The 72,089-nt window shown below is 36.1% G+C and overlaps 2 protein-coding genes and 2 long non-coding RNA genes across 11 annotated transcripts in view; 2 read left to right on the top strand and 2 right to left on the bottom strand.

Moving 5' to 3' along the window:
• Positions 1 to 10,473, bottom strand: part of LOC122406617 (solute carrier family 23 member 2) — a 1,354,473-nt gene extending 1,344,000 nt beyond the window's left edge. For 2 of the 5 annotated variants that reach the window (XM_043412174.1, XM_043412173.1), the window contains exon 1: positions 10,098 to 10,313. In XM_043412174.1, the coding sequence (XP_043268109.1) occupies positions 10,098 to 10,115 (18 nt within the window). In that variant the 5' untranslated portion in view covers positions 10,116 to 10,313. The other 3 variants (XM_043412169.1, XM_043412170.1, XM_043412168.1) reach the window with 3 other exon arrangements.
• A 29,200-nt stretch (positions 10,474 to 39,673) lies between these two features.
• Positions 39,674 to 42,329, bottom strand: LOC122406626 (uncharacterized). Of its 2 annotated transcripts, XR_006260024.1 has the most exons (4): positions 42,218 to 42,329; positions 42,091 to 42,108; positions 41,740 to 41,922; positions 39,674 to 40,067 (listed from the first exon to the last, which is right to left on the bottom strand). It is a non-coding gene; the product is annotated as an uncharacterized lncRNA (long non-coding RNA). The 2 variants fall into 2 exon arrangements; XR_006260023.1 differs by having other exon boundaries at positions 42,091 to 42,248.
• Positions 42,330 to 42,368: 39 nt separating this feature from the next.
• LOC122406619 (uncharacterized) lies at positions 42,369 to 48,578 on the top strand. 3 transcript variants are annotated; one of them, XM_043412177.1, is made up of 5 exons: positions 42,369 to 43,081; positions 46,674 to 46,952; positions 47,587 to 47,638; positions 47,750 to 47,882; positions 48,398 to 48,578. In XM_043412177.1, the coding sequence occupies exons 1-5, from the start codon at positions 42,713 to 42,715 to the stop codon at positions 48,519 to 48,521; spliced, it is 957 nt and encodes a 318-aa protein (XP_043268112.1). In that variant the 5' UTR covers positions 42,369 to 42,712; the 3' UTR covers positions 48,522 to 48,578. The 3 variants fall into 3 exon arrangements, with proteins under 3 accessions (XP_043268112.1, XP_043268111.1, XP_043268113.1); XM_043412176.1 differs by having other exon boundaries at positions 42,378 to 43,081; positions 47,587 to 47,882; XM_043412178.1 differs by lacking the exon at positions 42,369 to 43,081 and adding an exon at positions 44,277 to 44,442 and having other exon boundaries at positions 47,587 to 47,882.
• Positions 48,579 to 52,255: 3,677 nt separating this feature from the next.
• LOC122406581 (uncharacterized) lies at positions 52,256 to 55,148 on the top strand. The gene is made up of 3 exons (XR_006260013.1): positions 52,256 to 53,853; positions 53,926 to 54,441; positions 54,838 to 55,148. It is a non-coding gene; the product is annotated as an uncharacterized lncRNA (long non-coding RNA).
• Positions 55,149 to 72,089: the final 16,941 nt, after the last annotated feature.

Here is a 72,089-nt window from a genome sequence, read left to right as displayed (position 1 = left end):
TAAATTAATGAAACCGATGAATGAAAAGCATGAATAATCAAATACATTAAACTAATTAACCTCGAATGAATATTTTTAAAATTATTTGGAAGTATAGTTGTTCAACACAAAAAAATCCGATAACAATAAAAGTAAGAAATAATTTAAAAAAAAGAAAATTCCGATACGAAACGAACTTTAAACGAAAAAAAAACGATTGAAAAATAAAAATTTGATTGAAAGAAAAAGAAATAATTGAAATAATAATTTAATTGAAAAAAAATTTGACTGAAAAAAAATGAAAAGAAAAAAATTGACCGAAGTACTTGGCGAGTGTTTGTTCACAAAATTCATATTATAATGTATTGATCATTACCACAAAGTCGCTAAGTACTTCGGTCCATTTTTTTCTTTTCATTTTTTTTCAGTGAAATTTTTTTTCAGTTAAATTATTATTTTAATTATTTTTTTTCCTTCAATCAAATTGTTATTTTGGTAATTATGCAGTTTGGCTACTTTTCCGAAAATCAATGGAATTTTTCTTTTTCTTCTCGAAGTTATTGATTGGACTATAGTACGTGATATTTCGTCGGGGGAGGCTAACATCTTCCATAAAAACCATGAGTTATGGGGTTTTGAAGTTGTTGGAAAAATGCGGGGATTTGGCGCGTATGTCAGACTACTTAGGAGTTCCCCGTCCTGTTGTGAACTCTAAAATATTCAAATATACCATATTTCATCATATTTTTCCAATAACTTCAAAACCCCATAACACATGGTTTTTATGGAAAATGTTAGCCTCCCCCGACGAAATATCATCAATGGTAACTAATCGAAGCCGTCCATGCTAAAAAAAAAATTTCTTCCGATGATTTTCGGAAAAGTAGCCAAACTGCATAATTACCGTTATTTTTCAATCAATTTTTATTTCCTTTGAAGTTTGTTTCGTATCGGAATTTTTTTTTTTTTTTAATTATGTTTAACTTTTATTGTCATCGGATTTTTTTGCGTCAAACAACTATACTTTCAAATAATTTAAAAAATATTCATTGAAGGTTAATGGGTTTAATGTATTTGATTATTCATGCTTTTTATTCATAGGTTTCATTAATTTAACAACTTTTTGTGGGGCTACTTTCGGGGATTTATTAATCAACTTTTTATGAGGCTACTTTCGGGGATGTATTTGACTATTAATGCTTTTCATAGGTTTCATTTATTAACAACTTTTTGTTTTTTACAGCATTTTTGCTGTTTTTGGTGTGATCAAAGTTTACAGGTACTCGCTGCATACCAGTAATACAAACTTTGATAGTATAGAGAAAAACATTTCAGAATTTCTTGACCCACATTTTTGAACGTGATTATTACACATTTAAGAAAAAAAAGTGAAAAATATGGTGCATATTGAAGCAGTAAGCAAAATGGAGTAATTTTGTATGTCTCCATGGTTATACATAAATAAAATATTTGATCGCATCCAAAAATGATCAAGTGTAGACTTGCGAACATGAATTTTTCCACTGATAATGCCAATCGCAAACATGGTGCGGAAATACTCAATATATGTGTAGCTTCATCATGTTGTTAAACTTCAGGGGCCCATTGCATTTCCAAGATACAAATTTTGATATCACGAGGAACAAATCACCCAATGTCTTATTGAAATAAACTTCAAAATTCATCATGTAACAACTCAAGTAAATATCTGTGCATTTACTTGGTACAAAGATTTTTTTCAAACTCGGGTGTATAAACAAGCGATCAGATCGAACGACAGTTATTGTCATAAATCTTCAAACTATGTTGATGAACTCAATGAGAAGAAATAGAAATACACAACATACATATAGTCCAGAGAATGAACAGAAATTGGTATGGATACACTGTAAGCTAAATAGGTGGACAAAAAAGACTGGAGGGCACGGCCAAACTAAATGTAAGAGAATATGACCAAAATACATTGGATTGAACGACATTTTTATTTAATAAAAGTTTTAAAAAATTTATTGGAATTAATTTACATTCAACCAATGATTCATTCAAATAAATCTATGTTTAGAAACAATTCACGATAGGAAAGGATGACACAATTAACCGATCACCACGAATTTATCCAGCACACGATACACGCATCCCGAACTTCATATTGTCAAAACAACATAACCCTTTTTCATAATATCTCGGTTAATCTATATAGCGACGGGATGGAGGTGCTGGCATGTGACGTCAGTCCACGACACCGCCGCGAAGTTTGCCTCAGGTACAGAGGCCTTTGATGGTATTATATACAGACACGTCAAATTTCTAAATGTGTTAGTAACTTTTGCATAATCTTGAGCCTGTGCTAAGTTTTTTCTCAGCAATCACGCTGATCGTGTTCGTTTCGGGCTCATTCGAAAGGGATTGTGAAAATTAGTCTCCAAACTACTTTTCGCTTTTAAAAACATCTTCTCCGCAATTTTAGAAAATGACATGCCAGTTTTACCCCCACCACCGCGAATCGTTTTATTTAGAGAAAAGATAGTCTCGGCGAGAGCTTCAGACCAGCAGACGACAGGGCTGTCAATGTACTTGTCCCGAGACTCTGCCGAGTCTCTTGATAAACGCTTTATCATCATCATCATCATCATCATCATCTCTCTCCTTTTCTGTCAAATCTTGAAGAAAATCAATTAAACAATTTGTTTTACTGAAAAGTCTTCATGTTCTTTTTTATTAACAACGATTTCAACAAAAAAATTGAAAACAGAATTTATCAATAAGGAGAACAAATTCAACGATTATGGACAAAAATCATAAACTTTATGGAGAATGATTTCAATCTCACGGAATTGTGAAAACATTTGGAATCGTCGAAAAATTGAGAGGATCACTTCAAACATTCAGAGAATATCAAAATCGTTATAAAATCAACAAAACTTGACGGAAATAATTGGCGAATTTTTTTTAAACATCGCATGAAAATATTCAAAAACTTTTGCAAACCTTCTTGGAAAACATTCGATATCGTTTAAAACTACCGCAGAACAAAGATTTGATATCAAACCATAAGAATCACTTCTCGATGAAAAAAAATTCGGAGAAGTACATTAATGAGCGCCCGTTTTCGCATTAAACCTCAAGAAATGTAAACTTAAATTCTTAAACTTCGCAATTAAACTCATTTTAAACCGCGGAAAAAAATTAAATATATTACATTCCTATCACGAAAAATGTAAAAAAAATTCCATAAAAAAAATTATGAAATCTTGAATATATTACATTTAAAATAATATAAATCTATTATTATTTTGTAAAGTGAAAAAAATTCAAATCAAACATGAAAAAAAAACCGAAATGTCGCGCTTGAAAATATCTTGAAAAACGATGCCCTATTCTTCTTATCTTATTCTAACAACTAAATCAATAAAATAAAAAGATCCATTCCAGTTACTTGTGTCATTAAAATTTATATCAATGCGAGGCCAAATATTTTCTAATAACTGAAAAAAAGTTACCACTTGAGTTACGTACAGCACTAATGATATCAATCGGAAGATAAGCATTTATGAGTAACTCTAAATTTCAACATTATAAAATTGTTCTAGAAGGTTTTTAAATCCAAAAAAATCACATGAAAGCTTAAGTCATTTGTTACTGTATAGTGGCAGATCTTCTGGTATTATTCACAAAATTCGAAGTCGATTGGATCGAAACAAATTATGTTTATATATGTGTTAAAAGTACTTGTCCACTATTCATTCAAATAAAAATCAATCATAAAGAAACGAAATTGTACGACAGAATCCGGGTACAGATCTATTGGAAAATTCTCTACTCTTCCTGTCCGACATGTCGTTCCAACGCGTTGAGACACATGAATGATTGAGAGGTTACAATGAATATAATAGCAACCTAGCGTAAGTCTACATTCCGTGGTTTGGATATCTAGAATCGCGGCAACAACTCAAAGACAAGTACATTCATGTTATGACGAGTTGCTGCCAGGGACTCTTTACCGGAGCGATAGCGTTTCCAATTGTTTTCGAAAATTCTTGGTTTATTATAATCGACTTGTCCCTAGAATCGTCCTTTACAGTCATCTCCCCTGTATTAATGAAAAATATCATAAACCTTACTGTAAATCAAGTTTTGAATTGGAAAAAAAATTTTAAGTCAAGAAAAATACACCTAGGGAAAAAAAAGGTTGGGACAAGTACATTGATGGTCCCTCGTTTGCTGATAACTCCACCCATAAAAAAAACTTTAAACAAAATTATTTTTTAATTGTAAAAAAAAATTATTTCATAAAAAAAAATACAGAACAATTCGAAAAAAATTTTACAAATCTTGAAAAAACGTTATGTTAAAAAAAAACTAATCTGCATCTATTTTTTAAAGTGTCAAAAGAATCAAATAACAAGTAAAAAATAATAAACCGAAAAATCGCGCGTGAAATCATTTTGGAAAGCGATGCCTCATTCTTCTTATGAGATTCGAACAGCTAAATCAACTGAAAAAAATTCCATCTAATTTACGTGCGGTATTAAAATTTATTATATTAATTCGAGGCCAAGTATTTTCTAATGAATTGAAAAAAGTTACCATTTGAATTACGTGCAGCACTAAAATTTATGATATCAATCGGTGGACAAGTATTTTATTAGTAACTCCAAATTTTGACATTATTGAATTGTTCTAAGAAGCTTTCAAATCCAAAAGAATCACATGCAAGCTAGTCATTTCTTACTCTATGGTGGCAGAGACTTATAAGAAAATCGATTCTTCTCAGACTTTCAGGATCCTCTGGTATTATTCACAAAATTCGACGTCGATTGGATCGATACAAATTATGTTTAAATATGTGTTAAAAGTACTTGTCCGGCCCATCACTATTCATTCAATAAAGAATCAATCATAAAAAAACGAAATGGCACGGCAGAATCTCGTTAAAAGTTTGTTGAAATGCGATTCATTATTAATTTTATGTTTTTAATAATAGTATAGGTTAGTTCTTATTCCGAATGGAACTCGTTCGCTGGAAGAATAAGTGGGAAGTAAAAATTGCCCGCATCGAATGTAAACTGCAGAGTTATTTTGGAAGCTTGAACATATACATTATGTACAATTTTTTTCATTTATCGATGCACAATAATATCCCTTCTATATTGCGGAATAATTTGTTTCCGTTTTTTATTAAATTAGTGCTATTAAGTAAAAATTACTTGAAGATAATTCTCTCAATTCCCTCTGCATGAATGCTTGTGATCCATCAGTTCTAGACAAGCTCTGACTTTTATTTGGATAAACAATTTAAACGGAAAGTGATGGGCCGGACAAGTACTTTTAACACATATTTAAACATAATTTGTATCGATCCAATCGACGTCGAATTTTGTGAATAATACCAGAGGATCCTGAAAGTCTGAGAAGAATCGATTTTCTTATAAGTCTCTGCCACCATAGAGTAAGAAATGACTAGCTTGCATGTGATTCTTTTGGAATTGAAAGCTTCTTAGAACAATTCAATAATGTCAAAATTTGGAGTTACTAATAAAATACTTGTCCACCGATTGATATCATAAATTTTAGTGCTGCACGTAATTCAAATGGTAACTTTTTTCAATTCATTAGAAAATACTTGGCCTCGAATTAATATAATAAATTTTAATGCCGCACGTAAATTAGATGGAATTTTTTTCAGTTGATTTAGCTGTTCGAATCTCATAAGAAGAATGAGGCATCGCTTTCCAAAATGATTTCACGCGCGATTTTTCGGTTTATTATTTTTTACTTGTTAATTGATTCTTTTGACACTTTAAAAAATAGATGCAGATTAGTTTTTTTTTAACATAACGTTTTTTCAAGATTTGTAAAATTTTTTTCGAATTGTTCTGTATTTTTTTTTATGAAATAATTTTTTTTTACAATTAAAAAATAATTTTGTTTAAAGTTTTTTTTATGGGTGGAATTATCAGCAAACGAGGGACCATCAATGTACTTGTCCCAACCTTTTTTTTCCCTAGGGGAAGTTTATGGTTTGATATCACGTCTTTTTTCTCAAAAGATCCTTATTTATGTTCAGATGACTATAAGATTTTAGTTTAAATATCTATGAATTGTTTATAATTTTCGGCGTATAACGTTGGTTTTCACGAAAAAAGACCTATTTTTCGTCGACATTATACTGAAAATATTTCGATAGAGGTTTATTCTTGGACTTTGGTGATTTTTCTCTTTGTCTTCTAATATGTTTCGTCCATTGGGAACTCAAGAGCATGGAGCAATGCGTGTTGCGGGCCGAGATATGATTTTCGGCTGATAACGTTAGGAAAAATAAAGGAAAAGAGGAAAGATAGATCAAATTCAAGACACAACAAATCCAACGGAATTGGCCCTTTTTAAATGTTGCTTTTGCATTCTGAATCTAGACATTTTCGTGTCATTCAAAACGTGTCCCCGATGAAATATATTTCCAAAGTTTGCAAGTGACCGCTGAGATCCAATTATCTACAGTTTGATAGTTGCTGAAAAAAGGCACCCGGAAACATTTATTATGTCAGAACTCAAAGAAGCAAAAAAAACTGAGCGTACTTAATTCAACAGGAGCAACGGAATTCAAAGACGTTTAAAGTATCTGCATTGGTTTTGGAGAAAAACAATTTCAGGAGAATTCAGGAATGAATTTAAAAGTTGAAAAACTCAGAATAAAATAGAAAACGGAAAATTTAGGAATTTAGAAAAGCTGAAGACGTTTGTGATGAATTTTTGAGATTACATGTTACGGTTGGAGTAAAAAATTTAAATGATTGGCACACATGCTGCGACACAAAAATATGAAAGTTTGGAGGTATTCGCTTCATACCGCAGTAATACAAACTTCAATAGTATTTAAAAAGAAATACTTTAAAACTTGCTAAACCAAGTTCTATTACTCATTCTCATAATCAAAGATAGGGGGTGATACTTAACACACATATTTATGCACAGAAATTTCAGAGTTCGCAGGTATCTGCTGCGATTCAATGTATCTGCGCAATAAATTTTGAAGACAGCAATTTAAAATCTATCGATAAATGAGCAACTGAAGACTTCTGTGATGAGTTTTTTACTTTATATATATGTTACAGTTAGTTTTGAAAAGTAAAATGAGTGGCACAGTATATCAATTTTATAATTCGCAGATTTTTGCTGTATTTCAATAATCCAAATCTATTGTATTATAGAGAAAAGTTGGCAAAAGTCATGATGTTACGTTGAAATGACATACCGAACATTGTATTCAGAAATTCTGTATGTTCCCATGGATGTTAGCAGGCATTATATTTGATCGCATCCAAAACGGAGCAACTGTAGACTTAGTGTAATGAATCTTTTCACTAATAATTCCACATTTGTAGTTCGCAAAGTGGGAATACTCAACATACATGTCATTTCATAAGTATTGTTGTCAAAATTTGTGTTTGCCTACTGCATTCCAAAGATTCGACTTTTCATATGATCAGCAAACAAAGCATCCAAAGACTTTTTGGAATAAGTTTCAAAATTTGTTACTCGACAGACCAGGTGGAAAAAGAATAACTACACTTATATCAAGACCAGAAACTGTTTTGAGAATCTGATGTACAAAATGTGAGATTGATGATCATAGCTGGAAACCTCTTGAATCACGTTACTACAATCAGCATGAAGAAATAGTAGAAAATCATAGGACACATATTAAGCAATTAATTAATGATATGTATCGATCCGCTGCAAACCGATGGAGTGAACATAAGGATCGGAGAGGGCAGAGCCAAACTGAATATGAAGCAAAATATGGGAAACATGAGAAATAAATTAGAAAACATTTATTCAATTAAAGTTTACAACATCATTCTAACAGTTCTGTGTGTTTTTGTTGTATTTATTCATATATATAATCTGACGCCTTCATATATATAACCTAGCCTACTGACGATATATTTACACTGGACAATATTTCTCGCACTCTGTTTTAATTGAAAGATTATTTTAGTTAACGCTTATTTCCAGTCGAACAAAATCATGAAATCTTGAAGTTTTCGTTGACATATGCATCGCGCTTTTTTTATATCCTTTTTCGCACACATATCACAGACTACATTTACGCGGCCGCTTTGATACTGGTTTAGTATATCACAAAATTTAACGAAATAAATAGTAATATGCACTTCGTTAGATGACGAAAATTATTTTTAGTTATCCCGCACGCACTTCGTAACATCATAACCCCAAACGTCAATATGACGTGAAACTTCGGCTGGTGACTTTCGAGCTCTCGGCATGTGACGTCAGTCCGCGACACCGCCGCGAAGTTAGACCGAGGGACATGAGGCCTTTGATGGTATTATATACAGACATGTCAAATTTCTAAATGTGTTAGTAACTTTTGCATAATCTTGAGCCTGTGCAAAGTTTTTTCTCAGCAATTACGCTACTGATCGTGTTGGTTTCGGGCTCATTCGAAAGAGATTTTGAAATTTAGTCTCCAAACTAATTTTCGCTTAACAAAACATCTCTTGAGCTCCGCAATGCCAGAAAATGACATGCCAGTTTTACCCCCACCACCGCGAATCGTTTTATTCAGAGAAAAGATAGTCTCGGCGAGAGCCTCAGGCCAGCAGACGACAGGGCTGTCAATGTACTTGTCCCGAGACTCTACCGAGTCTCTTGATAAACCTTGCTGAAAATCATTTTAATCTCAAAAAATCGTGCAAAACCAAAAATGGTGCAAACTCAAAAACGCCAAGAAAAATGAAGGGATTTAGTTTGAAACATTTAAGGAGTTTCAAAATCATTATAAAATGCCGAAAACTTGATGAAAATTATTACAATAAACAAAGATTTTTGAACATCACATTAAAAAATTTTCAAGTTTCAAAGAGTCTTACTGAAAATCCTTTTATATTGCTTAAAACGGCCATAAAAAAGAGGTTTGATATCGAACTATAACAATTTCCTCTCGGGAAAAGAATGGGACGTGTACATTGATAATCTCGAATTAAATCACAAAAATTGAAAAAAAAAAAATATTCGTGAACCTTACTGAAATCTATTTTAAAAGGTGAAAAAAAACAAGAAGTATCAACTAGATGTGCTGAAAAATTAACATCCAAATTACGCGCAGCATCAAAATTTATATCAATTGGTGCTTAAGTATTCATTGGTAAACCGGAATATTAATTCCTACAGGACGACTCAGGCACCCGAACCAAGAAATTGACGATATCCATGGGAAAAAAATACGACTTGGAGTTATTCTTGAGAACGACTTAAAGAATAGAAAAAAAGTCGTAACCTAATCAGGTGAAATTACTTGAGCACTATAATTTTTTAACTTAAAATTTTGACGTTATAAAGTAGTGTTTGAATAAGGGTTAAGAATCCTTGGCTATGTTAGGACTTTTGTATAAATTACTAATGCAAATTGAAATCAAGTAACACAAAAAATCTCAAAATGTTGCTTTTCAATATTTTTAACGATGTGAACCCACTTTTTTTATAATTATTAACTATCAATATTCACAAACTTCAAATCGTTGTGTATATTATTTCATTTCAACATTATAAAATCATGTTTCAATATGTATTAAAAGTACTTGTTCCCATCCCTTCACTTTGTATTCAAATTTCTTATTCATGAAATGCAACGTTTTTTATGCAAAATTTAATAAAAAATCAGCTTGAATCTGTGAAACAATAATGCATATAAATAAGACATCATTTTAATTTGCATCTCACTTGAAGAAGCGATCGCTAGATGATTTATAAATGGAACAATTTTCAATAACTTGATGGGTAAGAGTGGTCTCAATGAGCGTGCTTTGCAAAACTTCCTTATTCGTATTATTTTCTCGAGACACTATAATGACTCAAGGATCGAGAACATAGCTGCTCATATTGTTGAATGTCTTGCGGGTATTTTAGACACATAGCAAACAAACATTATAAGTAACGCATTTTCAATCTATAGCTATGTATACCGAAACGCATTGCATTTAACCGGCTCTAACATGAGCACATTTTATGAATGTCGAAAAGGGGTAAAAATTTATAAAATATACATATATGAACAAAAATCGATACGCAATGAGATCTTCAATATTTTCACATACCATTTCATGGAGTTCCATCGTTATTATAATCACAAACAAAATCGAGAATCCTAGGTATTTTCCGAGATCGAATTTACACTTTTGGTCCAGAGCTTGAATATTTCTAAGATAAACTGTAATATCAGGTCAACATTGATTCAATGGTTGTAATGAACTAGTTCTCTGAATTCGACTCTATTGATTTGAAATCTACGATCAACATACGTTTCTAGACAGTTCAACATTACTTACTATCCTACAATCTCGTTCAATTAAGGTTGATATACCGGACCCCACCACTGAACGTATTTGTTACAGCAATGGATAAAAGAAGACTGTGTGAATATTTACTGATCCACCGATACATTTGCTGATACGTTCTTAAACAAGACAATCATAATTGAGGACATTGAAACCGTAGAGGGAATGTTAACATATCCAGTAGTTACACGTAACTATAATTAGTTATACAATATTTATGGAATAGAACACGTAAGTGATAAGCAACCGAACATTCTCTTTGCCAAGGCCAGGTCTATAAGTAAGAAGAACAGCAGATACTACTTCATAATTTATTTTTACATTTCAGGGACATAGTAAAGGAAGAGCCTCGTATTCGATCTCGGAGGCTTTTGTGATGAATGATGGTAAAACAACTCCTGTTTGATATTACGAATAATATATCTCAAAAATTCACCTGGGAAAAAAAAAGATTGGGACAAGTACATTGATGCTCCCTTGTTTCCTGATGAATTTTCACAAAAAATATAAAAAAAAAATCATACAAAAAAAATGTCAACACAATAATTCAGAAAAAATTTTCAAATCATTAAAAAACATTATATTAAAAAAAAATTGGAAATGTGTAATTATTTTGTGAAGTGAAAAAAAATTTAAATAAAACGTGAGAAATGAAAAATCATGCTTGAAAACATTTTGGGAACCGAAGCCTCATCTTATTTTAACATCTAAACAAATTGAAATAAATTTCCATTTAAGTGACGTGCAGTATTAAAATTTGTGATATCAATTCGAGGCCAAGTATTTAATGGTAATTCGCAATAATCATACCTTAGGGAACCATCAGGAACTTGAGAAAGATCTAATAAATCAAAAACGTTACCATCTGAGTTAAGTGAAAAACTGAAATTAATGATATCAATTAGTGGACAAGTATTTTATTAGTAATTCGCAATTTCGACATTATAAAATTGTTCTAAAAGGCGTTCAAATCCAAAAAAGTTACATCAAAGATAAAGTCATTTGTTACTCTGTGGTGATAGAGACTTATAAGAAAATTGATTCTTCTTAGACGTTCAGGTTCCCTTGGTATTATTCACAACATTCGACGTCGATTGGATCGGTACAAATTATGTTTAAATATGTGTTGAAAATACTTGTCCGGCCCATCATTTTTCATTGAAATTGCTCATTCAAATAAAAATCAGGTCTCTTTCAAAACGGATGGATTACAAGTATGCATACAGAGGGAATTGAGAAAATTACCTCTAACGTTTAGAGGACTTCATTGGTCCCTTTAGGGACTACTTGCTTGGTGGGAGACTCGTCCTGAGGTATACATTCGATTTATATATGAATTACACGATTTGAAATATTTCTATTTGAACTGAAAACTTCCCGTCCTCTAAAAATTAAGTAATTTTGACCTAATTGCATTAATTTAAAAATATTGCAAACGAAATTTTTGGTAATATACTCTATATATTCTGAAACAGATAATGAATTATATTTCCATAAATTTTCGAGTGGATACGGGCGTACAATTTTGTTTTTTAATTTCCTACATCACAATTGTACCCGGTTAAGGTGGTTCCTCCACGAGACAGTTAAATTAGGAAATTATTTAAATTTGGCATACGTATTGTTTAACATATGAACAACACCTCTATAAAATTTTAACAAGTTTCACCATCCCGAACCCGAGATATATGTGATTGAAGTTGACTCAATTAACACGTAACATATGGACCATGCATAAGCAAACGGCACATTATTAATTCTGCCGCTAGTACTAAAATTAGGAAGTTTATAAAAAACGAGGAGGAGCTAGAGCAGGATATCACAGATATTGTGAAAAAAAATCAAGGTGATTGACCATCTAGTTTGACAGATATAGCCTCGGGAAGTACGAAGGTTTAGGCTGCATACGATATATTTTGCAAGCGAACAAGCGAATGTCGTCTGTATAGACAACCTTTTCTGTATGTTGAAGCGTAACCTGGATAGTTCCGTCAAAAAATTTACTCACGATGTCGGATCAAAAATACTTTTAGAATAAATTTTACGAAAGCAAATGATATTTGTACTATATCTGCTGGCACCGAGTACGTATATAGGGTCTTTACAAAGTTATTGATTACGATCCGAACGAATTATCAAACCTTTTAATATGCTGACAGTACATAACTTTTGGTTGGGGCTGTCGCAGAGGATCAACCTTAAAAGTAACGTCAAAAGATGAGTATGACACGAGCATTTCCTAAAATTCGAAGAAAAGTCATTCCCAAGTAAATTGCTGTCCTTTTTTTTTAAAAAAAAAAAAAAACAATTTCCATTTAACGAAACGTGAAGCCTCTATCCATTGCAATGATTTTATTTATTGATACCATGATTCGCCAAGAGATAGTTGCCGCCGAGCATAGTTGGATGTCCGATTTAAGGCAGGCGCGTGGCGCTGGGATTAATCCTAGTTCCAGAAAAGTAACACATGGAATAATGTCTTGCATGATTTTTATTTGAATGAGCCGTTTGAATGGAAAGTGATGGGCCGGACAAGTACTTTTAACACATATTGAAATATAATTTGTATTAATCCAATCGACGTCAAATTTTTGTAAATAATACCAGAAGATCCTGAAAGAATCGGTTTTCTTATAAGTCTCTGTCACCGTGGAGTAACAAATGACTTTAGCTTTCATGTGTTTTTTTTTAATTTAAAATCTTCTTAAAACAATTTCATAATGTTGAAATTTGGAGTTACTCATAAATTACTTGTCCCCGAATGATATCATGAATTTTAGTGCTGCACGTAACTCAAGTGGTAACTTATTTCAATTTATTAGAAAATACTTGGCCTCGAATTGATATCATAAATTCTAATGCTGCAAATAATTTAGATCGAATTTTTTATTCGATTGATTTCGTTGTTAGAATAAGATAAGAAGAATGGGGCATCGTTTTTCAAAATGTTTTCAAGCGCGATATTTCGGTTTTTTATTTCTCATGTTTTATTTGAATTTTTTTCACTTTACAAAATAATTACAGATTCGTATTTTTTTTCAATGTGATGTTTTTTCAGGATTTGTCAAATTTTTTTCGAATTGTTCTGTTGAAATTATTTGCAGTTGGTTTCATAATTTTTTTATGGATTTTTTAAAAATTTTTCGTGATATGGTCAGGAAACAAGAGACCATCAATGTACTTGTCCCAACGTTTTTTTTCCCTAGGGAAATTTTGGAGGTTTTATAACACGTCTTTTTTCTCAAAAGTTCTGCAATCTTGTTTTGCGAATCAAATTAACGTAAACTAACCACAATCACGCTAAGTTCGAAAAATAAAAATAAGAACTATATATCCTGAGATCAGAAAATTGAAAATTCGATTAAAGCTATCTCTGGAAAAATATTCGCATACGAGACAAAAATGCTCGTCACATCGATATATCAAGAGAAGACTCGGTAGAGTCTCGGGACAAGTACATTGACAGCCCTGTCGTCTGCTGGCCCGAGCTCGCCGAGACTATCTTTTCTCTGAATAAAACGATTCGCGGTGGTGGGGGTAAAATTGGCATGTCATTTTGTTCAATTACGAAACTCCTGACAAGGAAAGGTTCTCTGCTGACGTCCTTCGATTTTGATGAAATTTAAATATGTTATTCTACATCAAAATCTAAAAGACACGTATTTTTTTTTATCGGCGGAAAAACGTTTCTAGGGGTTGAAATCACCCTTCAAAGTTGAGACCTCCGAGGGGTACTTTTCAGGTTTCACCTATTTTCACCTGAGATAATAGAATGCACCCAAATGGATAATTATCTTAATGATAAACGATGAAAAATGCAACTGGTTTCATATCGGAGGGTTGCATAGGAAAAAAGTTATAGGGGTTGAAATTCACAAAATCGTTATAACAAAAAAAGTATTGCACCTATCTCGATGAACTTAATTGCATTTCGAAGAGGGCAAAAAAATAGTAGATGCGGATTTTTGCGTTTTTCTCGCAAATCAAGTTAAGGGGGTGAACTACCCCTATATATGTTTACAACAAATCTCAATAAAACGGCAGTAATTTTTTGTTTTCCTTATTTCTTCTGGTCGTGATACGTTTTTCCTTCACATTTTCAATATTTACATCTTAAATGATGGATAGATTTTTCTCGAAATTACATTTTCATAACTAGTGAAAGTTATAGAACCTAAAGTATGCGTCCAATCCTTATGGTTTATTTTTCATTTGAAGGCAATCTGACTCTTCTAGTTATACTTAGAAGATTCTATTCAAAATTTATTTAAACAATGGATTTTACCTAATTGAGCAAGAAAAATGCGAGAACATCAAATTTTTCGGTTGAAAATTCTATCACATCCATAGTTTGAAAGAATTCACTTTTTCCCGCCAAAAATTACTGATGGGATAACTTCTACAGATAACAATTTTTTTTATTAGTTAATATTGAATAACCCCCAAGACAAATTCCAAAAATATCTATTCCTTATGTTTTTCACAAAAATTCGGTAAATATTGACACATTTCTATAGTTATCATCAATTCAAGTTATCATCAACTCCCCCCCCCCCGTCCCTTTACTTGACGGTGTTATTTGGAAGTCATCTCTGTTCAGTCTGTGACTCGCTCCCAAAATTAGATTTGTAATACGACGCGGAAGCAGTGATAAAACTGCGATCGCGGAATATATTCACCACAGTCGGTTATTTTTATTCTACACGAAAGAAGTGCCTTACAATTCGAGACTATTTAAAACGAAGTTGCAAGTATTAATCAAAATGAAGATAAATCCTTTGAACGTTATTAGAATGCTTCTCGCAACTTTTGAAGTCATGCATTTCCCGGATTCGCCAGTGAATAACGATGAAATACAGTTGAAAGAAAACTTTGAAAATATTTTGTTGACTGCAATGAACGAATACAGTGGTTTTGAAATGGTAGAAGAAAATTCTTTGGATTTTGAAGAACCGTTCAAGGATTGGGAAATGGAAATTGTTGAAGATAAGGAGTGGGCAAACGCCTTGCATGAACCAGAACTTCCGCCTGATACATGCACTCGTGATGACGAAGATTTATCTTACGAGTACAAATTAAGGGCCGTTCAGTATTGGCGCAGCGGGAAGAAAGGAAATTTAAGTCTGGGCAGTGTTAAACAAAAGTTCAAGAGAGTGCAATCTATACGACAGTTGCAGCGGTGGGCACACAATTCGAACAAGGGTGGGACGTACAAAGAAAAATTAGCACGAATTTGTAGTTACACTTTGGAAAATTTCAAAGCTGCTGTGGATGCTGGTTTAATAGTGCACGATTCCGATTTGAAAAAATGGGCCTTACATGCTCAAAAAGAAATAGGGCATTCTGATTTTCGTTTCAAAGCATCTCCTAAGTGGATAAAATCATTTAAAGCGGCTCATCGTATCGTATCGAGAAAAATTAATAAGTTCATTACATCCAAAACAATTGAAGATGGAGAAATCTTGGAACAACAAATTCAAAAATTTGTCTTTGACGTAAAGCAAAATATTGCAACATACAAATTGTCAAATACATTCAACGCAGATCAGAGTGGCTTCCAGCTAGAAATGCATTCCGGAAGAACTTTAGCAATCGAAGGAGAAAAGCAAGTATAATGTCTTGTACAATCAGTCTCATCTACGACCCACAGTTATACGATTCAGCCGACTATATCAGCTGACGGCAAACTGCTATCTCCTCTATTTTTGGTTTTAAAAGAACCAACCGGCAAGATTGGTCCAATAGTGGAGAAAACGCTTTTCAGACCAGATAATGTGTACATAGAAGTATCCAAGTCTGGGAAGCTTACTTCAGGCATAAATTACACCCACTGTTTGTGTATAGATATTTTTTCGAATGAAAAAAATACGTTTTTCTAATTTCAGATCATTTCAAAATTTGGTTGCAGCATGTGTTTTTCCCGAAAATTGGTTCAAAATCTTTATTACTGATTGATTCTTGGACTGGACACTGTCCCCAAGCTGTACTTGATGTAAAACCTTCAAATAGAGATGTCAAAGTAATGATTATACCTAAAGGAACTACCGGAAAAATCCAACCCCTCGATGTTTTTGGATTCCGAGTATGGAAAAATTTTGTTAGACATTTTTCTGATACTTGTCTATTGATGAATTATAATATTGATTTGCATTTGAGAAATAATATCATAAAGCTGCAGTCACTCGTTCATAACCAACTGTCGTCACCACGTTATATCGATCTTTTCAAATATTCTTGGTACAAAAGTGGTTATATTGAAGAAAAACCAGCCAATTTTGAAAATCCTGTAGACTTTGCATTTGGAGATTCTTGCAACTCACATTGTGAAGTTCCAGGATGTGAAAATGTTGCTATTGTTCGCTGTTCCTGGTGTAAGAAGTCGCTATGTTTTAAACACTTTTTCGATGACTATCATTACTGCAGTACTTACAACGGCTAATAGAGCATACGATTATATATTCGCTTCTATTTATTGCTGTTGACATATTATCAATAAAAGGTATAAGCATATTGTACGCTCTCTTTTTTTTACTTGACTACGCAATTTTTCTATGCGTCATCCCAAATCTTGGTCTTATCTACCGAAACGAATATGTGTAAGCTCTCATCGTATGCCTGTGTTATCTCATTGCCAAATATAAATCAGTCAGAATTATCAATAAGGAAAAACGTATCACGACCAGAGGAAATAAGGAAAACAAAAATTACTGCCGTTTTATTGAGATTTGATGTAAACATATATAGGGGTAGTTCACCCCCTTAACTTGATTTGCGAGAAAAACGCAAAAACCCGTATCTACTATTTTTTTGCCCTCTTCGAAATGCAATTAAGTTCATCGAGATAGGTGCAATACTTTTTTTGTTATAACGATTTTGTGAATTTCAACCCCTATAACTTTTTTCCTATGCAACCCTCCGATATGAAACCAGTTGCATTTTTCATCGTTTATCATTAAGATAATTATCCATTTGGGTGCATTCTATTATCTCAGGTGAAAATAGGTGAAACCTGAAAAGTACCCCTCGGAGGTCTCAACTTTGAAGGGTGATTTCAACCCCTAGAAACGTTTTTCCGCCGATAAAAAAAATACGTGTCTTTTAGATTTTGATGTAGAATAACATATTTAAATTTCATCAAAATCGAAGGACGTCAGCAGAGAACCTTTCCTTGTGAGTCATCTGAGGCTTTGAAAATTGAACTGGAGATTAATTTAATAAATTCTCTTTCGATTCCACTCACAATCAGCATGATCGGTGGCGTAATTGCTGAGAAAAAACTTTGCACAGGCTCAAGATTATGCAAAAGTTACCAACACATTCTAGAATTTATGCATCTATATTTACAACACAATCAAAGGCACTTTGATGCTCTCGAGTTTCTGATTGGTTGGATCTGACGACATCCATTTTTAAACGTTGTCATTGGTTGTTGAAATTAGTTGTTGATGATTGGAAATCTGACGTCAACTTCAGAACGTAGCACACGGCGCAGCACAGCTGGTAACAGCAGTCATAAATTCCATCGATATACATATAATAATGTACAAACCATGTGTCAGTTTTTGATCGTATGAACAGAGTTTCGACATTACGAAGTACGTGCGGGATCAATAAAAAAATAATTTTCGTCATCTAAAGAAGTGCATATTACTATTTATTTTGTTATTTGTGATATATTAAACCGGTATCAAAGCGGCCGCGTAAATGTAGTCTGTGATGTGTGTGTGAAAAAGAATATAAAAAATGCGCGATGCATATGTCAACGAAACTTTTCAAGATTTCATCATTTCGTTCGATTGGAAATAAGTGTTAACTGAAATAATCCTTCAATTAAACCAGAATACGAGAAATATTGTCCAGTGCGAATATATTGTCAGTGGCGTGATTATATATCATGTGTACATAGGTTATATATACGAATAAATAGAACAAAAATACACACAACTGTTAGAAGGATATTAGAAACTTTAATTGAATAAATGTTTTCTAATTTATTTCTTGTGTCGTCATTATTTTTAAACATCCCCATATTTTGCTTGATATTCAGTTTGGCTCTGCCCTCTCCGATCCTTGTTTCCACCCCATCAGTTTGCAGCGGATCGATTCATATTATTAATTCGTTCCCTAATATGTGTCCTATGATTTTCTACTCCTTCATGATGATTGTGGTAACATGATTCGAGAGGTTTCTAACCATGATCTTGAATTACACATTTTGTAAATCAGATTTTCAAAAAAACATCTGGTCTTGGTATAGTGTGTAGTTATTCTTTTCCCATTAGGTCTGACGAGTGATAAATTTGGAAACTTTTCCAGAAAGCCTATGGATGCTTTTTTTGCTGATGATATGAAAAGTCGTATCTTAGGAATGCGGTATGCAAACACAAATTTTGATAACAAAACGTATAGAATGACATGTATGTTGAGTATTTCCACTTTGCAAACTACAAATATGGAATTATAAAAAAAATTCATTTCGATAAGTGTACTGTTGCTCAGTTTTGGATGCGATCAAATATGATGCCTACCAACATCCCCAGAAACTTACAGAATTGCTGAATGCAATGTGCGCTATGTCATTTTAATGTAACATCATGACTTTTGACAACTTTTCATTATAATGCTGTAGATTCGGATCATTAAAATACTGCAAAAATCTGCAAACTATACAATTTAAATACTGTGCCATTCATTTTACATTTTGACTCTAACTGTAACATCTATATGAAGTAAAAAATTGATTATAAAAGTCTTCAGTTGCTCATTTATGGATAGATTTGAAATTGCTGTCTTCGAAGCTCATTGCGCAGATACATTGAACCGCAGCAGATACCTGCGAACTCTGAAATTTCTGTGGATAAATATATATGCGACGGATCACCCCTTATCTTTGATTATGGTAATATGTAAGGTAAATGCAAGTTTTTAAGTGTTCCTTTTCAAATAGTATTGAAGTTTGTATGACTGATATACATCGAATACTTCCAAACTTTGATATTTCTGTGTTGCAGCATGTGTGCCAATCATTCAAATCATTTACTCCAACCGTATCATGTAATCTAGAAAAGTTTTCGAATTTCTAAATTCATTTCTGAATTGTCCTGAAATGGTTTTCCTCCAAAACCAATGCAGGTACCTTAAACGTCTTTGAATTCTGTTGCTCTGTTGAATTAAGTTCGCTTAGTTTTTTTTGCTGCTTTGAGTTCTGGCATAATAAATGTTAGAAGTTTTCGGGTACTTTTTTTCAGCAACTATCAAACTGTGGATAATTGGACCTCAGCGGCCACTTGCAAACTTTGGAAATATATTTCATTGAGGGCACGTTTTGGATGAAATGAAATCTCTAGATTCAGAATGCAAAAGCGACATTTAAAGTGGGCAAATCTGTTGGATTTTTCGTGTTATGAATTTGATCTATCTTTCATTTGAATTTTGAAGAACAGGGATAAATAAAATCTGTTCTATTAAGGAAATCTTTACATCAGTTCTTTCTTGGTATGAAGAATTGGAAAAAATCGCGAAAGGCCAAGGACAGACAGGAGACGAAATATTTCCAGTACAATTTTGACGAAAAATAGATCTTTTGTCGCGGAAACCAACGTTATAAGCCGAAAATCATATTACAGCCCACGAGACGCATTTCTTCACTCTCTTGGGTTCCTATTATACAAAGCATATTAGAAGATAAGGGGGAAAATCACCAACGTGGAAAAACAAACCAGTGCCGAAATATTTCCAGTACAATTTTGACGAAAAATAGGTCCTTTTTCGTGGAAACCAACGTTATAAGCTGAAAATCATATCTCGGCCCCCAACCCGCTTTCTACCATTCTCTTGGATTCCCAATAAGCATAGCATATTAGAGTAGAAGAAAAAAATAGCCAAAGTCCAAAGACAGACCTGTGACGAAATATTTCCAGTACAATTTTGACGAAAAATAGATCTTATTTCGTGGAAACCAACGTTATAAGCCGAAAATCATATTATGGCCCACAACACGTATTTCTTCATGCTCTTGGATTCCCAATAGACAAAACATATTAGAAGACAAGGAGAAAAATCACCAAAGTCCAAGACCAAACCAGTGCCGAAATATTTTCAGTACAATTTTGAAGAAAAATTGGTCTTTTACGTGGAAACCAACATTATAAACCGAAATTCATTTCTCGGGCCTCATCCCGGATTCCTCCATGCTGTTGAGTTCCTAATAGGCATAACATATTAGAGTATGAGGAAAAAAATCGCCAAAGTTCAAGGGCAGACTTGTGACGAAATATTTCCACTACAATTTTTACGAAAAATTGGTTTTTTATGGTGGAAACCAACTTTATAAGCCGAACATCATACACAGGGAAAATAAGATTGGGAAAAGTACATTGATGGTCCCTTATTTGCTGATAATTTCATGAAAAAGATTATCCCATAAAAAATGTTCGTATGAGAATGGAATCTATAAAAATGTACTAAGCAATTAATTCAAAGAAATTTATACTAAAATCCTATAACCGTCATAACATAAATGAGGAACTTTTGAGAAAAAAGGCGTGATATCAAACCATAAACTTCCCCTAGGGAAAAAAAGGTTGGGACAAGTACATTGATGGTCTCTTGTTTCTGGATGACATAGAAAAAAGATTCAGAACCAGGAAAAAATTCTATAGAAATAATAAACGAAAAATTGAAAACTTCAAAAAAATTAAACAAAAATAAAAAACAATCGAAAAAATTCTGTAAAGGAAAATAAAAAATTTTCAAAAAAATTCATAAATATTGGACAAATTGAAAAATAAACTATCCAAGTTACATGCAGTATAAAAATGTATGATATCAATTGGAGGCTAAGTTTTTATTGATAATTTGAAATATTTATCGAACAAATCGCAAACTTTAATTGAAATTCATGATAATTATTTTCAAGAAAAAAGTTAATGAAAAAAAAGTCATAACGGAAGTTACGTGCAGTACTAAAATGAATTATATCAATTCGAGGTCAAGTATTTATCAGTTATTCGAAATATAATCTCCGGCGACAAATGAGCGTTGAGAATCCTTGTCGGGCTCACAACGTTTTATCAAAAATTACTAAAAAATTAATGGAAATAAAATCATTAAAAATTCACATGAAAGTCATTCGTTACTTCAACAAGATACACACTGTAAAGAATCGATTCCCCTCCGACTTTCAGGATCCCCTGGTATTATTCACAACATTCAACTTCGATTGGATAGGTACAAATTATGTTCAAATACGTCTTAAACGTACTTGTCCGGCCCATCACTTTTTATTCAAATTGCTCATTCGAAAACAAATTAGGGCTGTTCTATAATGACAAATATAATAAAATGGATAGAATTAAAAATAATATCTCCAAGTAATTTGAACTTGATTGTTCGCAAGTTCGTATAGCAATATCCACTTCTGATTTTCTTCAGTGAACACATACCATTCGGTAAGAACCAATGAAAATGAGAAATAATCAGGCGCATTACTAGAAATTTTCGAACCTACTCAGCCATGCAATGTTTTTTTTTCTATAGTCACGTACACATTTTGATAAATATCACTAGTCGAGTACGACACGTGGATTCCTGGAATTTGAAGAAAAATGATTTTGTTGTGAATTATGACTCCATATAATATAAATAGATTAATCAACTTCATCTTTCATTTTCGTTTCATTTTGACAAGAGCGATTCGAAGGAAAATTATTTTCTCGGGAATTACTGTTCCTTAATATTAACACATGCATTAACTTCGTTTTTGATTTGTTTTCGAATGAGCAATTTGAATAAAAAGTGATGGGCCGGACAAGTACGTTTAAGACGTATTTGTACATAATTTGTACCGATCCAATCAAAGTTGAATGTTGTGAATAATACCAGGGGATCCTGAAAGTCGGAGGGGAATCGATTCTTTACAGTGTGTATCTTGTTGAAGTAACGAATGACTTTCATGTGAACTTTTAATGATTTTATTTCCATTAATATTTTAGTAATTTTGATAAAACGTTGTGAGCCCGACAAGGATTCTCAACGCTCATTTGTCGCCGGAGATTATATTTCGAATAACTGATAAACACTTGACCTCGAATTGATATAATTCATTTTAGTACTGCACGTAACTAACGTTATGACTTTTTTTTCATTAACTTTTTTCTTGAAAATAATTATCATGAATTTCAATTAAAGTTTGCGATTTGTTCGATAAATATTTCAAATTATCAATAAAAACTTGGCCTCCAATTGATATCATACATCAAGAGACGCGGTAGCGGCTCGACGCCAAGTATTAAAAGGAAAAACTGCAGCGCAAAAGAAAAGCCAGCGCGAGCCCTGCCGCTACTCTTATATACGCGAATATGCCGGTTTTATGACGTCACAGAATTTTCAAATGGTTCTCACAAATAAACCATTTCATAAAAGAACTTGAAAATTTGTGACGATTTTTTTTCGATTTTTCTCTTTCCATTGGTCTTTGTTGCAAGTAAATCCGTCCAGTAGATCCTGAGATATGTAACGTTAGTGATTTAAAATCCATCATTTCGGGATTTTCATTTTCTTAGAGACAGAGGGGCGTAAGTTACGCTTGTTTACATTTGGACTTACGTCCTTTGCACGATTTCTTACTTTTGTCACACTCTACGTCACGCACTACGCTGAACGCGGCTACCCCCTCTCCTTCTGCGTCGCCGAGCGAGAGAGACAGAGAATGGGCGCACAGCGGGGGCAATACCAGCTCCTGGTTTGCGCATAAAATATGTATATAATTATATAATATATATTTTATTTATTAATATTAATTAATAATAAAATATTATTATAATAAATATTTTATTATAATTAATATATAATATAATATAATTAAAAAAAAACTAATCTGCATCTATTTTTTAAAGTGTCAAAAGAATCAAATAACAAGTAAAAAATAATAAACCGAAAAATCATGCTTGAAATCATTTTGGAAACCGATGCCTCATTCTTCTTATTTGATTCGAACAATTAAATCAATTGAAAAAATTCCATCTAATTTACGTGCAGCATTAAAATTTATGATATCAATCGGTGGACAAGTATTTTATTAGTAACTCCAAATTTTGACATTATTAAATTGTTCTAAGAAGCTTTTAAATCGAAAAAAATGACATGAAAGCTAGTCATTTGTTACTCTATGGTGGCAGAGACTTATAAGAAAATCGATTCTTCTCAGACTTTCAGGATCCTCTGGTATTATTCACAAAATTCGACGTCGATTGGATCGATACAAATTATGTTTAAATATGTGTTAAAAGTACTTGTCCGGCCCATCACTTTTCGTTCGAATTGTTTATCCAAATAAAAATCCGTGCTTGTCTAGAACTGATGAGTCACAAGTATTCATGTAGAGGGAATTGAGAGAATTATCTTCAAGTAATTGTTGCTTAATTGCACTAATTTAATAAAAAACGGAAACAAATTGTTTCGCAATATACAAGGGATATTATTGTGCATCGATAAATGAAAAAAATTGTACATAATACATATGTTTTAGCTTCCAAAATAACTCTCCAGTTTATATTCAATAACGGCAATTTTTACTTCCCACTTATTCTTCCAGCGAACGAATTCCATTCGGAATAAGAACTAACCTATACTATTATTAAGAACATTAAACTAATAATGAATCGCATTTCAATAAATGTTTAACCGGATTCTGCCATACAATTCCATTTTTTCATGATTGATTTTTATTTAAATGAATAGTGATGGGCCGGACAAGTACTTTTAACACATATTTAAACATAATTTGTATCGATCCAATCGACGTCGAATTTTGTGAATAATACCAGAGGATCCTGAAAGTCTGAGAAGAATCGATTTTCTTATAAGTCTCTGCCACCATAGAGTAACAAATGACTAGCTTTCATGTCATTTTTTTCGATTTAAAAGCTTCTTAGAACAATTTAATAATGTCAAAATTTGGAGTTACTAATAAAATACTTGTCCACCGATTGATATCATAAATTTTAATGCTGCACGTAAATTAGATGGAATTTTTTCAATTGATTTAATTGTTCGAATCAAATAAGAAGAATGAGGCATCGGTTTCCAAAATGATTTCAAGCATGATTTTTCGGTTTATTATTTTTAACTTGTTATTTGATTCTTTTGACACTTTAAAAAATAGATGCAGATTAGTTTTTTTTTAAAATAACGTTTTTTCAAGATTTGTAAAATTTTTTCGAATTGTTCTGTATTTTTTTTTATGAAATAATTTTTTTTATAATTAAAAAAAAATTTTGTTTAAAGTTTTTTTTATGGGTGGAATTATCAGCAAACGAGGGACCATCAATGTACTTGTCCCAACCTTTTTTTCCCTAGGGGAAGTTTATGGTTTGATATCACGTTTTTTTTCTCAAAAGATCCTTATTTATGTTCAGATGACTATAAGATTTTAGTTTAAATATCTATGAATTGTTTATAATTTTCGGCGTATAACGTTGGTTTTCACGAAAAAAGACCTATTTTTCGTCGAAATTGTACTGAAAATATTTCGATAGAGGTTTATTCTTGGACTTTGGTGATTTTTCTCCTTGTCTTCTAATATGTTTCGTCCATTGGGAACTCAAGAGCATGGAGCAATTCGTGTTGCGGGCCGAGATATGATTTTCGGCTGATAACGTTAGGAAAAAGAAAGGAAAAGAGGAAAGATAGATCAAATTCAAGACACAACAAATCCAACAGAATTGGCCCTTTTTAAATGTTGCTTTTGCATTCTGAATCTAGACATTTTCGTGTCATTCAAAACGTGTCCCCGATGAAATATATTTCCAAAGTTTGCAAGTGGCCGCTGAGATCCAATTATCTACAGTTTGATAGTTGCTGAAAAAAGGCACCCAGAAACATTTATTATGTCAGAACTCAAAGAAGCAAAAAAAACTGAGCGTACTCAATTCAACAGAGCAACGGAATTCAAAGACGTTTAAGGTATCTGCATTAGTTTTGGAGAAAAACAATTTCAGGAGAATTCAGGAATGAATTTAAAAGTTTAAAAACTCAGAATAAAATAGACAACGGAAAATTTAGGAATTTAGAAAAGCTGAAGAGGTTTGTGATGAATTTTTGAGATTACATGTTACGGTTGGAGTAAAAAATTTAAATGATTGGCACACATGTTGCGACACAAAAATATGAAAGTTTGGAGGTATTTGCTTCATACCGCAGTAATACAAACTTCAATAGTATTTAAAAAGAAATACTTTAAAACTTGCTAAACCATGTTCTATTACTCATTCTCATAATCAAAAATAGGGGGTGATACTTAACACACATATTTATGCACAGAAATTTCAGAGTTCGCAGGTATCTGCTGCGATTCAATGTATTTGCGCAATAAATTTTGAAGACAGCAATTTAAAATCTATCCATAAATGAGCAACTGAAGACTTCTGTGATGAGTTTTTTACTTCATATATATGTTACAGTTAGTTTTAAAAAGTAAAATGAGTGGCACAGTATATCAATTTTATAATTCGCAAATTTTTGCTGTATTTCAATAATCCAAATCTATAGTATTATAGAGAAAAGTTGGCAAAAGTCATGATGTTACGTTGAAATGACATAGCGAATATTGTATTCAGAAATTCTGTATGTTCCCATGGATGTTAGCTGGCATTATATTTGATCACATCCAAAACTGAGCAACTGTAGACTTAGCGTAATGAATCTTTTCACTAATAATTCCACATTTGTAGTTTGCAAAGTGGGAATACTCAACATACATGTCATTTCATAAGTATTGTTGTCAAAATTTGTTTTTGCCTACTGCATTCCAAAGATTCGACTTTTCATATGATCAGCAAACAAAGCATCCAAAGACTTTTTGGAATAAGTTTCAAAATTTGTTACTCGACAGACCAGGTGGAAAAAGAATAACTACACTTATATCAAGACCAGAAACTGTTTTGAGAATCTGATGTACAAAATGTGAGATTGATGATCATAGCTGGAAACCTCTTGAATCACGTTACCACAATCAGCATGAAGAAATAGTAGAAAATCATAGGACACATATTAGGCAATTAATTAATGATATGTATCGATCCGCTGCAAACCGATGGAGTGAAAACAAGGATCGGAGAGGGCAGAGCCAAACTGAATATGAAGCAAAATATGGAAAACATGAGAAATAAATTAGAAAACATTTATTCAATTAAAGTTTTCAACATCATTCTAACAGTTCTGTGTGTTTTTGTTGTATTTATTCATATATATAATCTGACGCCTTCATATATATAACCTAGCCTACTGACGATATATTTACACTGCACAATATTTCTCGCACTCTGATTTAATTGAAAGATTACTTTAGTTAACGCTTATTTCCAGTCGAACAAAATAATGAAATCTTGAAAAGTTTTCGTTGACATATGCATCGCGCATTTTTTATATCCTTTTTCGCACACATATCACAGACTACATTTACGCGGCCGCTTTGATACTGGTTTAGTATATCACAAAATTTAACGAAATAAATAGTAATATGCACTTCGTTAGATGACAAAAATTATTTTTAGTCATCCCGCACGCACTTCATAACATCATAACCCCAAACGTCAACATGACGTGAAACTTCGGCTGGTGACTTTCGAGCTCTCGGCATGTGACGTCAGTCCGCGACACCGCCGCGAAGTTAGACCGAGGGACATGAGGCCTTTGATGGTATTATATACAGACATGTCAAATTTCTAAATGTGTTAGTAACTTTTGCATAATCTTGAGCCTGTGCAAAGTTTTTTCTCAGCAATTACGCTACTGATCGTGTTGGTTTCGGGCTCATTCGAAAGAGATTTTGAAATTTAGTCTCCAAACTAATTTTCGCTTAACAAAACATCTCTTGAGCTCCGCAATTCTAGAAAATGACATGCCAGTTTTACCCCCACCACCGCGAATCGGTTTATTCAGAGAAAAGATAAAATCGGCGAGAGCCTCAGGCCAGCAGACGACAGGGCTGTCAATGTACTTGTCCCGAGACTCTACCGAGTCTCTTGATATATATATTATATTATACAATATATAATATAAAATGATAATATATATATTATATTATACAATATATAATATAAAATGATAATAATATAAGAAAACAAAAAAATTGAATAATACGAATAACATTAAATAATAAATAATAAAAATAAAAAAATATAAAATTCTGGTCGACGCCGCTGGATTTTTCGAGGATGTCTAGGGCGATAGATCATGGGTTTTGGAGGACTAGGTTTAGATACATTCTATCGCGAATTTCGATTTCTAGGTGGACGACCCCATAGTTTTTTATGTCCAGATATATTCCTCCATGGTTTTCGCGATCGAGGTTGACGGCTCCACAGGTTTCGATGTCCAGGTATGTTTCTCCATGGTTTTCGTGGTCTCGGATAATTCCTCCATGGTTTTCAATGTCTAGGCATGTTTCTTCATGGTTTTCGTGGTCTAGGATAATTCCTCCATGGGTTTTGATGTCTAGGTATATTCCTTCATGGTTTTCGATGTCTGGATATGTTCCTACATGGTTTTCGTGGTCCAGGCATATTCCTCCATGTTTTTCGTCGTCCAGGTATATTCCTCCATGGTTTTCAATGTTTAGGCATGTTTCATCATGGTTTTCGTGGTTCAGGTATATTCCTCCATGGTTTTCGATGGCTGGATTTGTTTCTCCATGGTTTTCGATGGCTGGATTTGTTTCTCCATGGTTTTCGTGGTCTGGGTATGTTTCTTCATGATTTTCGCAGTCGAGGTCGACGGCTCCACAGTTTTCGATGTTCAGGTATGTTTCTCTCGGGTTTTCGTGGTCGAGGATAATTCCTCCATGGGTTTTGATGTCTAGGTATATTCCTCCATGGTTTTCAATGTCTAGCCATGTTTTATCATGGTTTTCGGGGTCGAGGTCGACGGCTCCACAGTTTTCGATGCCCAAGTATGCTTCTCCATGGTTTTCGTGGTTTAGGATAATTCCTCCATGGGTTTTGATGTCTAGGTATATTCCTTCATGGTTTTCGATGTCTGGATATGTTCCTACATGGTTTTCGTGGTCCAGGTATATTTCTCCATGGTTTTCAATGTATGGATATGTTTCTCCATGGTTTTCGTGGTCTGGGTATGTTTCTTCATGGTTTTCGCAGTTGAGGTCGACGGCTCCACAGTTTTCGATGTTCAGGTATGTTTTTCTCGGGTTTTCGTGGTCGAGGATAATTCCTCCATGGGTTTCGATGTCTAGGTATATTCCTCCATGGTTTTCAATGTCTAGGCATGTTTCTTCATGGTTTTCGTGGTCTAGGATAATTCTTCCATGGGTTTTGATGTCTAAGTATATGCCTTCATGGTTTTCGATGTCTGGATATGTTCCTACGTGGTTTTCGTGGTCCAGGTATATTCCTCCATGGTTTTCGATGTATGGATAAGTTTTTCTATGGTTTTCGTGGTCTACGTAGATTCTTCCATGGTTTTCGTGGTCCAGGTATATTCCTCCATGTTTTTCGTCGTCCAGGTATATTCCTCCATGGTTTTCAATGTCTAGGCATGTTTCATCATGGTTTTCGTGGTTCAGGTATATTCCTCCATGTTTTTCGATGTCTGGGTATGTTTCTCCATGGTTTTCGTGGTCTAAATTGATGGTTCCACAGTTTTCGATGGCTAGGTCTGAGTTTCCATAGTTTTTTTTCTCTAGGTATATTTCTTCATCATTTCCGTGATCTAGGTCGATGACTCCATACTTTTCGATGTCTAGGTATGTGTCTACATATTTTTCAATGTCTAGGTATATTCCGCCATGGTTTTGGATGTCCAGGTATATTTCTTCATAGTTTTAAATGTCTACGTATGTTCCTTCATGGTTTTCGTGTTCCAGGTATATTCCGTCATGGCTTTTGATGCTAGGTCAACAATTCCATAGTTTTCGATGTTTGGTTATGGTTCTCCATGGTTTTCATGGTCTAGGTCGACGGTTCCATTGTTTTCGATGTCTACGTCGACAGCTCCATGGTTTTCAATGGCTAGGTATATTTCTCCATGGCTTTCGTCGCCCTGGTATGTTTCTTCATGCTTTTCGAGGTCTAGATCAACGGCTCCGTAGTTTTCAATGTCCAGCTATGTTTTCCCATTGTTTTCGTGGACTAGGTTGACGACTTCATAGTTTTCACTATCCCGGTCGATAGCTCCATAGTTTTCGATGTTAACCCTACACCTCATGTGCCTTTTTTCATACCCTCAACCTCATGACCGGGGTTTGAACGCACCCCAATCTTTTTCTGCTTATAAATCCGGTCCTACGATGCTAAACTGACTTTATCCTACACCATTTTCTTCGTTTTTTTATAACGAAAAGAATGATGTTCGATAAAACTAATTTCAATTGAATTTATATATAAAAAAATCCGTCGATAATCAGTCGGTAATGTCGCTTGTTAGGACGGGAGCGTAGTTTGAAGTTCGCGTGGGGTGTGCTCACACCCCAGTCATGCGTTCTAGGGTTAAGGTGAATTTGTCCATGGTTCCCGATATGAAAGTCAATGGCTCCATAGTTTCCGATAGTGTGGTGAGTTTTTCTATGGTTTTCGATATCTAGGTCGTCGGCTCTATAGTTTTCGATGTCTAGTTTGGCGACTATAGGATTTTCGATGTCTAGGTGGATGCCTTCGTATTTTTCAATATATATTCGACAACTTTATATTTCCCGATATTTAGGTAAACGGTGCAATGGTTTACGATATATTTCCTCATAGTTATCGATATCTAGATCTGCGATTTAATAGTTTGCATTGACGAGGCAGGTTCAGACGTTACAGAAGACCATGAAAAAATATCACTGGACACCAATAACCATAAAGCTGTGGTCTTAGACATTGAATACCATGGAAACATCTCCTTGGACATTGCAAACCATTGACAGTATCCATGTCAACATGGAATCCATGAATGAAAAGAAGATAGTTTCAAAAATCATTTTTCCAAGTAAACAAGTGGAGCTTTTCAAAAAAAGGAATAGAAAATGAAAATATCATCCCATTGCATAGGAATTTCCCAATCTTTCATTGGAAAATTCGATTTGCTGAATGGATAATCAAAATCGTGACCATTATTGCTTGTAAAAGGTTTCAACTCACATGAACATAACCGCACAGTTTTCGTCCGTCTACATAGAAAAATTGGCAGTGTCGATTGCTTTTGGCACATAGAGAAAAGCACTCAACTTGAAACAAATCGTTTTAAAAATTTTCGTCGAAGACGAGGAATGTATTTTTTTTCGTAAGTAAATATTGTCACGCCTCTAAAAAATAAGCTAAATTAGAAAAAAAAAATTGACAAAGTAAAAAAAGAACGCCAATTATTAAAAGGTCGCGACCGTAGTTTCCAATAATTTTCTACATTTGCTTTATCAATAAAAAACTTCAAAATATAAAAAAAAATCGAGATCGTTTTCTGAAGTTGACAAATATAGTGAATGAAATACGATTCCTATATAGTTGTCACGTCTCGCAAAAAGAAGTGAAATCTGTAAATATTAAAACTTCAAAAAGTAAAAAAGGCACGCCAAGTATTAAAAGGTCGTGACCGTCGTTTTAAATGATTTTCTATATTCGCATTGTCAATAAATAAATTTTAAAAAATGTTTAACTGTGAAAAAATATGAGCTCTATTGTAACATATACAGTGAATGAATTACGTTTTCTGTAGGAATTCTGAATTTTGGAAATAAAAAAAAATGAGATCATTTTCTAACAGTGAATGAATTAAAGTTCTTGTGGAATTCATTCGTGTACACTTTTAGCCCTAATCCCTCAAATAAGCCCTAAAAATTCAGAAAAATTGTCCAGCAAACGTCACAGAGCAACAAAGGTTTCTCGAATGATTCTGCAATTATTAAGAGATTATCATCTGTTTTTATGCTAGGTCGGGTTATAAACTTAAAACAGTTTACGCGTACAAGTGCATGCATTGTATCTATACGATGAACTGCACAAATTCATTTTCAACATTACACACAACCTTGGCGTGCATGGTTTTTAATCGGAAGCTCGGCGAAGGAATGCCTCATCCGTCCATATATTTGAAGAAAACTTGATGATCCTCTCATGTAATTGTTTTTTAATTTGCCATCCCTTTTCCATCCAACTATTTTATTGGACGTGAGATCCCGTGCTGTGTACACAAAGAAAAATATCTATTCTTTACTAGTTTGACTGATAAATTCATTACTCCAAATGTTTCGTATTCAACCCGTTTTCTTTTCTCAAATCAATGTTTACACAGCTTACTTCTTTGTTCATCCATTTCAATACTTGTGTAATTCATCTAATCATCTGCCCATTTGGTAAAAAAAAGAGTGTACGGACAAACGAGTGAAAGTGACGCGTGGATAAATTAAAATGCGTATGGGCATGAAAGAATGGCCGTATCTATCCGTACAAGATAAAGGCATATAAAGGGATTGATTGATTTCATTTCTTTATCCGTTCGTTTAATTGTTCAATTTTATCCTCAAATTTCACCCATCTGTATTGTTTACCAAATCATTATATAACAGGGCCCCTCTTATTTTATTGGGGGATCGGTTTTTTTGAGCAATTAGAATAAAAAGTGATGGGCTGGACAAGTACGTTTAAGACGTATTTGAACATAATTTGTACCTATCCAATCGAAGTTGAATGTTGTGAATAACACCAGGCGATCCTGAAAGTTGGAGGGGAATCGATTTTTCAAAGTCTGTAGCTTCTTGAAGTAACGAATAACTTTCGTGTGAGTTTTTATCGATTTTCATATGTTCTGGTTAAAAAAAAGGTTGCCATCGTTCTTATTATTCAAAAGGAAGATTCTGCAATTTTTTATTTCTATTAATTTTAAGTAATTTCAATGAAATGTTCTGAGCCCGATGAGGATTCTCAACACTTATTTGTTGCTGGAGATTATATTTCGAATTACTGATAAATACTTGGCCTCGAATGGATATAATCAATTTTAGTACTGCACGTAACTTTCTTTATAACTTTTGCTTCATGAGCTTGTTTTTCCTCGAAAATAATTATTATAAATGATTAGTGACTCCTATGCATAAAACGTCATTTTTTCAATCAAAGTTTCCGATTTGTTGGGTAAATATTGCAAATAATCAATAAAAACTTAGCCTTCAATTGATATCATACATTTGTATATTGCATGTAACTTGGATAGTACATTTTTCAATTTGTTTAATATTTATGATTTTGTTTGAAAATTTTTTAGTTTTTCTTTATAGAATTTTTTTCGATTGTTTTTAATTTTTGTTGAATTTTTTGAACTTTTCAATTTTTCGTTTTTTGTTTCCATTTTTATTATTTGTTGATATTCATATTCTACAGGGTGTCCCATTTTAATCTTACACCTGACTTTTCTCGAAAAATATTGCTCGGATCAAATATTGTGTGAAACAAAACTTTCAGGGGTTGAAGGGGGACGTTTGATAAAAATTGGTTTGTGGATCGAAAATTCAAAATGCCGGCGTTAGAATGGCCGACATGTTTTTTTTGAATGGAAACATAACTTTTTTTCATCACCAAATAATTTTTCAGCGCAAAACCAACAACCTTTGTTGGAAAAATTTTTTGATTAAATTGATATTTTTTAAGTGAGAACATCATTTTCAACTATTTTAGAGGTATCCAGGATGCACCGCGAAGAGATCTTTAATGTACCAAGTGCAAGTGCGTTTGCGTTTGCGTCTGCATATGCGTGCATACGTGGAGGTGCATGTGTGTGTGATTTTTATTTTCATTTTATTTTTCAACTTTTTTTAAAAAGAGGGGCATGCAATGCCTATATGCCCATAGGTACGAGCTCACGAGAATTAGGTCTCTGCGGTTCGTCACTACCGCAGTATTTTCGGACTCCAAACCCTCCTTGTGAGTGTACTCTGATCCCTCCCTAGAGATGTTCAAAGATCCCTCCATTCATGTTTAAACATGCCTGAACTCTTCTCTCAAAACCATCAACTGTGCGTAGGAGAACATCTCTCGGGATCGCACGGCAGGCAGCTCTTATCCACTCCTTCATGTTCTCTCGTGTTGTTGGAGCTTGACGGTAGACAGCGTCTTTTAAGTACCCCCACAAAAAGATCTGGTGACCTTGGAGGCTAATTTACAGGACCGTCTCGACCAATCCACCGTTGACCAAATGTTGTATTCAGATGGTTTCGAACAACATGAGCCCAGTGAGCGGGTGCACCGTCTTGCTGAAACCACATCTGTTGACGTGTTTCCAAATCCAGATCTTCTAGCAAAAGAGGCAGTTCATTTTGTAGAAAATCAAGGTAACGGACAGAGTTCACATTTCCCTCGAAAAAATGGGGATCTATTAATTGCCCGTTCACAATACCACACCATACGTTCAAACTCCATCGATGCTGGTGATCGATCTGCCTCAACCAATGTGGATTCTGATCAGACCAATACCGAAAGTTCCAACGGTTCACTTGACCACGGTTGTTGAAAGTGGATTCATCACCGAACATAACGTATCGAAAAAAGTCCCTGGATCGCTCGATTTGTCTCAACGCCCACCGATAAAACGCCACCCTTCGCAACGGATCTGGATAAGGAGTGTCTTGGTGGAATTGTAGTCGGTACGGGTGAAGTTTCGCACCTCTCAATACACGGTGGACTGTCGATTTGGGAAACCCCAGTCGTTCCGAGATCACTTTGGCACTCAAATGAGGATCAATTGTTATCATGGCTAAAATCGCCATGTTTCGGGCTTCATGCAATCCACCAAAATTATTGACGTTTGGGAAATGTCGACGGTGGCGGATCATCCGACCTGCCCTCGCTCGCTGCTCAAGGGTTCGGATTGTCTGCCGTGTTGGGTGACGACGATCAGGATATTCACGTCGATACAAATTTTCAGCTCGGAAGTAATTGCCCCGACACCTCCCTAAAATAAGGAGCATATCAACGATTTCGTTGGGACTGAAATCAGCCATTGTTGCTAATTTTCAGAATTTTCCTCTAATTTAAGAACTTTTAAAAATTTCGAGAATCAAGAATTTTTCTCTTATATCAGAACCTTTACAAATTTTCGATTTCGTCTCTTGCTAATGGCTGCGGAGTCAGAAGATAAACGTTTCAATTAATTTTTCATCCGTGGGCGATCACAATGACTTCTAAAATAAAAAATTCTTCTCTGATTTACAACTCAAAAGTAGGCGTAAGTCTCGCTTACGTGAACTTATCTTTAAGCGTAAGCCGCGCTTGCGTGTACTTATCTTTAAGCGTAAGCCTCGCTTACGATTAAAGGTAAGTTCACTTTGTAAGAGATTAAAGAAAACATCATTGGTAGTACTGACATAGTCTGACTTTGCGTAGTTCTCTTACTTTAGAGTTTTAAATCAGAGAAGAATTTTCTATTTTAGAAGTCATTGTGATCGCCCACGGATGAAAAATTGATTGAAACGTTCATCTTCTGACTCCGCAGCCATTAGCAAGAGACGAAATCGAAAATTTGTAAAGGTTCTGAAATCAGAGAAAAATTCTTGATTCTCGAAATTTTTAAAAGTTCTTAAATTAGAGGAAAATTCTGAAAATTAGCAACAATGGCTGATTTCAATCCCAACGAAATCGTTGATATGCTCCTTACACGCAAACGCACTTGCATTTTTGAAACTTATTATGGCATATTCAAGAAATAAAGTGACAGATACACTGCATGTTGAAGTAAATCAAATAGTGTGATTTAGTATGTCTCCATGGTTATACACAGACAAAATATTTTATCACATCCAAAAATTATCAGGCGTAGACTAACACACATGAATTTTTTAATCCATAATGCCAATCGTAAATATGGTCTGGAAATACTCAATATACATATCGCTTCATCATGTTGTCAAACTTAAGGAGTGTTCATTGTATTTCAAAGATACAAATTTTGATATTACGAAAAATAAGCAACCAATGACTCATTGAAATAAATTTCCAAATTCATCATGCAACAATTCAAATCAATATCTATGTATTTACATGGCCCAAAGATTTTTTCAAACTCGAGTTTATAAACAAGCCATCATGAAAACTTTTTGTTATGAATTTTCCAATTTATTGAAATCAATATAAGGAAATAGAAATACGAATGTCACTCGAATGGTCTAGAGAATGAATAGAAATTGGTATGGATACACTGTAAAAGCTAAGGAGATGGGAAAAAGGGCCCGGTGAATACAACCAAACTAAATGAAGAAAATATGCCAACAATACATTGGATTAGACACTTTTTCTTGACCAAAGATTTTCAAAATTTATTTAAATTCATTTACATACAACCACGCATATTTTTTCTTTAATGTAATTACACAACATAAAATTCCTGTTTGGAAAGAACGTTTGAGTGGTTATAATGAACGAACATTTTTTTCTCATTAATATTATTATTATTACTCAACACTATATATCACGTCATTAATAATATCGATTCCTTCCACTTTACAATAACCATTATTATTTTTTTACACTATCCGCACGCAACAGCACTCTGGGGATCATAACCTCAAACGTCAACATGAAGTGAAATCTCGCAAATGTGCGATCTGCGTATATATTACGATAATTCCACAAAACAACTGTAATTTCTGAGAAACGTCTGTTTTTTTCTTTTGTTCACTCAGTCATTAACTGTACTTTTTTTTACAATCTTAGCTAGTTGTACACTGACACTCGTCTTTCGATCGAAATTATGTCTGCTGTTAAGCCCGCTACACACGGTCAATAATATTGCACAGTAATATTGCACAATAAGTTTATATGGTGTGTAGTACGCCATAAATTTAAGATAGCTCAAACTTCTGTTCAATGTCAATGATTGCGCAATGTTTCAATACTACATCTACACGTTCAATAATATTGTGCAATCACCTATATTGCACAATATTATTGACCGTGTGTAGCAGGCCTTACCGTGCTACGTCTTTTTATTTAAATGGTTGCTGTACTGCCGTGCTATGTTCTGAAGTTGTCGTCAGATTTCCAATCATCAACAACCAATTTCAACAACCAATCATAACATCTGTAAATGGATGTCGTCAGATCCGATCAATCAGAAACTCGAGAGGATCAAAGTGTCTTTGTGTTGTAAAAATACAGACACATAAATTCCAGAATGTGTTGGTAACTTTTGCATAATCTTGAGCCCGTGCAAAGTTTTTTTCTCAGCAATTACGCCACCGATCATGCTGATTGTGGGTGGAATCGAAAGAGAATTTATTAACTAATCTCCCGTTCAATTTTCAAAGCCTCAGATGGCTCAAGAGTTTCGTAATGGAACAAAATGACATGCCAATTTTACGCCCACCACCGCGAATCGTTTTATTCAGAGAAAAGATAGTCTCGGCGAGCTCGGGCCAGCAGACGACAGGGCTGTCAATGTACTTATCCCGAGACTCTACCGAGTCTCTTGATCTCGGACCGCAACCCGCTTTGCACCGTGCTGTTGGGTTTCCAATAAGCATAACATATTAGAGTACAAGGAAAAAAATCGGCAAAGTCCAAGAATAGACTTGTGACAAAATATTTTCAGTACAATTTTGACGAAAAATAGGTCTTTTTTCGTGGAAACCGACGTTATAAGCAGAAAATCATATCCCGTCCTCCAACCCGCTTGCGACCGTCCTCTTGAGTTTCTAATTGACAAAACATATTAGAATACGAAGAAAAAAATGGGGTAATTATGCCGAATCACGGCTCCACTTCAAAAAGGGTCCAAATTTTTTTTTATCATTTCCTAACACTAGTAGATGGTAACCCATGCAATATTAAGGAGGCGCATGACTTTTAATCCTTAAAAAAAAAAAATTACAATTAGTAGCAATATTTAAGTTAGCAAGTTCTGAACGGTAAACAAAAGCTGTACACACACACACGCATACGCACACATACGCTACACAAAATATAGAGCGAACATGGCGTGATGCACGGTCCGTGATTCCAAAGTATGGACGAAGAAAACACTTTATGAGTGGATATATCGCTGAATTTTTGTATCGTTGAAAATTTCCAGACCATACAAGGCGTTTGCACCATTTGCTCAAAGCAATTGCTGATTTTTTCGACACATCATTGAAAGATGATGATGGAATAAACTTCTATCTCGAGATGTGTGTGTGTGTGTGTGTGTGTGTGTGTGTGTGTGTACGTTTACCAGTCACACACTATACATCACTTACTACATTACAATCCTACACCACTTCATATTATCATTTCTTTTATTTTTTTAAGAGGTTAAAAGTCATGCGCCTCCTTAATATTACATGGGCTATAACTTTTTGGTGATAAAGAATGGTATAAAAAAAATTGGAGCTGTTTTGAGGTGGAGCCGTGATTCGGCACAATTACCGGAATTTTTTTCAATTGACTTAGCTGTTCGAATCAAATAAGAAGTATGAGGCATCGGTTTCAAAAATGATTTCAAGCGCGATTTTTCAGTTTTTTATTTTTTACTTGTTATTTGATTCTTTTGACACTTTAAAAAATAGATACAGATTAGTTTTTTTTACAGATAATGTTTTTTCAGGATTTGTGAAAATTTTTTCGAATTGTTCTGTATTTTTTTTATAAAATAATTTTTTTGACAATTTAAAAAAAAAATTTTTTTCAAATTTTTTTTATGGATGGATTTATCAGCAAACGAGGAATCAACAATGTACTGATCCCAACGTTTTTTTTCCTGAGGAAAGTTTATGGTTTGATATCACGTATTTTTTCTCAAAAGTTCCTTATTTATGTTCAATTGACTATAGGATTTTAGTTTAAATTTCTATGAATTATTTATGATTTTCGGCTTATAACGTTGGTTGTCACGAAAAACGACCTATTTTTCGTCAAAATTGTATTGGAAATATTTCGTCACAGGTCTGTCCTTGGACTTTTGCCAAAATTCCATCTAATTTACGTGCAGCATTAAAATTTATTATATCAATTCGAGGCCAAGTATTTTCTAATCAATTGAAAAAAGTTACCATTTGAGTTACGTGCAGCATTAAAATTTATGATATCAATCGAAGGACAAGTAATTTATAAGTAACTCCAAATTTCAACATTATTGAATTGTTCTTAGAAGCTTTTAAATCTAAAAAAATCACATGCAAGCTAGCCATTTCTTACTCTATGGTGGCAGAGACTTATAAGAAAATCGATTCTCTTCAGACTTTCAGGAGATTCTGATATTATTCACAATATTCGACGTCGATTGGATCGATACAAATTATGATTAAATATGAGTTAAAAGTACTTGTCCGGCCCATCACTTTCCATTGAAATTGTTTATTCAAATAAAAATCAGGGCTTTTCTAGAACTGATGGAGCACAAGTATTCATGCAAGAGAGAATTTAGAGAGTTATCTTCAAGTAATATTCCCTTATTTGCACTAATTTAATAAGAATGGAAACGAATTGTCCTGTAATATACAAGTGATGTTATTGTGTATCGATAAATAAAAAAATATTTTGCACATTAAATATGTTCAAGCTTCCAAAACAATTCCCCAGTTTGTATTGTAATGACGGCAATTTCTACTTCTTCCAGCGAACGAATTGCATTCGGCATAATTAACCTATACTATTATTAAGAACATTTAACTAATAATAAATCGCATTTCAATAAATTTCGAACCGGATTCTCCTGTACAATTTCGTTTTTTTTATAATTAATTTTTATTTTAATGGAAAGTGATGGGCCGGACAAGTACTTTTAACTCATATTTAAACATAATTTGTATCGATCCAATCGACGTCGAATATTGTGAATAATATCAGAAGCTCCTGAAAGTCTGAAGAGAATCAATTTTCTTTTAAGTCTCTGCCACAATAGAGTAAGAAATGGCTAGCTTGCATGTGATTTTTTTAGATTTAAAAGCTTCTAAGAACAATTCCATAATGTTGAAATTTTGAGTTACTCATAAATTACTTGTCCTTCGATTGATATCATAAATTTTAATGCTGTACGTAACTCAAATGGTAACTTTTTTCAATTGATTAGAAAATACTTGGCCTCGAATTGATATAATAAATTTTAATGCTGCACGTAAATTTGATGGAAGTCTTTTTAATTGTTTTAGCTCTTCGAATAAAATAAGAAGAATGAGGCATCGGTTTCCAAAATGATTTCAAGCGCGATTTTTCGGTTTTTTATTTTTTACTTGTTATTTGATTCTTTTGACACTTTAAAAAATAGATACAGATTAGTTTTTTTCAAAGATAATGTTTTTTCAAGATTTGTGAAATTTTTTTTCAATTGTTCTGTATTCTTTTTTATAAAATAATTTTTTTGACAATTTAAAAAAAAAAATTTTTCAAGTTTTTTTTATGGATGGATTTATCAGCAAACGAGGGACCAACAATGTACTTGTCCCAATATTTTTTTTCCTTGGAAAAGATTATGAATTTTTAATTTTCGATAGAAGAACCTTTTTGTATAAGAAATAATAACGTAACAATATATGTTCTATGCAATCCCGTGAAATTGAATTAATGAATAAACGCAAAAAATATCGTAAAAACAAGAGGCAAAATAAAGTTCACAAATTCTTCGAACCATAAGTGTACAGATGCAATAAATTTAAAATGATGCCCAGTAAAAGCAACATATTGCTGAGCGGTTGTTGTGTGGTCTCAAAGTGCGAACTGGAAAACATCAGTTCCAATCATTCCAGCTGCGTCTCCAAATTTGTTGAATCGTTGAGATCTGTTTGGTAAAAAAAAGTATGTTAAAGTATCATTTCATCCAACCTGATTTTTCTGGGACACGCGTAAATAGATCTTCGAGAACCACGAAGATGCTTGTAAAACGGTGTTGGACTTCTCATAACCGACATAACATCATTCAACAAGAAATTGACTTTATCAGAATACATTTGACTGCGAGATGATTGATGTTATTAGAGTAAACGTAATATATAAATGATCAACTCTCGAACCAGTTCACTCGGAAATATATAATGCGAATCCTAACGGATCTTTTCGATTTTAAACACACTGTCCAGCGAACCGCAAATCCTTCAGTGTTTTTGCTTTATACTCAATTCAGTGGCAAATTATATTTTTCACCGATCTTATGTATGAATATAATTTTTTTTTTTGCCAGGAAGATCTAATATTCGTGTTAATATGTCACAGTATATAGTGACTTTTCCCGCAGCCAATTTTGAGGATTCTATTCACGCATAAGATATAGTTCACGATACTTTTATGTGTTCCGTAACCCACGTGTAAATGTTCAGTCTTTATTTCCGTATATTTATACTGTAATTTTTCAAATTTTACAGCTAATTGCATTGTCAAGTTCCTGCTCTGCCCTTCCGGATGCAGATGATTCGATAATTCGGAAACTTTATCAAAATTTCTTGCGAAAATTGTATAGTTTCTTCGGGTATTTTCAGAAGAACGAAAAAAAAAACTAAAAAAATTTCATGTTACAACATTGTTTTGCAAAAAATAGATATACGTTATTTCACGTTTTTCATTTTCCATCTACTTTGTTGTTTGAAAATCTGAATAATCTTACGAAGTTTTCAATCCCTAACTGAAAATAGGAACCGTGTTTTCTTGTGTGAGAATTAAAAAATTTTCTACCATTGTTGCGTCTCTCGGGTATCGTGAGGAAAAACTCCTCTTATATCTGTGGCATTTTTAATGGAAAGAAAACTTTAAGATGTATATCGCAACCATGAGTGCGAGAGAAATAGCTGCAAATTTTGAAATCGAAATTCTTTAACACAGTTCGACCGATTAAAAAAAAGCTTTGTCAGCCTACACAAGACGATCGCAAAAATCGGCTGACAGAGCTTTTTTTTAATCGGTGGAAATATGCTATAGAATTTCGATTTCGAAAATTCCAAGTGAAGTTAGTCGACTGATTGATACTCTTAAATTTAGTTGAGGTAGTCCAGATATCAGAAAAACACGTTAACAAACGTCAAACAAATAATATTTTCTGTTCATGAAACGGATACCCGAAATGCCGACCAAACGGTATACTTATTTTGCTACTGCTTCATGCAAATTGGTATAAATCTCGTACGCGAATTACTTCAAAGGCTGATAATCGTGTTTTTCATTTTTTTATTTATGATTTCATTTATATCTGTTGTCATCTATTTTTCCATAGCAATTTCGATACAACAAAAATGACGCAAACGCAACGGATTCTAAGAAAGAAAAAAACGAAAATATGTTTTAGGCTCACAATCATTTATTCATGGCTATAAAAAAAAATAAAAATAAAAATAAAAAAAATAAATAAAAATATAAATAATAACGATATTGAAATTTTTTAACGAAACATGAGACGATTTATAAAGTTATGGTTTAAATGACATAATAAGTATAGAGCGAAAGACAAATGTTTGTGTAATTACCTGTAGGTACGTCAATTCTTTCTCCGGAAGAACGTAATGTAGGTACTTTCCGTCTATCGCTATTCGAACTGGTTCGTGAAACGACCTCGATGCTTATTGAAGGCATACCGTTCCCGGTAGTATATACTGCTCAAAAATGATTCTTCTCTCATGGCTCGGTATTCGGTCCGACCGTTACCTTCACTGTGTATAAATAAGTGCAATACAATGTATATAATAAAAATGAGGAGCAAAGGGGGCAGGGAGATGGGGCGACGGAATAAAAGTGAAAGGAAGTATTATTATAATAGAGTGAGTAGTTGAAATGTGGGTCATGACTCATCATTAAGAGTGTTGAAAAAAGTTTACTACCTCAATTGTTGTTAGCTCCTTTTTGTGTATTGCGAGAGTGGAGGAAAAAAATAATTTAACGTTAAAGGACGAGTATCGAAGAAATAGTAAGATACTACGTTAAGTGCAATGACTACCCGCGACATACCTTCGAAGAATTCGTAAACGAGTTTCATGCATGTCAAGCACGCAATGCGTTGTAAACGTACACGCCGGGGAGAGGATCGATCGAAGAAAAAGTCTTCGGAGGTAGTGGAAAAAAAACTCATGCGGGAATTGCCCTCAGTAGGTGGTATAGTGAGCAGCCAGTTCAACGCAAACTGCATTTGATCCCGGTCTTGAATACTGCAACTTCCGTTCTCTTGAAATCTTACGAATAACGGATATTTCATCGGAAACAGTTTAAAAATATTGCATAAATGATTTTACCAAGCAAGTTTTAAAGTTTTGGGAAAATGTGACGGGTATTACAATTGGAAATGGCAGTACATGGGAGTGTTACAAAAGCAATCAAGTTCCATTGATCATTGATTTACCGATGATAATTTATTAAGTGAATAAAAGTTAATCTTTTGATTCTTCAATATTATCATTAAAAAAAGCTACATCACGTGCATTACGATTATTATTAACGTACGCGATTATGATCTTGACGTACACGTGGATACGTAGTTTTATTTTCGTTGCTATCACTTCATTAGCAAGTTGTAGCATGCTTACCACGTTTCCAGCGAACACAGAATCGAGCGCTGAATATCTCAAAAAAGTTATGCTTGAGCTTCGCGACATGAATTTGCCACCCTCTTTTTTTGCGCCTGAACACTCCACCGGATCCTTTTACTTCGATGTCGATGACAGACATTATCTCGCTAGTAAGCGACACTCTGGAGACAAAAGGCAAATTCAACAATACTTGAGCAACGAAAATGGTTTGGCCTTACGAACCTCGCCACTTGAAACTGTCGCGAAAAAAATTCGACCAGCTCATCTTGATGCAATTGTCTCTGATCAGGTAAATAACTTTTCATTGAACACCAATGAAACATTCTCAAACGGGTCTTTGTCGTTTGTCACATATATAAAAAGTCAAACAATTTTTTTGGTTAAAAAGAGTAATACCATTCTAAATACGATCCAACGGTTTCAGGCATTTCTACAGTCAAAATTAATATTTCATAATTATTCCATAAATAAAAATAATCATAATTAATTATTTCTACTTAAATAAACAAATGGATTCTGACTATTTTTGTTTTTCCAACGAAGTTAATATTAAGAAAATTGAATACTATTCAAACGATAGTATTTTCATGGCTAGATACATGTATGTTATGTTACAAAAATACAGAGTAACATTCCTCCTCATTTATTTCGATTTTGTGAGACTGATTTTTTAATTGGAGTGCTACTCATTTATATAAATATGTGTATGAGGGTGCTTCAAAAAAAAAAGAAATTTTTTCCTCGCTCTTACTCCTTCAGATTTAGTATTCGATGAAAAAAATATCGTGTAAAAAAATCAGCACTCTAACTAATTTCTTAGAGGTCGCTAATCTCTCTTGAATTTCCCATTCAATTAACATGGGGAAATTTTACTTTTCGGCGAAAGTGAAAATACTCGTAAGCGACTCAATATTTTTGCGATTTACGCATAGTACCTTAGAGCTGATTCTTTAAGCTTTATTATACCCTACGATAGAATATAATTATCAACTATCTAACAGGCATCTGAAAAGTAATTTTTTTTCCACTGGTAACAAGTATGATTTTTTCTTTGTCTTTTTCTACCCAATTGACTTATTTTACATTGTTGATTGAAAGGCATACGTACGTAATAAGTAAGTATTTGTAAGAATATTGTAAAAGATCAAAAATGAAATCACCACTATTTTAAATTTTTACCAAAATTAAAAATATGCAATCGTTGAAAAACTATTATATGACTTTGAATAAATATAATAATATTAAATATGCGAATAATGAAATCGGAATATTAAGGAATAGAAATAGAAAATAAAGGAATACTCTGGGGTAGGGTACAGTAGGCACAGCCCCACTGATGAGTCTGCTACTGTACCCGAGATGAAACGCAATCCTAAAACCATTCTTTTCACATCGCAGCTGTGGCGAATCCTTCTTTACCAACAAGCTCTCTATAAACCAATTATAGAGAGAGCTCGTTGCTTGCTGCTATCTTCGCTTCCGTTAGGCAGTTCTGTTCCGCTTCGACTTCTTGTGTTGTCCTTATTGCCGTAAATGGTAGAAATTTGTATATTCCTTTCATTCCTTTCACGAACCCGAATATTCTACAAATTACTGATTTTTAATTTCAGTAAAGTAAAAGTGCATGCGAATAGAATGACAAAATTTCAGGTGAGGTTATCGAACATCTAATAAAGAATTAAAACTTCAAAACTTGTAAAATTTATGCGGGAGCTTACGAAGATTCCATTATTACCACGTTTCTATTTATTAATTCATATACTGAACCTTATACAAATTGCCCCACGGATAGATGAAAATGCAAGGAATCCATAGCGAAAGAAATGAAGGGTTACCGAATGTTTAAAAGAGATATTAACGGTCGGAAAAATGGCAGAAGCGGAAGCTTTTTGTATACAACCGCGACTTCTCAGAGGTTAGGAATCAGTCAGTTTTCGAGTGCCTCATATTTGTGTCACGAAATACGCTCATGCGAAAGTAATACCTTAACATTACGGTATTTGATCGCGTCAAATAGGTTCAAGATGTGCCAAAATTAAACAAGCTGTTACCAGAAATTAACATAAATGGCAAAATTTCTATTTATTACAGCATATGCTAGATTTCGTGTTTATAATCTCAAAACGTTTTGTCTCGTTATTTATTTTCATATACCTGGACATTTTAAATTGTAATCAATCAATAAATTGTGAAGATCAATAGTTTAGAGCACTTTCGATGTGTGTACGGAATCGTTGGATGGGCACGGAACACTTTCGGTGGGTGTGTGTGTGTGTGTGTGTGTTCTGCCCTATTTTGCTATTGTGCTATTTTGATTCAGATATTTGGTCCTGGGACCTATCATCACCTAACCGGGACTCGGCGTCCTTAATTAATCGCCGGAAATAGATTGTCGCGTCAGCTAAACGCATTCAAATATTCATTTTCATGGCGTGTGATTGCACACACCCTACGTTTTTTCATGTTTTTATTTCAAGTCGATACAAAATTAGAGTAAATTTGTTACGTGTAATTCAAAATGTCATTGATAATACCATAAGTGTGAAAAAAGGGAAATTGGAACATTTCAAAAATTCACCGCTCACTCACCAGCTAAAATCCATTCTAAAACTGTTCCGTGTTGTTTGGGTATAGAATGCGGTATATTCCCTGAAAATTTCAAACCATTCCACTCAGGTGGAAAAATTCTAAACTGTTTCAAAATAGCGATTTTTCAGAAATCAAGTAGTTTTGAGAGGCCATGTATAAAAATGAAAGTGGTAATACAAAAATATTCATGAATGCAGTGATAAAATATACCTAGATGAAAAATTAGAGGCGAAAGACGTCTACGTGGAAATTTATCGCTACGGCCGCGTTTCAAAAATGCGCGATATTTTGTAAAAATAGTAATTTAAGAAAAAGGTTTTTATTTTCAGATTTTTCATTGATTCAACCAGATTTTTGTTTGAATTGAAAAACTATTTTGTTTTCAACATTAGAAGGTTCAAGAAGAAATATGTAGCTTCATACGAGTCTTTAAACCTCATAGAGTTCGCATGAAAAAATCATGAAAATGAATTTTAAAAATGACTCTTTAGGAATTTCAAAAAATTCTACAGCAGTTAAAATTTCATGAATGAACTTCAAATTTGGGGGATTATCTTGTATTGTAACCTACTTTTTGGGAAAAAATCAGTAGCCAAATGGTTGACCCGAGCGCGCTGGCTGCGGTCGAAAAGTAATGCATCTGCCCATATTTATGAATAAACAACGAAGGTTATAAAAAGTATTTGAATTTGATGATTGATGAAATTCTGTGACGATCAATTATTTTTTTGCATTCATCAAAAAGTTTTTATTAGTTTAATTTTTTTAATAATGTAGAGATTAAAATATAGTTCTACTGAGACAAGCTGGCCGAATTGCCGTTTCGACCGTGATTAACATAAAATTTTATTCTGAACGGAGTCAGAATAATGATAATAATGAACAACCCACTGAAACACGAGATTCTTGAATTTAGTGCACACATGGATGACCCTGTAGCCTACATTCCCTCATCTTGGGGACATTTCGCAGCATCTGGAACCGGTTTTTATTCCGGATGACCCTTCGTGTTGTAAATGCATGTGGTTCATTGAAATTTTACTAAAGGAAAAAAGTTAATGAACGTTTTTTATGTACATGCCGTTAAGCAATATGTGGAGTATCAATTTCCAGTCTTGCAAAGTTCATCCAGCTTGACTAAGAACTGCCGCTAAACTACATAGCGATTTGTAATTTCTTGTTGGAATGACTTGTGATTGTGAAAGATTCGCAGTGCCTATGTTCATTGTAGTGGCACTGACTTATTTCTTCTCAGTGAATACCTTGATCCCCGTTTTTCTTGATTTTTCAAGGTTCACGCTCCTAGAACTTCTTCACAGCAAAATTTAGCGGAAATTCCGGAAATGTCGAATTTGAAACTTAATACTGCTATTTATAAACACCCGATCGGAAAAGGAAATGTTGGTAGCCTTAATGCACTTGTCGATGTTCTTCGCCACAGACAATTACAAAAAATCATGACTAATCAGTTGGAAACTAGATCACCTAATCCAATGTACAGTTACTATTTTTATCCGCTGAAGACTGTCATGAACGATATTCGTCACGGAAATAATTTATTTCCGGCAATGGTGAGCTAATTATCTTAATCTATTATCATTTCTATCGGTTTATCAAATGTTCATGGAATTCACAGCACATTATCATTTTTTCATTTCTAGTAAAAATTGAAAAAAAATTTTGGTAAAAGTATATAAAGCGATCCCTCTTACTTTCCGACGGGGAAAGGAGAGAGAGAAGCCGTCCCACACTCACCTGGTCCACACATACATCGAAAATGCTCTGAACCCACCCAACGATTTTGAACACACATCACCAGATGTTCCCGACCAACCCAACAGCTTCGCACACACATCAAAAGTGTTCCGAACCTATCCTACGATTTTGAACACACATCGAAAGATGTTCCGGATATACGCGCGATGTTTGTGCGGATAATCGTCGGGTGCATTCAGAATACGGTCAATGTGTGTGCGGAATCGTTCGGTAGGTTTAGAGCACTTTTCGACGTGTGTACCAACCAGAGGTGTGTGCATGGGTGCGCGCGCGTGTGCGTATGCGAGGAGGGATCTCCCCCACCATTTCCTTCTCCTCCCCCCACTACAAGTGGTGGGTCACTTTGTATATCGTTACCAATTTTTTTGGTATCTCAAACATCATACGATTTTTTCGCATTAGTGAGCCTGCAATTTCATTTATGTACAGCACTTGAGGCCAGAAACTGCTGCCTCGATGGAAAACTCACAAAAAGATATGGGTAACCCACTGTTTGTGGCAATCAGCGGATTTATTGGCATGGCTATCTTGTTCATGATCGGTGTTTTGTTGTTCCCACGTCTTACGGAATTTCGTTCTCGGTTTGCCGAAGATGATAAATTTCTCCATCTTACAAAAACTGTTGGCGAAGCTATTGATCATCACAATTGCTCGGCTATTGATTCTTCTTACACGAATCTCGACGAAAGAATTCGAGTTTGGTGTCCACCTGTGAAAATACCAAGGTAACTAAATCAACTATTGAAAATTCAACCGTTGTCTATATAAATCTGTAGTAAAGAACAAATAATGTGATTTCTCACATCCCAATTTAAATTCAAACAAGCCTATAAGATCGTTACCTGTAATTTTGCATCGATTTCGAAAAATGTCATATTTTAATATAATTTTAACAACAATCACCATTTTTTACATACAATGCGCAACATTTGGAGTGTCTCAGTTTTAAGACTAATGAGAATTCCTAATATTTTCTCACTCTTGTCTCAGAATATTAAGCAAAGATAATTTTTTCAATGTTTTTTAACATTTTCTATAAGAAATACGTTCAAAAATGTAAATCTTTCAGATAACTCCTTTCTCTTGGAAATGAGCATGCTATTTCTCGACAAAACCAATTTCTCATCAGCCTAAGTGTTTTATCTGTTTTTAAAAGATTAAAAAAGTTTTCATGTTTAACAAATGATTATTATATTATTTGATTATTATATTATTATTATTAAAGTTGTTGGTTTTTTAGGCCTTCATCAGTAGTGCTACTAACCAAAAAATCAGCACTGCAAAAGGAAGCGAAGAGACGAAAAAAAATATTCAAAAAGTGTAAGTCTGTTGTGTGCAAAAAAATTATGAACAAAATGTTGTAACAGGAAATTATTTTTTATTGCAAATAAAATATATACCGTCATAATTTCTCCCTTAAATTATGTGCAGTGTGCGTGTCTCCGTGTTCGACTCGAATTTACTGTAACCATAATTTCAATCGTTTCGACTTTATGTAGGACACAAAAGTCTCTCTCTCTCTCTCTCTTTTTTTTTGTCGATTTAATTAACCAACAAATATATATATTGTAACGGTACGTTTGTGCTAGTGCACACCGTTACGCGTGGATTCGAGCAATTCTATGTTAAAGAAGAGCGGGCATGAAAGAAAAACAAAAGTAAAATGAAATTAGATTTAAAATAACAAATGATTTATTGAATTTTGAGTGTTTTTTGAATCAAATTACAAAAATAAATGATTTTTGTTTCGAAATCGTGATTTATTAGATTTTATTTCGCATGAATATTTTTATTTCCGGTATTTTTCTCCACAAAAATAATTTTCGCAGAATTTGCAATGAATTTAAGCTCGCTTTAATTTGAATAATAATAGTTAATAGTTTCGCCTGCAATAATAATTTTTCAATTAATCTCGCCAACGCTGGTCTTGATAAATTTTAAATAATTTTATTTGATAATTCGATCATTTGATGATTTGATAATAATTGAGCTATAAATTTATGAACCCACTTTTTGACTCTATACAATACAAATTAATTGTTCGAGTGGATTTTTCTTGTTGATCTCACTCTTTTGACTCGATATAATTCAAATTAATGATTTTTCGTGAGTAATTTTGTTTTGAATAATTTTGTTAGCTCAATTTGAAAAATAGTAGCTGATTTGAAACTGTCCCGCTTGAGAATAAAGAAACTTGCTTGGTTTTAATAATTTTTAATGAATTTAATCGCCACTCAGAAAGCAATAATTCGTTGATGGAAAAGAATCCACCCAGAGATCTTGAGACAGAACGAAACCAAACTGTCCCGGCCCCTCTGGCACGGAAAGGTAGGAGTCCTACCCAAGAATCTTGTGACCCAACGAAATCGAACGGCCACGGCCCTCTTGGATAGAGAAAGGATTGGAAATCTACGAGGAATCTTGAGACAGAACGGAATCGAACTGTCCCGGCCCTCCTGGATAGGTCGGAAACTTTCACCTAAGAATCTTGAATTCAAACGGAATCGAATGAACCCGGCCCTCTTAGCGTGATAGAAGAAAGGTGTTATTTTTCAATTCTGATGAGTGGGGTAATAGCGATGTTATTATGCTCTTTGTTTTTAAAGCTATTTTCATAATGAGCGAAAGATTTTATGTTTCTTTATTCTCGCTATTATGGCGAGTACACGTGGCGAAATCCAGAGGCAAGACTGGCTTTTGGTTATCGGCATGCGAGTCGAGCTCTCAAGGATTCGAGACGTGACTGGCTCTTTGTTTGCTCAGAGAGCATTATTTCTTTAGCGAGTCTAGCGTGGCGAGATTCGAGACGAGACTGCTCTAGGAGCTTCTGTGCTCGGGTTTTTATACCCGTCGAAACAAAGGAATAATGATAATAATTAATTTGGACTTTGTCCCTCTCTATGATTTGCTGCGCGACTTAATCTCGAACCAGGAACTCTCACTCTGAATGCTTTGATTGGTGCGCTAACTCCCCCGCGTGGGTCCCAATTAGCTGAGTCGAGCTGTAGTCACACTGCGCATGTGCAAGAACTTAACAGTTTTTGATCAATTTTAATTCATTTTATAACTTTCCCCATTATTTTGTTTTATTCTCTATTAATTTTGTGAATAACAACACTTTTATTTTATTTTAATTCATCGTTTGCTCGGGACTACGCTTATTGCACGTGCCTGTTGAAAGTAGGTCATCGCGCATGCGCACTTTGCACTCGATCTCGCAAAGAGAAGTTTACTTAAAAATTTAAATGATTTTAATCTGAAATTTTCATCAAATTGTTCAAAATGTGTTTCTCTAATGATCCGCATTAATTTTCTGAACAAGAATAATATTATTTATTTATAATATTTATAATATTATTTATTATTTAATCGTTATTCAATAAAAACAAGAGTTAAGAGAATCTAGGGAACTTTGTTGAAATGAAATTGAGTTGGCAGCACTGAGCGCCTCGCTTCCCGAGTGTGGCTTCGCGAAGTGACAGTTTTCCAACATGGCCGCCGATGTAAACACTCATGCGTGCCATATCGTCGATTTAAAATAAAATAAAGTTCTTGAGTCGGTGTTTCGCTTCAATATATATATATTATATTATTATATTATATATTATATTATATTATATATAATATATATATATATTATATTATATATATTATATTATATATTAATATATATTATATATATATATACTGTGACGAAACACTCGAACCCGAACCTAACCTCGAAAAACATCGCGACGCGGCGCGATGTTTTGACCGAGCGCGTACAACGACCGGTGAGACGCGTCACTGCTGGCCGGCGGCGGCCGTACTGGAGGGCAATACAAAGGCCCGATACAAGCGGCGGAGCACGACACTAGCGGCGCCGCGTATTAAAAACTCTAACTATTATATTTTTTTGTTTTGTTAATTAAAATTCAACGCGATTTCGTAAAATATTGTAACTAGGTTCAAATGAAGCGGAAAATTATAACGAATCGAAGAAAAATAAGGAAAAGATTATTTCTTTTAGAAAATTGGTGTCAATTCAAATAAAACAAGACGCGTGTTTATGACGCATGCGCGGATAGAGCGTTAGGCTATAGGACGCGTACGTGACTTTTAGCAATTGTAATTATTCGAATCATATTAAAACAACTAACAATGTTAAAAAATGAAGAAAATTAAATAATAACGGATCAAATCGAAGTTTTTGTTATTGAAAATCGGAACAAGCTGAAAATCATAAAAAGCGGTAGTCCGCGCATCGTATGTTAGCCCGCGCAACCAACGGGCGAGCGTGAATCATAGCAACGGATTTTGGCAAGCAACCTAACCTATTATCCTAATTTTTCCTGGATGCCTGGAATCTCGGAGCGATTCGGCGACGTTTCAATCCCAGAGTCCAGGGTCCGCACCTAACCTCTAAACTTTCCAAATTTCCATTGCACGGGATCTCGGAGCGATTCGGTGACGTTTCAATCCCAGAGCCCGTGGACGGTAAATAACCTAACCTTGCAGATGCTCAGGATCTCGGAGCGATTCGGTGACGTTTCAATCCCAGAGCCTGGGGTTTGTTCCTTAACTTAACCAATTTTTATTTCTTGTTGCTTGCTAGAATCAGGGATGATTTTTCTTGTAAATTGATTTGTAAATTTGTAAATTCTCTTTTTAAATTAAAAGTTGAAACTAATCGAGTCCGAGTCAAACAAAACCGAGATTTCTGTAAATTTTGTAAATTTTGTAAATTTTAAATAATTCAAAAGGCCGCGGTACGAATTTAAGGTTATATTGCGTCAAATTAATAAATTTCTTTTATTGTATAAAATCGAAACACGATTGAATTATCGAAACTATTATTTTGAAAATAGGCGAAAAACGCGTAAATTAAAAATTGTTCAAATTTGAAACGGCGAGTGAAACAAAATTTTTCACAATTGGCGAGCGCGATCGCGAACATTTCACGACCACAAATCAAAAACGAATTTATCCTGTGAAATCAATCAAAATTGAATAAATCGGAATTGGTAAATTCTTCAAAATCTAAATTCCGCGTTCTCACGTTTCTTTCATACCTGCTCCTTTTAAAATTAAGATAGCTCGAACTGATGCGTGGCGGCGTTCAGGCCAGGTCGGCAAGAGCGTTACGTTACAATATATATATTAGGGTGGCCGCAATTCGGGTCACTTTTTTTTTGCAAATTCCTTTGCGGAAACATCATCAACATCAAAAAAAAAATGTGTACCAAATTTGAATGCTCTAGGAGAATTTAAACAGGTGCCACCGAAGAGTTGAAGTTTTAAATGCAAAACACGTGTATTTATCAAACTCATTAATCAATTGTTTTCTGCCTCCCATATTAATGACGATAGAAATCTGAAATTTGGCACACTTGTTGTTCATATTGAAGGGTACGAAACGGAATTTTTTCAGATTTTTCCGAAGATTATTTCCGCGATTTTAACTATTACAAAGATGACCATATTTTTTAATTTTTTTAGAACTTTGATTACGGTCAATCAAAGCACTTTTAAACGTCACTTTGATGCATTTAGACAATGTTTAAGCCGAAATCAACAGTGTATATTTAACATTAACTCATCAAAACCCGAAATTGGGCGAAAATTCATCGATGAAGCGGTCCAAACAAAGTCCCTCTGCCAGGGGTTGGAAAAGTTTTTTGAAAATTTAACGTTTTTTTACAATCCGCCAATCTGTATATAATTTCTTAACTTTTGCAACACACTTGTATAAACTTGGCTCAAGGATACTAGCTTTTTCCTAGAAATACTTTTTTTTCTTTAGGATCATTGAAGTACTTTATTATAAACTGTAATTTATCTAACGCATATTCCAAAAAGCACTTCCAACATTTTTGTAATTTACTCGGCATTCTAGTTCGAGAAATTTGTGAATTAACGTTTCCAGTAATAAAAATATTTGTCACAACATATTTTCTTGCCATCACTGTTCACACTTTTACTAGTAGTGCTCCATTCACTCTAGTAGCACGTATAATGTGTATTGGAAGAAGTACGGAAGGTTGCTTTCTGCTATGAGGTGAATTCGCAAAAAGAAAATATGACGCGCCTTTGTCTTGATCTTTCTTAGTCTGTATATGCAATACTCAGTATACGTGCTACTACAGTCGGTGAAACACTGCTTATTACGGTACGAGCAACGATGGCATACGAATTACGAAAAAATATTTTTTTTGATTGGTGATCTTGATTCACAAATTGTTGGAAATAAATTACCGAACCAATTGCAAGTGTTGAAAGTGCTTTTTTTCAACATGCGTCAGTTGAATTACAGTTTAAAACAAAGTGCTTCGATGGTCGTGAAGGAAGTTTTTATTTTCTGGGAAAAAGCTGGTATCCCTACGTTAGACTTATATAAGTGTATTGAAAAAATCGAGAAACTGTACGGAATTTGGCGCTCCACACAAAAACGTGCTGGGAAAAAGTGCAATGAAGCCAAAGAAGTGGATTTCAGACTAAAAAACGAGTCCCTATTTGATATCGCTGCATCTTCAGAAGTGCTCAAAGAAATCGACGACGAAAGAGTAACTTTTTTGCAAGACTAAAGGAAACCAGGACGAATCGGTTTCATTGGTAATATCCAAACTATACACGATGAGAATATCACCGATGAAGAGATTAACTTTATCCTGGAAAAACGCAAACAGGCCAAATACGAAAGAGAACAAAGCAACATTGGTAAGAAATGTGATGAAAATATATTTTCCAGTTTTTATAATAACTAAAACAAATAATTAAAATATTTTCCAGGCGATAATGTTGAGCTGGTAGACAGCAGCCAAAGTACTCAATCTTTTTCTCAACGGAGTAATTTCTCGACTGAATTTTTTAATCAAGATAATACGGAGATTACTGGGCCATCGCCCTCAAAAAGATTTCGGGGCGCAGTAAACATTATTAGTGAGAAATTAGTCGCGACTTTAGACACATGTTTAATTTCCGATCGGAATTGTACGCATCATAGCTGCAGTAGCAGAGTCATATGGATGCGATCTCAATACGCTTATCATCAACAAAGTGTCGATCCACAAATATCGGGAACGAATCCGTAAAAAATGTGCCGAAAAAATTAAACGGATATTTCCTTCTTGTGAACTACGTGCCCCGGTGCTTCATTGGGATGGAAAATTATTGCAAAATTTTTCGCAAAGCGACAATGTCGATTGCGTGGCTATTATAATCACAAACGAAGGAAATGAACAAATTTTATCAATTCCTGCACTCGAAAATGGTTACGGCTCAACGCAAGCAGGTGCCATTGCCGAGGTAATGTAAATTTCGTATTCAAAGTCGTGTCCATTTTATAAAAAAAAAAAAAAAATGACCGTGCATCACAATACTTGAAATAATAATTTAAGTCAACTATATTTATTTAAAAAAAGCCCCAAAAACCGTCTTATTAAAATATCTGGTTTCATGCAAACGTTCTAATAGTTACCGTCCATTCACTACCACATCTCTATACTTGTTAAGCTTCTTTCACTATTTGAAAAAAAGATTACAAAATTCGTTTTATGTTGAGAAAAATTAAAAGAAAAGGTAGCATGAAAGAAAATTTTCCGAGCACTGTTGTGCTGTTATAAATTCCGATGCGAGGGTTTTTTTTTCTCGTTTTTAAGTCCCCTTTGGCCTTATATTTATAGTTTTCATGTATCTTCACAGGTCCTTCAAGATTGGGGACTTACTGATACAATTAAGGCTCTCTGCTGCGACACTACAAATGCGAATCTTGGTTTGAGAAAAGGTGCTGCCGTACTCCTTGAGCAAATAATCGGTCGTGATTTGCTATATCTTCCATGCAGGCACCATATTTTTGAAATCGTGTTAGGTGGAGTTTTTGATGCACTCATGCCTGTGTTGTGCCCGTACATCGCACTCATTAAAACAAATTAAGCCCTATCAGCGCAAACGCAGCAATGATGAAATATCGATGCTCCCGAACGAGCGCATCGACCCTCGATGTCAACATCGAAACTTCCATAAGGAAATCTAGGTTATATTCGCACGAGAAGGGGAAAACCCCCAAATCTATAAAATTATCGACTAACCCAAAATACGACAGTCTTTGACGAGAATTGTAACGATTGGTCTCGAGGCAATAAAACCTCGAATTTGTAACTTCTTAAATAAACTTATTGTTAACTTGTAAAAGTATCGAGTTGGAGTTCAGCTCTTTTGGCCTTAATCCCTTAAATACTCGTCCTTGATAACGCGTCCCTTCGCGACGGTCTTCGCGGACACAACATTGGTGGCAGCGGTGGGATAGCCACTACTCGAGAAACGCGACACGTCTACGATAGTCAAACGGAAGGAACTCAAATTGCTGAGGAGGATCGATAATTCTAGAAAAGTCGATAAATCGAACGGACGTTCGATCACCGATCATCGCATCCAAAGCAGACCGATCTACGTCAAGATTCAACCCAAAATACGACTGGAGCTGGAGCGGAAGAAATTCAACACTGAACGTCTCAAATTACCGGGCGTAAGCACTATTTCGCGTTCACTCAATTCATTTTTCGACGATAAACTCGACTACAATCGCGAAAGAAAAAACGAAATCACCTCGCAAATTAGAAGGCGACGATGTAGCGTCCAATCTTTAAATCGATCTCCGACATCGGAAGACGATTATTTAGACCCGGAAAATACGCCGGAAAATTCGGTAATAGAAACCACAAATCCCTTAGTATCAACAATGGTTGAAACGGTAAATTTAGACACAACGGGAGATAATCAGAATTCCGGAAATCCCGGAAACAGTCCAAATAATAATCCCGGAAATCCTGGAAATAATGGCGAAAATAATAGAGGAAATAATTCTCAAAATTCCCCGCCAAATCACTCGCGAACTAACAGACTTCGAGGCTCAATGTCTCTTAAAGAAGCGCGTAGTTTAATTCCTCGATTCGATGGTTCAAAACCGGAAGAAGCGCAAGAACTTGTAGATTCTTTTGCTCACGTCAATAAACATATTTTAGAAGAGGACCAAGAGATTCTCCTGGAATCAGTTTTAACTACTAAATTAACTGGTAAAGCTCGAGTAGAAGTACGATATAAAAATATTCCAGATTTTGAAACATTCAAATCCGTTATGTTAGAAATATTTTGCGGTACGAGAACCGTAGGAGCCCTTCAAACAGAGTTGTATTCTTGCCGACAAAGATTTAATGAATCAGTAAAAGATTTCGGAAGAAGGGTAGAAGACACAATGATGGAACTAAATGATGCAAGCATAAAAAAGCACTCGACAATGATCGAACAAATGGCGGTAGAAAAACACATACGCGAAGTAGCCCTTTCGAGTTTCACGCAAGGTCTCAAACGCGAATATCAAACAATTATTAAAGCTAGAGCGTACCCAACCCTTAACGAAGCAATTACAACCGCGATAGACGAAGAAAAAATACAGCAGGGAACTCGAAGAGAACCCGAAAGTAATACGGTTACTTGCAATAGGTGTAATAAAAAGGGTCACATTGCTCGCGACTGTAGAAGCTCAGGAAATAGGAATGGAAATCATGGTAACGGAAACAATAGTTTACCGACACCGAGTCGAAACATACATTCTGTCTTCTGCGATTATTGCAAAAAACCAGGTCATGTCTATGATGACTGCTGGAATAGGAAAAATAAAAATGGCGATCAAAGAGGAAATAATCGGAATAACCAAAATAGAAGTCAAGGAAACAGAGGAAATAATAATAATCAAAATAATCGAGAAAATCAAGGAAACAGGGGTAAAAACAGAGGTTATCAAAATAATAGACCGAATAACGGTCAAAATAATAATCAAAATAATCAAAATCAAAATCAGTCAGGTAACGCGGAAGAAAAGAAAACAATTGGGTCACTGAACCCAAGTCCCCTCGAGCGGACGGCTTCGCGAAACAATACACGCGTCAGCTGTTTGGAGGCCGAGCGAGCTACAGGCTCACCCACACCTCAGGCAAACCAAACGCGAATAAAACTCGAATTAAATTCTTTCGGTTCCTGGGGAATGGCTAGCGATTTTTACATCACGTCACCGCACGCTATAAATTCAGCTCTTCTCTTGAAAGCTGATACGGGAGCCCAATGTAGTATAATAAAAAAGTGCGTCCTAAGAGAAGATACGGAAATTATCGATGAAATCGTCGAAACTGACCAGCGTAGGAGGAAAGGCTGTCAACGCTCTGTGCAAGGTAATCATCGAAATCGAAACACCTGCCGTCAACATCCTTCATGGGTTTTTCGTCGTTGACAACGACGTTCCAATTAAAGCGGACGGAATACTGGGACTCGATATTATCAAAAAACACAAAGTCGACATACTGGGTGGCCGAAGAATTAAAATTTACGGTCACGTCGAACCGTTGATCAACGGTTCGGGAAAATTAAAATTACCTCCCCGTTCCGAAAGCGTCCACTACGTAAAAGCGAAAAATTTAGCAGTAGGATGCGTATCAGACCGCGAAATCGAAAAAGGAGTAAAAATAGGGCAAGGAATAGTCGCTGAAAAAAGAATGACTTTTCCGATCACTTTTCTAAACACTCTAGATCAGGAAGTCAGCATAGATAGACCCACTCTAGAAATAGAAGAAATTGATGGCGTTATTGACCAAGAAAATGCCCCAAATCTCAACGTGGAAAATTCTCCCATTGAGGAAATCTACGTTGCCAACGCTGAAGAAAAAGGTAACAGAGTAAGTCAAATAATCATGCAAATTGGTGAACATTCGCACCTCAACAAAGAAGAAGAAAATTTTCTACAAGAATTTTGCCAGGAATTCGGAGATGTACTCCACCTGGAAGGAGAATCATTAGGAAATACGAGCTTAGTAGAACACCGCATCTACACGAAAAAGGACACCGTACCAGTCATGATTCGACCGTACCGACTGCCCGAGAATCATAAACAAGAAGTGATGACTCAGACGCAGGAAATGCTTAAAGCCGGAATAATTAGGCCAAGCAGAAGTCCGTGGAACGCGCCAATACTGGTTGTTCCTAAAAAAGCAGACGCTCAAGGTAACATTAAAAAGAGAGTCGTCGTCGACTTCAGAAAATTGAACGAGGTCACCGAGGGAGATTCTTACCCTCTGCCCAATCTCACAGAGATCTTGGATCAATTGGGAAGAGCAAAATACTTCACCACACTTGATCTTGCCTCTGGATTTCATCAAATTCCGATGGCGGAAGAAGACAAACAAAAAACTGCCTTTTCAACTCCGTTGGGCCACTACGAATACAATCGAATGCCTTTCGGATTAAAAAACGCACCACCGACTTTCCAAAGATTGATGGATGCTGTTTTGGCAGGTCTTCAGGGTCTTAAATGTTACGTTTACCTGGACGATATCGTAATACACGGATCAAGTTTCAAGGAACACAACGAACGACTACGAGATGTCTTCAAACGGTTGAGAGAAGCTCGATTAAAAGTACAACCGAAAAAATGCCAATTCCTGAGAAAAGAAACGCAATATTTAGGTCACATCATCACAGAAGTGGGAGTGAAACCCGATCCGGAGAAAATCAAGGCTGTAGAAAATTTTCCCTCGCCAAAAAATGTTAAAGAAGTCCAATCATTCCTGGGACTCGCAGGATACTATAGGAAATTTATTCAAGATTTTTCCAAACTCGCAAAACCATTAACAGAGCTGACAAAAAAGGACATAAAATTCGAGTGGAACGAGCATACGCAAGCAGCATTCGAGACATTAAAAGAAACACTCAGCACCGCACCAATACTTCAATATCCCGACTTCACGAAGCCGTTCGTCGTTACCACCGACGCATCGGACAAGGCGACCGGAGCCATCCTATCGCAAGGAAAAATAGGGGAAGATTTACCAATTTGTTATGCGAGCAGAACGCTAAATAAAGCGGAAAGAAACTACTCAGCAACTGAAAAGGAAATGCTGGTAATCGTTTGGGCCGTAAATCAATTCCGCCCATATATTTACGGTACGAAATTCACTATCGTTACCGACCATCAACCCCTCACCTGGTTATTCAACGTAAAAGATCCAGGCTCCAGATTAATGCGGTGGAGAATAAAATTGGAAGAATATACATACAAAATTGAATATAAAGAAGGAAAAAAGAATACAAATGCTGACGCACTGAGTTCAATCGCATCAAAACGCATGAATCAATCAAGCGCATTCAAAACAAAAACGCAGATCAGCTGCAAAAAGGAGGGAGGGAAAGGCCGCGAAAAATCAGAGCCGACGCGACTCCATCTTCATCAACTACTCCAGCCTCTTCGGACAATCAGTCCAGCCCTAATCATAATGGTCGACTTGATAATCAGCCGAGTGTGGCTGAAGATAAAAATGAGACGCCCATAGTGGACAGCGACGAAGGAGATCACGAGAGTGAAACCGAACACCTCGACTCTGACGCGACGAACCTGTCAGAGAGAGAGAGACAGAAAAACAATACTACAAGAGTATCACGACACGCCTCTCGGAGGACACCCCGGAGTAAAAAGAATGACTCAACGAATTCAAGAAAAGTATCGTTGGTCAGGAATGAAAAAGGAAATAAAGGAATATGTAGAAAAATGCGAAAATGTCAGAAAACCAAAGTCATGGAATCAAAGCGATCCCCGATGATTATCACCGACACTCCAGAAAGAGCATTTGACATTCTAACAGCACAATGTTTATTAACAAAATTTTCCGAAGCAATGCAGTTAGAAAATCAGGAGGCACAAGAAATAGCAAGAGCATTGACACACGGATCATTTTCCAACATGGACCTCCCCAAACCATTCTTTCCGATCAATTACTAATTTAATCGAAAAAAAAAAAAAAAAATATTCCAGATTTTGAAACATTCAAATCCGTTAAGGATCGAATTTTCTGAGCGACGTTTTTAAAGAAACGTGCAAATTATTACGCATCAAGAAAATTCAAACGACCGCATATCACCCAAACAATTAATTAACTACTCAACAAAAGCAATTCCTCACATTACTAAATTTTTAAACTTTCCAACAAACATCAAAAGTAGCGAAATGACTAACCTACTAAAAACTGCAGAAATTACTAGCTGCACAGCAAAACTACGATTTGTTTTAATCACAAAATTACCTTTGATCGAAAATTCTATTCTAAAAATCAACAAAGTATATCCACTACCAACAAAAATCAATGAAAATCAGTTCCAATTCATAGAAAATACATCGAAAATAATAATCGTAGATAATTACAAAAAAACGTATTTAACAATGTCTGAAGAAGATTTAAACAAAGCGAAGAAAGATGACAACGTCTATTATTACAAACCTAAACAATCAATGGAAACAAAAAGCGACAATACACCAAGTGAAATAGCAATATATTTAGGACATAATCCTGAAAATTTATCATGTGACCAACGAATTGTAAAATTAGAAAAAATATTAATAATCGCGCTGGAAAAAGAAGGTAAATGGCTATCCGTAGTCCCAAAACCCAAAAATATTAGAATCGATTGTAAAAATAAGTCCACGACACACGAAATAATCTACAATACAGGATTACTGGCTTTGGACGGAAAATGTTCCGCCACATCAATTAATTTTCAATTCTTTTCTTTAAATGAACTACGACAAAATGAATTTATAATATATGTATCATTATATAACTTAACAAGCGCAATTGGAATGGTAAACGCTAATCACCCTATTTTCAATTCCAGTGTACCATCAAAAATAATTATCAACCTACTAGAAACGAACGCATTAGGAGAAAGAATCGAAATCCTTAAAAAAAAAAATTAGATGAAGAACCGAATATTTGGACACATCCTTATCACATAATTGGAAATTACTCTCTAAGTGCCATTAGCATGACTCTGATCATTATAATAATTATCATTTTAACAAATTTTAAGGCAAAAAACTTCGTCAATGAATTCGATTAATACAACAAACTAATGATATCGAACTATCCCTGACTTTCGTGGCAAGACCAAAATTCATAGAAGAACTTGCATCTAGATCTACTGATGATAAAATTTATATAACTAAGGCACGCCCAAAAAACAAAAATAATGCCACACAAAACGCTTCATTATAACCTAAACATAATCCTACTAAAAGTGGAAAAGGAATTAAAAAAGGAAAAACATATTCAAGTTTCACACAAATTTAATTATTTTAATTCCGTGCGAAAAATAGCCGAAATAAATTTCGTCTCCCAAAGGGGGGAGGGCTGCGACACTACAAATGCGAATTTTGGTTTGAGAAAAGGTGCTGCCGTACTCCTTGAGCAAATAATCGGTCGTGATTTGCTATATCTTCCATGCAGGCACCATATTTTTGAAATCGTGTTAGGTGGAGTTTTTGATGCACTCATGCCTGTGTTGTGCCCGTACATCGCACTCATTAAAACAAATTAAGCCCTATCAGCGCAAACGCAGCAATGATGAAATATCGATGCTCCCGAACGAGCGCATCGACCCTCGATGTCAACATCGAAACTTCCATAAGGAAATCTAGGTTATATTCGCACGAGAAGGGGAAAACCCCCAAATCTATAAAATTATCGACTAACCCAAAATACGACAGTCTTTGACGAGAATTGTAACGATTGGTCTCGAGGCAATAAAACCTCGAATTTGTAACTTCTTAAATAAACTTATTGTTAACTTGTAAAAGTATCGAGTTGGAGTTCAGCTCTTTTGGCCTAAATCCCTTAAATACTCGTCCTTGATAACTCGTCCCTTTGCGACGGTCTTCGCGGACGCAACAACGTATTTCATCACTATTGTTGTATGTTGACGATGCGTATGGATGATGAGCATGAACCTCATAATGTATGATGGCTTCATCAAACATCACGGGTGTCTGGATGTTTACGATTTCTTCCTCCATTGCAGGCAGCAGATGCACAACGAGCAAAGCAGATAATTTCTCACGCGCGAACTCCACGAATTTTGAGACCCAAACTCTTCAACAGTAGGAGGTTTTGAGGTGTTGGCTCTTTGAGCGTTGATCGACGAATGGTTTCGCGATCCCATGTTGGCTTATTGATATTGGCAATACGATGATTGTAAATTATGCCCATTGAGATTTTATATGAAGTCTTATGGTGATGACTTCACCGCGGAAATTGATCAAATCTCCGTCTTGATCGACAATACGAAGCTGTATATTGTCAATGCGACGAGTTGTGATTGGTAGATAAATGACGCTCGACGGTACTTCGATGATTTTATAGCCGGCCGGTACAGTACTATGCATTAATGCTTGGTCAGATGAAATATGTTGTGATTTTACCGACTGCGCATCGTCATTTGTCGAAGTTTTTTGAAGTACAGCGGAGTTTCAGACACATGTGTCACGCGTAATTTCTAGCCTCGAATTAAGAGTAGCCACACATGCACCAATAACCAAAACCTAACCCTAACCAAAGATCGTTATTGAATGATCTTCATTATACCACTGTAACAAATAGTGAAAAATGAATAAATATGCTAATGTAAGTTTCCAGTTTTCGAGTTATTTATTTTAATATTAAGAATTTTCAGGGAGATCAAAATAATTTGATGAGAATTTCAAAACGTCGAACACAGTGGCGACTGGAAGTCAATCTAACGGTCAATGATTTGTCTACTTCCTCACGAGCGAAGCCCTCGGAGGGAACAGTAATTTCCCCGGTGGGTCTATGCTGGTGAATCCGACGTAAAGATTCGTTTTTTTAGAAACTGAATAAAGGAAATACTCGCGTGGGTGCATTTTTGCCAAAGGTTTCACCTGTCTAGAATTTTTTTCCTATAGCGGTGTCCTTCCTCACGAGCGAAGCCCTCGGAGGGAACACTGATTTCCCCGGTGGGTCTATGCTGGTGAATCCGACGTAGAAATTCGTTTTTTTGGAAACTAGATACAGGAAATACTCACGTGGGTGCATTTTTGCCACAGGTTTCACGTGACTAGAATTTTTTTTCCTATAGCGGTGTCCTTCCTCACGAGAGAAGCCCTCGGAGGTAACACTGATTTCCCTAGTGGGTCTATGCGAGTGAATCCGACGTAGAGATTCGTTTTTTTACAAACTAGATAAAGGAAATACTCGCGTGGGTGCAGTTTTGCCACAGGTTTCACCTGTCTAGAATTTTTTTCCTGTAGCGGTGTCCTTCCTCACGAGCGAAGCGCTCGGAGGGAATAGTAATTTCCTCGGGGGGTCTATGCTGGTGAATCTGACGTAGAGATTCGTTTTTTTGGAAACTAGATACAGGAAATACTCACGTGGGTGCATTTCTGCCACAGGTTTCACCTGTCCAGAATTTTTTTTTCTATAGCGGTGTCCTTCCTCACGAGCAAAGCCCTCGGAGGTAACACTGATTTCCCCGGTGGGTCTATGCTGGTGAATCCGACATAGAGATTCGTTTTTTTGCAAACTAGATAAAGGAAATACTCGCGTGGGTGCATTTTTGAGACAGGTTTCACCTGTCTAGAATTTTTTTCCTGTAGCGGTGTCCTTCCTCACGAATGAAGCCCTCGGAGGGAACAGTAATTTCCCCGGTGGGTCTATGCTGGTGAATCCGACGTAAAGATTCGTTTTTTTAGAAACTGAATAAAGGAAATACTCGCGTGGGTGCATTTTTGCCAGAGGTTTCACCTGTCTAGAATTTTTTTCCTATAGCGGTGTCCTTCCTCACGAGCAAAGCCCTCGGAGGTAACACTGATTTCCCCAGTGGGTCTATGCGGGTTAATCCGACGTAGAGATTCGTTTTTTTGCAAACTAGATAAAGGAAATACTCGCGTGGGTACAGTTTTGCCACAGGTTTCACCTGTCTAGAATTTTTTTCCTGTAGCGGTGTCCTTCTTCACGAGCGAAGCCCTCGGAGGGAACAGTAATTTCCTTGGTGGGTCTATGCTGGTGAATCCGACGTAGAGATTCATTTTGTTGCAAACTAGACAACGGAAATACTCGCGCGGGTGCATTTTTGCCACAGGTTTCACCTGTCTAGAATTTTTTTCCTGTAGCGGTGTCCTTCCTCACGAGCAAAGCCCTCTGAGGTAACACTGATTTCCCCGGTGGGTCTATGCTGGTGAATCCGACGTAGAGATTCGTTTTTTTGCAAACTAGATAAAGGAAATACTCGCGCGGGTGCATTTTTGCCACAGGTTTCACCTGTCTAGAATTTTTTTCCTGTAGCGGTGTCCTTCCTCACGAGCAAAGCCCTCTGAGGTAACACTGATTTCCCCGGTGGGTCTATGCTGGTGAATCCGACGTAGAGATTCGTTTTTTTGCAAACTAGATAAAGGAAATACTCGCGTGGGTGCATTTTTGAGACAGGTTTCACCTGTCTAGAATTTTTTTCCTGTAGCGGTGTCCTTCCTCACGAATGAAGCCCTCGTAGGGAACAGTAATTTCTTCGGTGGGTCTATGCGGGTGAATCCGACGTAAAGATTCGTTTTTTTAGGAACTGAATAAAGGAAATATTCGCGTGGGTGCATTTTTGCCACTGGTTTCACCTGTCTAGAATTTTTTTCCTATAGCGGTGTGCTTCCTCACGAGCAAAGCCCTCGGAGGTAACACTGATTTCCCCAGTGGGTCTATGCGGCTGAATCCGACGTAGAGATTCGTTTTTTTGCAAACTAGATAAAGGAAATACTCGCGTGGGTGCATTTTTGCCACAGGTTTCACCTGTCTAGAATTTTTTTCCTGTAGCGGTGTCCTTCCTCACGAGCGAAGCCCTCGGAGGGAACAGTAATTTCCCCGGTGGGTCTATGCTGGTGAATCCGACGTAAAGATTCGTTTTTTTAGAAACTGAATAAAGAAAATACTCGCGTGGGTGCATTTTTGACAGAGGTTTCACCTGTCTAGAATTTTGTTCCTATAGCGGTGTCCTTCCTCACGAGCAAAGCCCTCGGAGGTTACACTGATTTCCCCAGTGGGTCTATGCGGGTGAATCCGACGTAGAGATTCGTTTTTTTGCAAACTAGATAAAGGAAATACTCGCGTGGGTGCATTTTTGCCACAGGTTTCACCTGTCTAGAATTTTTTTCCTATAGCGGTGTCCTTCCTCACGAGCAAAGCCCTCGGAGGTAACACTGATTTCCCCAGTGGGTCTATGCGGGTGAATCCGATGTAGAGATTCGTTTTTTTGCAAAATAGATAAACGAAATACTCGCGTGGGTGCATTTTTGCCACAGGTTTCACCTGTCTAGAATTTTTTTCCTGTAGCGGTGTCTTTCCTCACGAATGAAGCCCTCGGAGGGAACACTGATTTCCCCGGTGGGTCTATGAGGGTGAATCCGACGTAGAGATTCGTTTTTTTGCAAACTAGATAAAGGAAATACTCGCGTGGGTGCATTTTTGCCACAGGTTTCACCTGTCTAGATTTTTTTTCCTATAGCGGTGTCCTTCCTTACGAGCGAAGCTTTCGGAGGGAACACTGATTTCCCCGGTGGGTCTATGCTGGTGAATCCGACGTAGAGATTCGTTTTTTTGGAAACTAGATACAGGAAATACTCACATGGGTACATTTTTGCCACAGGTTTCACCTGTCTAGAATTTGTTTTCCTATAGCGGTGTCCTTCCTCACGAGCAAAGCCCTCGGAGGGAACACTGATTTCCCCGGTGGGTCTATGCTGGTGAATCCGACGTAGAGATTCATTTTTTTGCAAACTAGATAAAGGAAATACTCGCGTGGGTGCATTTTTGCCACAGGTTTCACCTGTCTAGAATTTTTTTCCTATAGCGGTGTCCTTCCTCACGAGCAAAGCCCTCGGAGGTAACATTGATTTCCCCAGTGGGTCTATGCGGCTGAATCCGACGTAGAGATTCGTTTTTTTGCAAACTAGATAAAGGAAATACTCGCGTGGGTGCATTTTTGCCACAGGTTTCACCTGTCTAGAATTTTTTTCCTGTAGCGGTGTCCTTTCTCACGAGCGAAGCCCTCGGAGGGAACAGTAATTTCCCCGGTGGGTCTATGCTGGTGAATCCGACGTAAAGATTCGTTTTTTTAGAAACTGAATAAAGGACATACTCGCGTGTGTGCATTTTTGACGGAGGTTTCACCTGTCTAGAATTTTTTTCCTATAGCGGTGTCCTTCCTCACGAGCGAAGCTTTCGGAGGGAACACTGATTTCCCCGGTGGGTCTATGCTGGTGAATCCGACGTAGAGATTCGTTTTTTTGGAAACTAGATACAGGAAATATTCACGTGGGTGCATTTCTGCCACAGGTTTCACCTGTCTAGAATTTTTTTTCCTATAGCGGTGTCCTTCCTCACGAGCAAAGCCCTCGGAGATAACACTGATTTCCCCAGTGGGTCTATGCGGGTGAATCCGATGTAGAGATTCGTTTTTTTGCAAACTAGATAAAGGAAATACTCGCGTGGGTGCATTTTTGCCACAGGTTTCACCTGTCTAGAATTTTTTTCCTGTAGCGGTGTCCTTCCTCACGAGCGAAGCCCTCGGAGGGAACAGTAATTTCCCCGGTGGGTCTATGCTGGTGAATCCGACGTAAAGATTCGTTTTTTTAGAAAATGAATAAAGGAAATACTCGCGTGGGTGCATTTTTGAGACAGGTTTCACCTGTCTAGAATTTTTTTCCTGTAGCGGTGTCCTTCCTCACGAATGAAGCCCTCGGAGGGAACAGTAATTTCGTCGGTGGGTCTATGCTGGTGAATCCGACGTAAAGGTTCGTTTTATTAGGAACTGAATAAAGGAAATACTCGCGTGGGTGCATTTTTGCCACTGGTTTCACCTGTCTAGAATTTTTTTCCTATAGCGGTGTCCTTCCTACGAGCAAAGCCTTCGGAGGTAACACTGATTTCCCCAGTGGGTCTATGCGGGTGAGTCCGACGTAGAGATTCGTTTTTTTGGAAACTAGATAAAGGAAATACTCGCGTGGGTGCATTTTTGCCACAGGTTTCACCTGTCTAGAATTTTTTTCCTGTAGCGGTGTCCTTCCTCACGAGCGAAGCCCTCGGAGGGAACAGTAATTTCCCCGGTGGGTCTATGCTGGTGAATCCGACGTAAGATTCGTTTTTTTAGAAACTGAATAAAGGAAATACTCGCGTGGGTGCATTTTTGCCACAAGTTTCACCTGTCTAGAATTTTTTTCCTATAGCGGTGTCCTTCCTCACGAGCAAAGCCCTCGGAGGTAACACTGATTTCCCCAGTGGGTCTATGCGGGTGAATCCGACGTAGAGATTCGTTTTTTTGCATACTAGATAAAGGAAATACTCGCGTGGGTGCATTTTTGCCACAAGTTTCACCTGTCTAGAATTTTTTTCCTATAGCGGTGTCCTTCCTCACGAGCAAAGCCCTCGGAGGTAACACTGATTTCCCCAGTGGGTCTATGCGGGTGAATCCGACGTAGAGATTCGTTTTTTTGCAAACTAGATAAAGGAAATACTCGCGTGGGTGCATTTTTGCCACAGGTTTCACCTGTCTAGAATTTTTTTCCTGTAGCGGTGTCCTTACTCACGAGCGAAGCCCTCGGAGGGAACACTGATTTCCCCGGTGGGTATATGCGGCTGAATCCGACGTAGAGATTCGTTTTTTTGCAAACTAGATAAAGGAAATACTCGCGTGGGTGCATTTTTGCCACAGGTTTCACCTGTCTAGAATTTTTTTCCTGTAGCGGTGTCCTTTCTCACGAGCGAAGCCCTCGGAGGGAACAGTAATTTCCCCGGTGGGTCTATGCTGGTGAATCCGACGTAAAGATTCGTTTTTTTAGAAACTGAATAAAGGACATACTCGCGTGTGTGCATTTTTGACGGAGGTTTCACCTGTCTAGAATTTTTTTCCTATAGCGGTGTCCTTCCTCACGAGCGAAGCTTTCGGAGGGAACACTGATTTCCCCGGTGGGTCTATGCTGGTGAATCCGACGTAGAGATTCGTTTTTTTGGAAACTAGATACAGGAAATATTCACGTGGGTGCATTTCTGCCACAGGTTTCACCTGTCTAGAATTTTTTTTCCTATAGCGGTGTCCGTCCTCACGAGCAAAGCCCTCGGAGATAACACTGATTTCCCCAGTGGGTCTATGCGGGTGAATCCGATGTAGAGATTCGTTTTTTTGCAAACTAGATAAAGGAAATACTCGCGTGGGTGCATTTTTGCCACAGGTTTCACCTGTCTAGAATTTTTTTCCTGTAGCGGTGTCCTTCCTCACGAGCGAAGCCCTCGGAGGGAACAGTAATTTCCCCGGTGGGTCTATGCTGGTGAATCCGACGTAAAGATTCGTTTTTTTAGAAAATGAATAAAAGAAATACTCGCGTGGGTGCATTTTTGAGACAGGTTTCACCTGTCTAGAATTTTTTTCCTGTAGCGGTGTCCTTCCTCACGAATGAAGCCCTCGGAGGGAACAGTAATTTCGTCGGTGGGTCTATGCTGGTGAATCCGACGTAAAGGTTCGTTTTATTAGGAACTGAATAAAGGAAATACTCGCGTGGGTGCATTTTTGCCACTGGTTTCACCTGTCTAGAATTTTTTTCCTATAGCGGTGTCCTTCCTACGAGCAAAGCCTTCGGAGGTAACACTGATTTCCCCAGTGGGTCTATGCGGGTGAGTCCGACGTAGAGATTCGTTTTTTTGGAAACTAGATAAAGGAAATACTCGCGTGGGTGCATTTTTGCCACAGGTTTCACCTGTCTAGAATTTTTTTCCTGTAGCGGTGTCCTTCCTCACGAGCGAAGCCCTCGGAGGGAACAGTAATTTCCCCGGTGGGTCTATGCTGGTGAATCCGACGTAAGATTCGTTTTTTTAGAAACTGAATAAAGGAAATACTCGCGTGGGTGCATTTTTGCTACAAGTTTCACCTGTCTAGAATTTTTTTCCTATAGCGGTGTCCTTCCTCACGAGCAAAGCCCTCGGAGGTAACACTGATTTCCCCAGTGGGTCTATGCGGGTGAATCCGACGTAGAGATTCGTTTTTTTGCATACTAGATAAAGGAAATACTCGCGTGGGTGCATTTTTGCCACAAGTTTCACCTGTCTAGAATTTTTTTCCTATAGCGGTGTCCTTCCTCACGAGCAAAGCCCTCGGAGGTAACACTGATTTCCCCAGTGGGTCTATGCGGGTGAATCCGACGTAGAGATTCGTTTTTTTGCAAACTAGATAAAGGAAATACTCGCGTGGGTGCATTTTTGCCACAGGTTTCACCTGTCTAGAATTTTTTTCCTGTAGCGGTGTCCTTACTCACGAGCGAAGCCCTCGGAGGGAACACTGATTTCCCCGGTGGGTATATGCGGCTGAATCCGACGTAGAGATTCGTTTTTTTGCAAACTAGATAAAGGAAATACTCGCGTGGGTGCATTTTTGCCACAGGTTTCACCTGTCTAGAATTTTTTTCCTGTAGCGGTGTCCTTCCTCACGAGCGAAGCCCTCGGAGGGAACAGTAATTTCCCCGATGGGTCTATGCTGGTGAATCCGACGTAAAGGTTCGTTTTTTTAGGAACTGAATAAAGGAAATACTCACGTGGGTGCATTTTTGCCACAGGTTTCACCTGTCTAGAATTTTTTTCCTATAGCGGTGTCCTTCCTCACGAGCAAAGCCCTCGGAGGGAACACTGATTTCCCCGGTGGGTATATGCGGCTGAATCCGACGTAGAGATTCGTTTTTTTGCAAACTAGATAAAGGAAATACTCGCGTGGGTGCATTTTTGCCACAGGTTTCACCTGTCTAGAATTTTTTTCCTGTAGCGGTGTCCTTCCTCACGAGCGAAGCCCTCGGAGGGAACAGTAATTTCCCCGGTGGGACTATGCTGGTGAATCCGACGTAAAGATTCGTTTTTTTAGAAACTGAATAAAGGAAATACTCGCGTGGGTGCATTTTTGACAGAGGTTTCACCTGTCTAGAATTTTGTTCCTATAGCGGTGTCCTTCCTCACGAGCGAAGCTTTCGGAGGGAACACTGATTTCCCCGGTGGGTCTATGCTGGTGAATCCGACGTAGAGATTCGTTTTTTTGGAAACTAGATACAGGAAATATTCACATGGGTGCATTTTTGCCACAGGTTTCACCTGTCTAGAATTTTTTTCCTGTAGCGGTGTCTTTCCTCACGAGCGAAGCCCTCGGAGGGAATAGTAATTTCCACGGGGATTCTATGCGGGTGAATCCGACGTAGAGATTCGTGTTTTTGCAAACTAGATAAAGGAAATACTCGCGTGGGTGCATTTTTGAGACAGGTTTCACCTGTCTAGAATTTTTTTCCTTTAGCGGTGTCCTTCCTCACGAATGAAGCCCTCGGAGGGAACAGTAATTTCGTCGGTGGGTCTATGCTGGTGAATCCGACGTAAAGATTTGTTTTTTTAGGAACTGAATAAAGGAAATACTCGCGTGGGTGCATTTTTGCCACTGGTTTCACCTGTCTAGAATTTTTTTCCTATAGCGGTGTCCTTCCTCACGAGCAAAGCCCTCGGAGGTAACACTGATTTCCTCAGTGGGTCTATGCGGGTGAATCCGACGTAGAGATTCGTTTTTTTGCAAACTAGATAAAGGAAATACTCGCGTGGGTGCATTTTTGCCACAGGTTTCACCTGTCTAGAATTTTTTTCCTGTAGCGGTGTCCTTCCTCACGAATGAAGCCCTCGGAGGGAACAGTAATTTCGCCGGTGGGTCTATGCTGGTGAATCCGACGTAAAGGTTCGTTTTTTTAGGAACTGAATAAAGGAAATACTCGCGTGGGTGCATTTTTGCCACTGGTTTCACCTGTCTAGAATTTTTTTCCTATAGCGGTGTCCTTCCTACGAGCAAAGCCTTCGGAGGTAACACTGATTTCCCCAGTGGGTCTATGCGGGTGAGTCCAACGTAGAGATTCGTTTTTTTGGAAACTAGATACAGGAAATACTTGCGTGGGTGCATTTTTGCCACAGGTTTCACCTGTCTAGAATTTTTTTCCTGTAGCGGTGTCCTTCCTCACGAGCGAAGCTCTCGGAGAGAACACTGATTTCCCCGGTGGGTCTATGCGGGTGAATTCGACGTAGAGATTCGTTTTTTTGCAAACTATATAAAGGAAATACTCGCGTGGGTGCATTTTTGCCACAGGTTTCACCTGTCTAGAATTTTTTTCCTATAGCGGTGTCCTTCCTCACGAGCGAAGCTTTCGGAGGGAACACTGATTTCCCCGGTGGGTCTATGCTGGTGAATCCGACGTAGACATTTGTTTTTTTGGAAACTAGATAAAGGAAATACACGCGTGGGTGCATTTTTGCCACAGGATTCACCTGTCTAGATTTTTTTTCCTGTAGCGGTGTCCTTCCTCACGAGCGAAGCCCTCGGAGGGAACAGTAATTTCCCCGGTGGGTCTATGCTGGTGAATCCGACGTAAAGATTCGTTTTTTTAGAAACTGAATAAAGGAAATACTCGCGTGGGTGCATTTTTGCCACAGGTTTCACCTGTCTAGAATTTTTTTCCTATAGCGGTGTCCTTCCTCACGAGCAAAGCCCTCGGAGGTTACACTGATTTCCCCAGTGGGTCTATGCGGGTGAATCCGACGTAGAGATTCGTTTTTTTGCAAACTAGATAAAGGAAATACTCGCGTGGGTGCATTTTTGCCACAGGTTTCACCTGTCTAGAATTTTTTTCCTATAGCGGTGTCCTTCCTCACGAGCAAAGCCCTCGGAGGTAACACTGATTTCCCCAGTGGGTCTAAGCGGGTGAATCCGATGTAGAGATTCGTTTTCTTGCAAACTAGATAAAGGAAATACTCGCGTGGGTGCATTTTTGCCACAAGTTTCACCTGTCTAGAATTTTTTTCCTATAGCGGTGTCCTTCCTCACGAGCAAAGCCCTCGGAGGTAACACTGATTTCCCCAGTGGGTCTATGCGGGTGAATCCGACGTAGAGATTCGTTTTTTTGCAAACTAGATAAAGGAAATACTCGCGTGGGTGCATTTTTGCCACAGGTTTCACCTGTCTAGAATTTTTTTCCTGTAGCGGTGTCCTTACTCACGAGCGAAGCCCTCGGAGGGAACACTGAT

The sequence above is a fragment of the Venturia canescens genome, chromosome 2, assembly GCF_019457755.1.
Source record: "Venturia canescens isolate UGA chromosome 2, ASM1945775v1, whole genome shotgun sequence".
In the NCBI taxonomy this organism is placed as follows: Eukaryota; Metazoa; Arthropoda; class Insecta; order Hymenoptera; family Ichneumonidae; genus Venturia; species Venturia canescens.
The sequence above is the reverse complement of the archived record's forward strand: the minus strand, read 5'-3'. Positions and strand labels throughout refer to the sequence as shown.

Excerpts from the sequence above, each read along its gene's own strand:
- LOC122406619 (XM_043412176.1), top strand. The coding sequence starts at position 42,713 with ATGATCTTGACGTACACGTGGATACGTAGTTTTATTTTCGTTGCTATC. Across the intron at positions 43,082-46,673 it reads ATGCAATTGTCTCTGATCAG|GTTCACGCTCCTAGAACTTC; the intron begins GTAAATAACTTT and ends TGATTTTTCAAG. Across the intron at positions 47,883-48,397 it reads CCACCTGTGAAAATACCAAG|GCCTTCATCAGTAGTGCTAC; the intron begins GTAACTAAATCA and ends TTGGTTTTTTAG.